Source organism: Puntigrus tetrazona, chromosome 1 (genome assembly GCF_018831695.1).
Source record: "Puntigrus tetrazona isolate hp1 chromosome 1, ASM1883169v1, whole genome shotgun sequence".
NCBI classification, from domain to species: Eukaryota; Metazoa; Chordata; class Actinopteri; order Cypriniformes; family Cyprinidae; genus Puntigrus; species Puntigrus tetrazona.
The window spans coordinates 17,677,368-17,749,456 of record NC_056699.1 but is presented as its reverse complement, the minus strand read 5'-3'; the positions used below and the strand labels follow the sequence as shown (position 1 = coordinate 17,749,456).

Here is a 72,089-nt window from a genome sequence, read left to right as displayed (position 1 = left end):
TGCCTCGGTCTGCTGTCTAATGTCAACCGCAACTCCACCATTGAGAACACTCGACGCCACATCGGAAAAGGTCTGACTGAAATGATCGCTATATAAAACAACAGTGCAACTATATTCCTATTTTGAGTTGAATCGAACTAATATAGCACTACAATATTCAAATAAGCGAAGTATTTCATGTAAACTCACAATCATCTTTTCCTGTGTTTTGCAGGAGTCCACTTGTACTATGTGGGAGGAGAGGTATACGCTGAATGTTTGAGCGACAGCAGTATCTTTGTTCAAAGCCGCAACTGCAACTATCACCATGGTTTCCACCCCACCACCGTATGCAAGATCCCCAGTCGCTGCAGCCTGAAGATCTTCAACAACCAGGAGTTTGCCGAGCTCTTGGCTCAGTCCGTCAATCATGGTTTTGAAGCCGTCTATGAGCTCACCAAGATGTGCACCATCCGCATGAGCTTTGTCAAGGTAAGCTAGGGATCGCTCAGCAAAACGTTTACATTCCATTATCATTTACTCTTCATTTGGTTACAAATCTGTGTGACCTTTCTTCTGTCAAACTCGAAAGATATTTTGAAGAATGCTTCTATCAAACACGAGCCAAAAGTTTTTAATATTTTTTTGTTTGTTTTGTTTTTCAAATGTGACCCTGTGCCACAAAACCAGTCATAAGCGGAATTTATTCGAGATTTATCATCTGAAATCTGAATGAATAGGCTTTCCATTTATGTATGGATTGTTAAAATAATATTTGGATGCAACTATTTGAATATCTGGAATCTGAGGGTACAAAAAAATCTAAATATTGAGAAAATCACTTTTAAAGTTGCCCAAATTAAGCCCTTAGCAATGCATACTACTAATCAAAAAATACTTTAATATATTTACAGTAGATAATTTAAAAAAATCCTGGTTATTTTTGGTATACAATGTCTTTGCTTATCCAAACGGGCAAAATAATAATAAATACAAAGCAGGCAGGCCAAACAAAAAAAAAAAGACTTCGAATGGACCGTGACATTCGGACAAACTGAATACAAACACACAGGACTTAAATACACAAGGTAATTGACTAAATTAACAAGACACGGCTGGAAGACAATGAACTAGAACTGAACATGAAGGGAAGGTAGGGCACAGAGAGCACATGGCACAAGACAAAAACAATAAACAAAGAGTCCAGAGGTGTGATATTAAGACCATGAAAGAGCAGCATGCAGGTTTTTATGAAAGCCTGTTTCCACCACTTAATAAAAAAAAAGGTAATTGCGACTTTTTCTCTCAGAATTGTGAGATTTAAACTCATAATTGCAAGTTACAAAATTAGAATTGGGAGATATAAACTCACTATTGTGAGTTATAAAAAGCCAAAATTACGACTTTATATTTTATTAGATAAACCAGCGTTATAAAACCTTTGTGAGTTGTAAAGTCCAATTTTGAGTGAAAGAATTGCAACTTTATATCTCTCAGTTTTGACTATATCTCACAATTATGAGTTTATGTTTTGCAGTTCTGAGAAAAAAGGGGGGCACGGGTTGCAGTAACATTATTACCAATTCATATCCGTTTCAAATGACAAAAGCACAAGTTTATTTACATTATTTACATGCATCTCTGTTTAAAGCAACGTCCAATCAGAGGTGTTTTCTGTAGGTCAATCACAAAAATCCCCTGCTTGCAGATCTACTTAATATAATCAGAGAGACAAAAATTGCACACACGTTGTAAATAAGAGATTTATCAGGAATTCTATAATGTTTCATGAGACAAACACGAGTGTAAAAATTATGCCACTGAATATTCAGCAGTTTCAAAATTTAAAACACTTTTTGACGTGTCCTTTTTAAAGGCAATGTTTAATTTAAAAAAAAGGTTTTGAATCAAATCTAAAAATACTTCAAAACACCTAAAGCGTTATTTTATTGCAATTTTTTTACTACTTCAGTCCAATACAGTACTAAAATTGATAATGAATTCAATATATCTTTGTCGCCTTTTCTTTGTCACCCATGATGCGTTCGCATTCACTGCTTTATGTAACACACAGCTTGAGGAGAAATACAGCTGATATCTTTGTACCTGTGTTTTCTAGGGCTGGGGTGCAGAGTATCATCGACAGGATGTGACGAGCACTCCATGCTGGATTGAGATTCATCTTCACGGGCCCCTGCAGTGGCTGGATAAAGTCCTCACCCAGATGGGCTCTCCTCACAACCCCATTTCCTCAGTGTCCTAGACAGAGCTGACCATAAAGCTACTGCAAGTGTAACCCTGTCAGTCCGGGTTCCCGTGTAGAAGCTGATTGGTTGATGGGAGGGTGCGGGAGGCGGGAGGAGGGTGGGGTTTGTATTCTACTTGAAGGCAGTTTGTTTGGGGGCATACATTTTGGCTGAAGAGTCCTCAGATCTCAGCCCGTGAGAATCTGGAAGATACTTGACAACTTTGTGCGACCAAGCATGTTAAATGACGAGGCCATCATACTTGGCCTCGTGGCAAGTATCCTCCTTTGGTCTTGTTTGTGAGAGAAGTTGGGTTTTAAGCCAATTTGTTTTTCTTTCTCTTTCTTTTGCGTTTTTTTTTTTTAATTTTTCTCTTTTTTGCAGTTTACAAATCAGTATTCCATCGGCGAAAAAAAGATCTGCATTGTAGCTTAGAGACTTAGTACAGCGTTGTACAGAGTAGTGTAGCGTGAACACGTCTGATAGACAAAAAAAGTAAGAAAATATAATGCTTTAAATGAACCGAAAGGCATGAAGCTGTGAGAAGGATAACGAGGTTATTGATGCTAAATTTTTCACAGCCGGCAAGAAGAAAAAATGTAGCAAATAAAAAAAGAAGACAAAAACGTCTGTCGTAGAATGAAAAATACATATATTTGAACAAAAACACTTTTAAATGGGATAAATGTATGGGGAGTTAGGGCATGTTGGTAGTGGGTAGGGATGCATGAGCAAACTCGTGCGTTTGTTGCGCTACTTCTATTGCAGTTGCGTTCGACTGATTTATAAAATGGGTGTGTAAATGTACTTATTAGTAGGGAAAGTGCTGTGCAGTCTGTTTTTTTGCAAGTGTGGTTTGATCCCCAGGATTGTAAGTCTATGAGAGCAGAGGCAGGCATTGTTTACTTGTCCATATGTTGTGCACTGCACCGCTGTGCTGCACAGAAGAACATCCTCCTTTCTCTTTTTTTTTTTTCTTTTCTGAAATACCACGAATAATCTGTTTTCATAAAACACCTTAAAAAAAGCAAGAGAAAAAAATGTACATGATGCCTATGCGTTCTCGGCATTTTTAGGTTAAAGCAATGACCTTTTTGTTGACTAAGTTTTAAATGGCACTAGTGATATTGTTTTGTAAAAAGTAGTTCATTTTTGATTAACTTGCTCTCAATTTTTTATTCATAGTGAAATCCCATCCACTGTTAAAATGTAAACATTTTTGTATTTTTTTGAAGAAAATATAAATTGTCGTTCCTTCATATCTGCACTTTCATAAGCGGCTTCTTGTCTCTGTCCTTTTTTTGTGCTGTTCTTGCTTACTTGTACTATCAGAAAGCAGTTTTATTCCATGAATATCAAGTCTCTACTGGAAGATTCAATAAAATTGTTTCATTACCACTGTCTTGTTTCTTCACGTTTAGGAAGTCAAACTAATCACTTTTTTTTAAATGTAATCTGTTATTATTTAATGTAAATATTATTTAATTGGATATACTGTGACATTCACATAAACGTAAGGTGTTAAATAATGTGTAATTTAATGTTGAAATAGTAGAATACAAATAAAATACTCTAAATATAAATGAACCTGTTAAGTATCCCGCTGTAAGCCTTTTATTATGATTGCTGATGGTAAAAAAAGTACATTTACATTTTAAATGACACGATCAAATTTAAGTTTAATTGGAACAAGACAACAACACGCTAGTTTCATTCATCTGATTCCTGTCTTCTCTTCACTATTTTAAATGAAGACCTGTGGCATGTATGAGGTGCCAGTAGAATCAAAGGACAAGGAAACAGCTCCCTCTAGTGTTCAATTTGAAACATTACAAACTGCTCAAACATATATCCATATATATATATATATATATATATATATATATATATATATATATTTTTTTTTTTTTTTTTTTCCCGGTATGTACAATAGGTCATAATAAAACTACATTGTGTGTCCTGTGTTTTTTTCAGCATAACAGGAGGTACAGTACTACATGACGATAGATTAAATGTAAATAGATTATAACTATTACCACATTATAAACAACAACGAATCTGAATGATCTACTTTTAAAAAAAAAAAAAGGTGTTTTCACACCACTGCAAACAAGTGTATTTTATTTAAAAAATGTCCACATGGAGGCGATATAATAAATTACTTTTCTACTTAGCTAGTGCGTAATAGTATCAAAAGCCTTGCTTTAACACTCAACAAGAGTACGATGAACTCTCAGGATTATCTATACACCTTTCCCGCCATTTTAAGTCGACGAAAAACAAATGCATGCAAAATATCTTTTTGAACTCCTATTAGACACATTCAGATCTTCTGACCCATTACCTGATTAAAACATAGAGTCATAAAAATGATATACACTAGTGAATGTTTAAAATGGTGCTAAAAAGGCATTCAGGCAAGTTGTTCGGAGCACTTACATAGGACATTGTGTGGTGTCATTTTCTTGTTTTCGGTGATTTCAGCCTATTCTCATAGCACCTGGGATAATTAAATGTCAAAAAAATCATTTCAATGGCGGATTGTAATCCAGAAAGGATTTTATTAAACGAATGAAATTAAATTATTTTCCAGTCTTAAATGTGCTTCTGATTACAGGGATTGCACAAGATTTGTGTTTTAAATAAAAATACAAAATAAAATTAAAAATAAAAATATTTGAAATAAAAGCAGTTTGAAGGGAGCAAAATGACGTGACAATTACAGATTAGACTGTACATAAATTGAAATCTACACACTAATACACACCATACTCGTAGCGATACATCAATACTGATGTTGTTAGCATTCGTAAAGTCTAACAATAATAATAGCCTGCATGGTTTAATGTGAACTAATCGATCGTTTGATTTATGATAATGATTTTTCCTCAGTCAGAACAAAGCATGCCAGACTTACTTTTCTTATTCAGATGACAATGTCTGGTAAAATACTTATTATTTGGGTCATATATTCCAAGACGTAGTTTAGAATCTGTTATTATTAAATACAGGGTTATTTACTTTAGATTCATCCGCGCTGGAGCCGCGCTGCAGCACAACCCACGCACAAAATATAGTTCCGCAAGAAACTGCAATACCAGGTGTTCAAACATAGATGGCGACAAAGAGTCAGCTTTAAGTAGTTTGCTGTTTGAACATAATTTCGTTATAATTTGTCTTATTTCAAAAAGGATTAATGACGATGCATACCGGGCATGGCATTTCTAAATATATTACACTTAAATGCACACTGTCATTGGATGTTGGATGTGTACGGAAAGCGGCTTCTCTAATGCTCTTATTGAGCATGGACTTTAAACACCTATCAGATGTCATGTAACTCATTGGCCACTAGAGGCTGACATTTCCTAACAAAACCTATTCGCTGAAAAACAGTTCTGGAAAACTCGCATAAAGCAGTTTGAGGTCATCTTGTGCGTTGGACTGTTTCTGTCATTTAATTTCTCTCTGAGGTTTTGGCCTGGTTAACTGGAAACGAGGAACTTTTTAAATAATGCGCAAGTGTGTAACCAGACATGAATATTTTAAGCAAACGGCCAATTTAAAAATGAGTATTTATTCATTTGTGCCGATGGTACATTGCCATTGTATTTCCAGGTAACTGACATGAACTTGGCCGGTGTTAGTGAGAGGCAAGTGATTCTACCACAGGGTGGTGCGCCTCTGACAGGCCGCCAACGTCCCATTTATACCAGATGCGTATTTACATCGTGCAATATCCGTTCATACCTGCAGTGTGTTTCATGGGGCTTTACCATTACCGCGAAAAATGGAGTCTAATAGAGAAAGGACTCTGTAAGTCCCCATCTAGAATTGTGTCACAGCTGTTCTGACATAATCCACAACACTCCCACTGTTCCACTTGTATTAAGGGTACGTTCTAATACACCATCGCTGCCAGAAAGGGTCCACCCTTTGACCCCCACCCTGAAAATGAATTCGAGTTACTGGCCTTTTCAGTAAGTCTGAATATAAATTTGGTATAACTGACATTTTTCCGCAGCTCGGCATGCACTCAGTGCGTGTGAACGAACCTCATTTGTTTAAATGTTTTATAAATTTATACTTTTATAAATTACTTTACATTTTTGAAGCTGGCAATTTTGGTGGAATGGACTTTCGGGCTTTTTTTGTTGTTGTTGTTGTTGTTGTTTAGAATATATGGTCACTGTTTCAGAGCTAAATGCAATTTTTGGGGTGTGGAATGACGTGAGGGTGGTAAATTGATTTCTTGTATGCATATAAAGCAACCTCTTGAGGATCTCCGTCTCAAATATGTCTTACAGGGCACTTACAAGATCAGACATGAATCTGAAAAGTAAAAACGCATGAAGTGACTAGGTGTAAATACTCCTTTTCTGCAGCTGTCGTGAATGTTTTCTGGCCCTGTTTTTGTTCATTCCAGACAAAAATGGTTTCAGGAAGGTTTAGAACTCTTCTCCTGACCTCATTCTTCACCCCTGTGCATTCTGGAACATAAAAGTAGACTCAACATCAGAAAAGCATACCGTTCTAGATTAGTTTCAAAATCTTTCCTGTTCTTACAGGATAATCCTTGCGGCAGGGTGCTCTGTGAACATGTCTTACATCATTACAGCCTTCATATTCTGGCCAGTTTGCCCACTCCTGTGGTTCCAGCAGGTCTCTGCCTTCTAGGAGCTTTAAAAGACGATAAGCCCAGACTTAATGGATTTCAAGATTTTCATATACAATTTATAAAAACTTGTGTAACACGCGTATTTATACTTAAAAATGATTCTTAAAAATATTAAGACAACTTTTCAAAAAGCTGAACTTCTCTTGCTCCTGTGCCACCCACAGTGTGAGTTTTTTTTGACACAGCAAATAATAGGATAGTTGAATCTGCCCAGAAAACCATATGAAATTTACAGTCTTGAGTTTCAATACAAGAACTGCAATCCAGACCTGACCCATATAGGGCTAAATCCCTATTTAGACACTAAAATAGACCTTTTATGCAAAAAAAGTGTTCACGGCTGTCTTTTTGAAGAGGATGGCTTGGTACTTTGATGTAAAAATGTTAAATTATTCAATAGGCTGTGATTTCTCAAGTATTTGTTCGTTAAAAAAAAAAAAAATATCCCAATATTGCCTAATTATATATATATATATATATATATATATATATATATATATATATATATATATATATATATATATATATATAAAGAGGGTCATATGGATTTTTGATTAAATCAAATCAGAGTCAAAAGACACAAATTTAAAAAAATCTGTGAATAATAAATTATATGTGTAACCCAAATGGTTTATTATTGTGTAGTGTACATTTTAAACTAATAGGAAATATGTTTGAATAAAACCATTAAAACCAAGTTGTTTTTCACCCTCTTTTTTTGGGGTCAAGCGTTCTAGAGTTAAACATCCTGGATAGATGCCCTAGTGTCACAACAGGACGTACTTTGAGGACTTACAGGAAATGCTTAAGACCTGTACCACTTTCTTGTACAACCGGGCAGGTGGCCACTTCAATCACCGGGCTAAGCCCTCGGAAACAGCGTGTTACGTCTCACAGAGTGGGTGCGTGCCGGAGCGCGGTCCCCACCGGGAGACTCGTAGTGCTGCAATAATCGTGGAAAGACTTGCGGATGAAAAAGCCTGTTTGAGATCACCCTAAGTGAACGGGACAGCACGAGTAATACAGGGGTCTGTGCGGTTTTATAGTTCAGTGCCTGAGTTTTGAGCGTGCGCTCTTCGCAGCAACGTGGGTGGCGGGTTACACTATCATCCCTCCACCCTCCACCTCCCCTCAGCTCTGTATTGTCATTGGCTCTTTGCAGCCCTTCTAGTCATCGCTCAGCTGCTCGGAAAATGGTAATATTGTTTTTTTTAATAATGAAAGCCGAGCTGAGGGCTGAATTCCTAAACAGTTGGGCCGAAAGAGTTGTTGTAGCTAAATTAGATTTACATATTAATTGTTTTCACTTAATTTAGCACAAATAGCAGCAGCGGTGTGACGTTAGCACAAGCGTCCAGCCTGCAAAGGCCCTCGGAGTGTCACATAAACAGACCTGAGAAAAATAACTAGTAAGACAGAGAGAAACTTTCCACTGCTGTGCGAGTTTCCTTTTCTCCCCAGGTTCGCTCTCACTCCCTCCTCTCCTTTCTTAGCTTCCTCCGCTTGTTTGCTTTTTATTTGTAGTGCCAAGCTTGGCGTTAAATCTTATTTTTCGGTAAATAAACCGGTTTCTGGTAGGAATTACATACAGCTTGGTGTGAGGTCTGCTTCATAAAAAGGGGCCTGGAACCTTTTATTTGAAATGTTTCTGTTTGTGTCCTTTGTATAGATGCTTTCTGACAGCTCCGAATGAAAAAGAGCAGGTTTTATCGCGTTTCTTGTGGTGAGTTTGTGGAATTTTTTCCCCTCTCCAGGCATTGTGGTCTGAGTTATTCGATGAGGCTGTGCGTTCCCCCGTTTCGTTCCTTTGTTCTCGGCTGTCCTGTAAGTAGTTCCAGGGTTTCGAGTGCTCTCTGTTTCTCTGTGAAGGTCCAATGTGACACCTGCTGTGGTGAGCGTGAATGGAGTTAAGGGAGTCTGGACGCAGCTGCCCATTCCCACCGCAGTACCAGCAAAGAGCTTGACCTGAGCTACAGCGCACTCTGGTTCTCCTTAGTTGTGTCAGTCAGCCTTTCTACACCATGTACTCTTGAATATTCAGAGAACTCGAGTGAACGTATTCAAAAGAATTCAATGAAATCGCTAGAAAACGTCTTTCCACCAGAGGTCAGTATTTTATTAAGAAGTACTGACATTACTGAAGCGCTACAGTATAGTTTTGAGTCTGGATATATGATCAGTGTGACATGCGCTCAGGCTAATTTCCTGATTTTAGATGGTTAATATATTAAAAACTAAGATATTTTCAGAATTTTTGAAACGTCAACGACCATCCCAGCTCTGCTGTTTCTATACTGGCCTCATCTGTTTGGAGCGTTTATACTGGAAGTACATAGAGGCCCAAGACAGTCTGTTATTCCTCTTCCAGCATCTGAAGCCGTCTCCAGTGTAGCCTTCATCACATTGGCAAGTGTACAAACCTTCTGTGTTCACACATCTGGCTTGGTGGCTGCAGCGATGGCTGCCTGTCAGACACTCGTCTTTATCTGTTTGTAACACATAAGAGAAAGAAACTCAGGTGAGAGCTGTTGATGAACTGGTTTTTCTGTAACCGACTGGACATTTGTCTGTAGAAGTTTTGAATCAGACTGCTTAAAAGGCTTCTTTTGCAGACATGAACTGCATAAAATACAGCTTCTGGTCTCATCCATGTCCAGCCATTTTTAGCTGTACAAAACACTTTGTTTTGCTGCTTGATGTTGAAAACTGATGTGTCTTATCATGATATTTTAATGTATTATCTAAATTATGAACAATAATTTACTGCACACTGTTATTCTCCTCGTTATTTACCAATAGCATCTAAGAAACCGGAGGAAATACACATATACACGGAGGAAAAAAATAGATATATTCTGTAATTTCCACTTTTTTTTTTTAATTATTAGATATTTATACAAAAAATGTCAACCTGTTTTTAAAATAACTTTATTGACTTTAATCCCTGGTAGATACCTCGACATGTGACTGCATTCTGAAGTGTTCCCAAGACATATCCATCCTTACAGACACAAATGAAACTCCCGAAAGTGTTCCTGCAGGACTGGCTCTCTGCGCAGGTGTGGGAGAGACCATCACACTCATTTATGTCTACAAAAGACAAGACATGCTGTTCTTTATTAGATGCAATAAGAAAAACATGCAATATGACAACATGAATACAGCAATAGGCCAAGCTTTCGGGCTATTTTCAATCTAACAGGAATGCAGAAATGATATTTATCGTAGTCCATAAACCCCGCTTTTAAACAACTATGATGACTTCCACTTCTGAAAAACATGGAAATGTAAAAAGTGTCTGAATGATCAAACAACATGCAAAATAAAATAAAAAATCCAACAAACTAATACAAACCCGTAACACTAGAATAAATGCCAGAATAGAACAAGTGACTGCTTTAACCACTGAAATGCGCAGCTCTGTTAACAACAAGGTAAAAAGCCCAGAAGATATTTATGCTCTTTAAGCAAGTAAATTAAAGGCTGCTTGGAAGTCTGCAGCTACATTACGTGCATACGCTGTGCTGCTCTTGCTCAATGTTAATTTGTGACCTTTACATGAGACTGTCATCTATAGGGTTGTAAACACAGTGGCTAGTAATTTGTGTAATGAAAAGAACAAAGCACAATATGCTTACAGAGACAGTATTAGAAAAGGCTTAAATATCTTTAACAAATCCAACTTCGTATGACCTGCCTTCTAAATTTCTTTCGGGTCTGGTCTTCTTAATATCGTTTCTACAGTTTCATTCTACAACTTTAGAGGTCTTCTGACAAGCGAACTGATAAATGTCCTGTGCTGGAGAATATCATGAACATTTAGGCAGAGGGTTTGCTAATGACAGACTTTCTGGCTTGTAGGTGGGAGCCATTAGCTTGCTATGTGGGGGTTGCTGAAATGCCCTGTATGCTGCATGGGAAGCTGTCTCCACACCTGTTCTCAGTGGATGCCAAAGTGATATCTTTTGGCATAAGCTGCATCACCTCACTCCAACAGTTCTGACAGTTCAAAGGCGGCTGATTCCTACACCATCCCTTACCTAGCAACAATGTGCATTTAGAACATTTTGCCCCAAGTGAAAATGTCACATATTTGTAACAGTGCCATTTTTGCTAGTACAGTGTCCGATATATAATCACTGGCCATAGGTTTAACCGTTACATGTTGAATGAATTTACAGAGGTAGATAATGCAAAAGCTAAACGATAATGTATTTACTGGAGGTTCAAATTGGAGGGATAAGGCAGCATTGGGAATACAGGATCACCTTTACAGGTTCTGTTATCTGGAGCCAAGTAGAGCCCTGAAGGACACATACAGCCTATTTCACCATCTCTGTCAATCTGGCAACCAAACTGACAGCGAAGAGAGGTGCAGTTCAGTTTCTCTGTGGAGAAAATGTTAAAAAAGACAGAAAACCGTGTAAGCTGGGAACATGTAATTCACGTTTACACATTCTAATACAGTACTTAAAATGAAAAAACATTTAGGGTACAATGGAAATGTACACAGCCTAAATTACTTATATCTTTCCCTCTTATCACAAATGATCATTTGATGTCTTATGCATTGCCTTACTGATGCAGGATTTGCCATCAGTGTGCAGCTTATATCCATGATTGCAGAAACAACGGTAACTGCCAAAAGTGTTCATGCAGCTGTGGGAACATGGCCTTATAGGTAGCCCACACTCATTGACATCTGTAGTAAAAACATAGTGTTCATCTGTAGATCCCTTTTCAAATAGGTCATATCGTACAAGTTGGCAAAAAACAATAATTATTTCGATTTTTGATCATATTTATATTTATACCTTTATAAAAATTATATTATCAACCTTACCTTCTTTGCAGTTATTTCCCTTGTAACCTTTGATGCATGAGCACCGGTCAGGCCCAACGCAGAATCCATTCTCACAGGGCTTTTTACATATTGCTGTGTGCCAATAATTACATCATAATTTAAACTAAAGGCATAATTTGGCCTTGTGATTAAAAAATGCAGGTAGATTTATTAAATTGCTTACGTTGGCAGACACCATCAATATTCCTCCATCCATAGCAGCAGGACATAGATGGCTTTAATGCACAGACCCCTGGTTTCATTGGTTCTGTTAATGGGTCTGTCTTTGTCTTTAGTCTGACAGAGGATTGAGAATATTTTATAAATGCAAATCTGCATTGGATATTTGATGGCTCAAAATAGTGAACATAAATCTATTTGAGCGAAGAAAGGATTAAAAATATATACTTTATCATTATATTGTTGTTGTTTTGCTCCTGCATGCATATCTTAAGAATTAACCACTGTTTTAAGATCAGTCAGGATCAGACATTCAGATATCATCAACATCAACTGTACTTTATGTGTTGTATAATATATATTGTAAAGTAACAATTAACATACTTATCTCTGAAAACAGACTTAAAGTCTGAAAGTTTATCATTGCATATACATTGCAGTCATGCATGCATCTTACACTGCCACAGCAGGCAGTTTAATGTTGAAATAAAATTAAAAAAAGTTTTACCTACCTGTTGGAAATAACTACATCAGGAACTATGAAAAGAAGTCCAGTAATGAGGAAGTGTTGGTATATATGACTTTTAAACTGCATCATATCGAGTCAAGTCAGAACATTTTTTTCAGTTGACATTGAAAAGCATTTCCCACACAGCTGTTTTTCCGTCTAGGAGAGGATGCAATTGTGCCAGACGTGACAAAGAACAGTCCCTGATAAATCCCTGACAAATAAATGGGACTTGTGTGTGCTTGTGTGCAAGTGTAGACAGGTCATGTCACCTGGGAGCTGATGAAAGGGGACTCGGTCGGGTGGGATGTGACTGTGTGAATAGTTAGGGAAATGAAGTCGGGCAGTCTGTTAAGTTCACCATCTGCAATACATATAATGTCTGCACATATGTGGCAAACATGTTCGACGCATTATCATATCACTACAGTGTCACTTTTTTGGCTTTGATTGATTCACGCATATCCTTAATCACAAAAAATTAGTTTAAGCTCAAACAGTAATTTGCTGATGCCCTGCTGCAGTGCCCTCTTAGAAGGTCACAGATCTGTTAAAGGCACTGACTTTAAATCAGTCTTTTAGAGAAGGTAGTTTTATTCTAAATGGAGCAGATCGCCCCCTCATGTGTGCCGACATCTTTACGCCACATGATCAGCCGTGGCATGCAATTCAATGGGTTAATTCAGTTAGAAATATGTGTACTTTATATTTTTTGCAGTGCATTAACTATATAAACAATATAACAAAAACAGTATACTACAGTCTGCGGCACAATCCAGAGAGATTTCGAGGATTAGCATGTGTGCAAACCAATGGTCCAAACAGTATGAGTGGAAAAATAAAACGAGCAAACAATGATGAATGAGTGACACATGACACACAGCAAATTGGCTCTCGCTGCGGCAAGAGTTCACTGCAGTCATTTAGCCGCATACCAGCACGAACAATCAAAAAATTATGTTTGTACTGCGATACCGAAAAGAGAAACAAAAAAGAGTGGGGAATTGAATCCCTTTACATTCATGAGTGGAATTTACAAAGGTGTGAATTAAAAATACATCTGAAATCAGGAATGACAAATAAAATTATTTACTGAATTCAAAGAAATGTAACACATTAATGCATTCTAGGAAAAGAAATTAAATGTATATATCAAATTAAATAAACTACATCCAAAGTTTTATAGCTGGCATTTCAAACATACATGTTTAAGCCAAAATCTCAGAACTGCCATTTTATATTTTAGTAAAAAAAGTTGCACTTTATTTTGACGGTCCACATTAGATATTCTACTAAGTAACTTTGTAACTACATGTCAACTAATTCTAACTACAACACTGTCTACTATCGAAATAAAGCCAGGAAACAATGCTGCGTTCTAAGTGCTAAATTCAGAAATTCGACAGGAATTTTAAAAGAATTGTTCATTCAGTTCTAAATGGTGCACAACCCTGATAAACAAACACCTTTGCTGTGAAATAGGAGCGTTAAATAAACCTATACATCCACACCTATAGGTGTCAGTACAAAGTTCAAAACCATACGAGTAATTAAATGCAAACAAACACCAAACGAACAAGCCAGGTAGCACAAGACATTGTCGTTTGCTGGCACCTGAACACACGCAAACAACAAAAAAAACATTTTTTGTACAAATGACAGATGTTTAGCCCGCAAAGGGGTAATCTAGCTCGAACAAGTATAAACTACACTGAATAAATTAGAATTTTTTATTTTTTTTTACAGAACATGTAGACATACAAAGTGGAAGAGTGCCATGCTAATCATGATAGTACTGAGCTTGATGACTCACCCTTAAGACGGAACTGAAATCTGTCTCATATGGCACGGTATAAAAGCATGTTTGGTATTTCAACCACAGTACCTTTTTTAGCCTTTACAATGACACAGTCGGTGCAGAGGAACAGAGCAGCCGCAGTTTTGCGATGCATTTCAGTGTGTTAAAGCTTCTTGGATTTGTCAATTGCACCGCTGCACATCACTGGGTGGGTAGAAAGACCAGTAAGCATTATCTGCCTTTGACTCTCCGCCAAACCTCAGAGCCTGTTCATCGTGATAACACAATTAAACATAATCCTGGTACTTGAGCGAGTGTGTTATCATGCAGAGGCGATGCTAAGCTCCTGGGTTGTCACAGTGTGTGGTTCTAAGATTGATGTGATGCCACCCACCCCTTTCACCCCACCAGATGATTCAACTACATTTGTACTTGGAGATTGTATTGGGAAGTATTGGGAGAGTTAAGACATTTTGAAATTAATCTCACTGCTGTCAAACATTTCAGAACTAACTTTAACCTTCTGTGCTGGTTCCAATGATTAAAAGTAGTAATATCACATATCAGCAGTGATATTAAACACAGTATGACCGGTTCTTTGAGCTTACCAATAAAAACAAATCCAAATAAAGCCACAGCAGAACCATTGCACATCTGTGAGTGACACAAAGTATTTGGCAATAGATAGGTAAAGTGATACAAACAGAGATCTTGGCCAATCCGATTTGAGGACCACAAACTAGCTGCTGTATATATCGAAAGGAAAATGCTGCCATCATTTACTAACTCTCATGTAGTTCCAAATCTGTATTTTTATTTTTTTTGTTCATTCATGACCTCTAGACTGGACTATGGTAGTCCACTGTAGGTGGTTGTCTCGCATCTTCAATAAACAAGCTACGATTAGTCCAAAATGCAGTTCTTAAAAGGTCAAGGAAATATGAGCATATCACCCTAATTTCACAATCTCTACACTGGCTACATTTGCAAAAGTCTCGGAGGACTTCTCTCAAAAGTCTTATCTCACGCTAGAACCAGACAGTGAATAACTGGCTAAATGCTAAAATGAAGTAACATTAGTAAATGTTGTATTAGTAGTGTTTAGCTAACTAATTGTTAACAAATAGCACCTTATTGTAAAGTGTTAAAAAACAAATACACATATTAGCCTAATTTTCCTGATATTGTTTTTTTTTATTGTCATAACACACAATTATTGCCTTAGTCGTGTTCATCGTTTGCGCTTAAATACGTCATTATCTGTATGACCCTTTTTTTCATCTTTGGTAAAAAAACGCTCTCATATGTAATATAGAAACATGCATCTCCTTAAAAGCTGCTTTGAAACAACATGTATCATGAAGCTGTGTGGAAGGACTGCCACCTTCTGTCTGCCTTGAAAAGAAAAGAAAATTATTTGTTCCGTGTGTGATGATTTATCTATCCGCAGATGAAGCTTTGATCTATAGCAGTCTATTCTGGAATGTCTTTACACTGCATATTAGACTTGATGTATTTCATTTGGATATACTGAATATGACATATTACTTGAAAGTTGTGACATTTAAGAAGTGATCCAAAGATTCTTTCCCTCACAATCTGTTGACCTCATGCTGAAAGCCTCTTATGTGAATAGCAAAGCTCTCTGATGTGTTCAACAGGTGCCAGGCAGTGATGAACACAGCAGGGTCAAAGGTCGTCAGGAACTGGGCTTCTTCCAGGTGTTGGAGGTCGCAGGTCAAGCCACGGGGTTCAGAGGGTGTGACAAGACACCTGCAGAGGGGCTGACGGGGCTTCAGTGATGCATAACTTTGTGACACGTTTGACACACCAGTTGTGGGAGACCAAAATGATGAGCTCCTGGGTGGGTCATAGATATAACAACTCAAAGTCAGGAAGGCCCTTTGTTGTCCTCCGATTCTTTGAATGAGACATTTTATACACATGACACCTGTGGCAGTGGTGATTTATTACGTTCTTGCATGTCTTTTATTAAGTGCTGTTGGCATTTCAGCACACTAGTTATTCTGCCAGCTACATGCCATTCAGCTTATTCAGATGTGTTTATAAGAAAACAATAAAGGGTAATAATTTTATGCTCTTCACACTGTGCTAACGAAAAGTGATTCGGGGGAGCCTCTATCTGACTTCACGTAGCACTTTTTTGAAAATCGACACACTCAAATATGCGTCTCGATGCGAATAGATCTAGCCAGGTCTAAATAGTAATTATTCTTGAGTAAAACAATAAATAGCAAGAATGAGTTTGATGGAAAAAAAACTGAGGTTGTTTTGAAGTAAGGCAACAGGTAATGCCTCCTATTAAAATTAGACAACAAACAAGCTGTGAATACAGAATTAAATCTAAATAAATAATACTAAATATCTCATAAAAGTTTCATTCAGCAGTCTGTTGCTATACTGCGTTCACGCCATATCGTAATTACTGGTTTCGAGATGACAACATGGGACGAATTGTAATTAAATGTCCTACAAGAATGTGGATGCTTTTTACAGTACGAATGCACCTCTAATTTAAAATTGTATTTTTTGTATTCTGAGATGAATTCTGTACTTATATTAGTTTAGTTCACTCCCCTCAGTATTTCGCCATATTGAAACGATAGGCGCAGAATTTTACTACACTCAGGAGAAACTAAACTTCATTTATTTGCTGCCACAACTGCCTCAATATGCTAGTAGCGTGGCAAAGCTTGGTGATGCAAAGAGAGAAAATTAAACAATGAATCAAACTTATTATTATGCACCTTACCAAAAAAGACAACTGGAGAATCACATGTATGGGTGAAGAAGCAGAAATGATCCGAAGCCAGAAAACATAAGGGCCGAAAAAGATAAATAATGTGCTAAAACATTTGTACGGCATACACAGATTGTTTTGTATGTAATCATAGTGAATCATGCTAATAGATGACAGGCATGTGTGATTTTAGCAATGTTTAATTATCAACTCTTACTGTACAAGTAAATCCAAAGCTCAGAATTTATGCTCAACTGACTGCTTACTCTATATGTAAGTGGGAAATAAACACGTGGGACCCGGAACTATGTAGCCTTTATTGCTCCCGGTTGTTTTTCCCAAACCAGTTTAGCAAAAACTCCACCCACGCAGCTGATGCTAAAATATTTCATTGGTCATGTCAGTCACGGTGATGAATGCCTACACCAAGCAGAACACCTAACCCTACCACTCACCCTAACCTCAACCAATGAAATTAGCTGCTGGGCAGGATTTTCTTACCTTTACAATACTGCAAATACAGTAATTATTGTTGTTTATTGTGCCAAAAATTATTAGTTTTGATGTGTGCGTACCTAGTGGCCATAGCTGTATCCCTTCTGTATTCCCTAACCATCACTTCAGTCTAACATTTTGTGCGCAAAGAATACAAAAATAACTTTATTCAACAATTTGTTCTCTTCCATGCGAGTCTTTGATGCATGGAAGCACTAAGGAGCTCCATCAGCACCACACGTTGTCCACGTCCTTAAGAATCTCATAACGCTAAAATTTAGTTTTCACCAAAAAGTAAAAAAATAAAATAAAAGAATTAACAAAAGATAGCCGTCAGTCAAGAGTAAATCAAGATGCACATAAAAGTGCTGAAGAATGTACACATGGAAATCAGGTCATACTCACAGTGCATATAGTTACAGGTGCCACAGAAAGGCTTATTACCAACTTTTTGAGACATTCAGTTAACTAAACGAAAACACTTATCTGTTTCGTTTCTGAATGACTGACAAGTATGCATCACAATGAAGTTAATTAGTTTATGTATGGAAATTGTGTATGCAATTAAAATATATAAATATTAAATTTAGGCCTAAATGTTTTTTATAGTCTATCTTGTTGAAACAATGTGTTAACAATGTGCTAAAAAAAAAACAAATCATAAACCCAGAGTATATTGCCTTTGACCACACATCCCAGATTCAGATAACAGTGTTATCTGTTATACAAGAAACAAGAAACACTGGATTCTTATGATATTAAATGATGCAGATTACGTTAGGTTGATTAATTTATTTTCGGCATGCACATCTGGTTCAGGGTGGACAAGACCACGGTCAGATCAGGATGTTTCCCATTAAGGATGTGTGTGTTTGTGTATTTCTCTGCATGCACAAGTACATGTTTATCAGGAGCGTGTGTGGGCTGTCAGTTTTGACTGTTATCCCTTCAGATTCACAATGCAGCTTGTAAACTCCACATTCTCAGGGAGTTGACAGACAGTAAGGCAACTTACACAGGCAACAGCAACACAAGAAATCATCACGCACATCATGGTCCAGCTATGCCTGGCCTCATTAACCAACCGATACACAAAAGAGCCATTGTAAACACAGAGAGCTTGAGTCATAAGCACATACTGTGCTAATTAAGTTCTATTGCAAGGAATATAACACAAAAACACTTATATGACTACCACGTCTATGTCTAAATTGACCAGTCTGATGTTTTAAAGTTGGTTTGGTACAATCTTGTTTGTGCTGGATTACATTGAACAAAATTATAAACGCAACATTTTTGTTTTTCCCCCCTTTTGAACTCAAAGATCTAAGACTTTTTCTATGTATGCAAAAGGCCTATTTCTCTCACATTTCTTTTATTTCTGTCTAAATCTGTGTCGGTGAGCAATCCTCATTTGCCGTGATAAACCATCCACTTAACAGGTGTGGCATATCAAGATGCTGATTAGACAGCATGATTATTATAGAGGTGTGCAATAGTGCTGAGTTCTACGTGTTTCTAGGTCACCATATTTTGTTGACCCTGGAACAACATTTCAAAACAAAAGTTTCATTTTGACCATATCTCTACAGCTAAACCTAGCCTTACCCACGAGTAATGCCTAAAATCTGATGTACAAGCACTGTTAAAGGAAACAAGAAGTTTTCTCGATTATGTAAGTTATGTATTATTATGTATTATTATGTATGTTTTTTTGAGTAGTACCTTTGTATTGTGAACACATATTGTTGTGTTTAATACTGGTTTATCAAGAAGAAGTGACCACATAGAACATTTTATTCTTTTATTAGATAAGGTTTTATAAGAAATGCATAGTTCACTTTATTGAATAGTAGAAAATAGCACCACACGTAGCGTTATATTTAAAAATAGCTCAAGCTCGCAGATTATATGACTTTGTTTTTATTTCTATTTTATATAAGTATTTCATTTGTAATGTATTTAACCTATTTATAATAACACTAAATCTTATTATAACTAATACTCACCTGCCCAAAGACTCTGATTTCTAGACCTGAGCAGAACAGACCACGGGGATGTCTTCTGTGACCTGTCTTGTATGTATGATTAAATACTTATGAGAGATAGGGCAGATTTTATTTAGTTTACCTAACCTGAGGATAAACTAAATTAGGTAGATGGTGCACCATAAAACGGCACTAAACGCTGATTTTTAAGCCTAAACTTCACAAAAACTATAAACTGATTCTTCAAATCTGATTTAATCTGGTTAATCACAATGTTGTTCCACGGTCAACAAAGATGTTGGTCCGGGAACACGTAGAACTTAGCAAAATCAGATTCTGCGACGCAGGCAGCGTGTATGGCTTTGTGTGGGTGTGAGGTTTGCTGACCTCATGTTGCAGCAAGATAATGCACATTCCCATGTTGCAAGGACCTGTACACAATTCCTGGAAGCTGAAAAGTTCTTGCATGGCCATCATACTCAGACTTGTCAAGCATTGAGCATGTTTGGGATGCTCTGGATCGGTGTATACCAGTTCCTGCCAATATCCAGCAACTTCGCACAGCCATTGAAGAGCAGTGGACCAATATTCCACAGGCCACAATCAACAACCTGATCAACTCTCAAAGGAGATGTTGGTGACACCAGATACTGACTGGTTTTTGAATCCACCAATACAGTAAAACTGCACATTTTAGATTGCCACTCCTGTGTAATAATTATGCTGTCTAATCAGAATCTTGATATACTACACATGTGAGGTGGATGGATTAAGTGCTCGCCAACACAGATTTACACAGATTTGTGAACAATATTTGAGAGAAACTCATTTCTTGAGTTTGTGTACATTTGTGTACATAGGAAACGTTGCAGGAACAAATTACATTATAACATATGAGCTAATAATATGCATGATTGGAATGCACTTAGGGATAGCTAACCCAAACATGTATGTATTTCTTTTTTCTGTAGAAAACATATGGCGAAAGGTAGTGGGGTATACTGTTGTTTTGGCCCCACCGACTTCCATTCTATGGGCAAAAACTATTAAAACATTCTTCAAATAACTATATTTTGTTTTCCATAGACAAAATAGTGGGTGTGAGTAAATTATGGCTGAATTGTACATTTTAGGTGAACTATGCCTTTAAGTTAAAGTACACTTGATAGAAGTATTAGAAATGTACAGTATTCACAAAAATGAGTTTATGTACAATATTTTCAGTGCCATTTTTACCAGTCTTACATGAATGTTGTAGCACTTCACTGGTGGCAGAATATGTAAACAGGAGGAGAATTTCCTTGATCCACTTTTACAGATGACCTTGCAAGTTCTTTAGTGCACATCTTTAAGCCAAAGCCCATTCATCTCCTTTGATCACACTGCAGAAAGCTGGACTGTGGCTTTTGATGTAGCCTGTTGACTTTTTAGTTGGGTAAGCTCAAGGGGCCTCAGAGATCCAAGGCACAGAAACAGCGAGTTTGCCAAGATGAATGACCGTTTGCTCAGGTTAATATAACAATACCCTACGCAAGTACCATCATAAAACATTTGCATAGCTTGTTTTAATGTGTTTGGGAAAATTTGCGGCCACAGTTTGAAAAAATGCCTCAACATGGAAACTTTTACCTAGGTGGTCCCATTCTGTTGATACCAATTGTTTACTAAGCCCCGCTAAGGATCGCGGTACAGGAAGATGGACAAAAAAGACAAAGTGTCTCATTGCACAACCACACGAGTGCAGTGCCACACACGTTTGCCCATGTTTGCATTTACATCCTGCATCTAAAATACCACACGTAAACACCAAATTGGCATGCGAGCCCAAGTCCTCCACACCCATCCCCCTTCTATCATTCTCTCATCCTGACATCTACCTGTCTCCTCCTGCCAATCTCCAGTCCTTGCCCTTGGACGGGGTTGGGTGTGTGTTTACATGACAGATTGGGCCCCAGTAGGAACCATAATTGCATCATTTCATGGATGCGAGTCAGGACTGAAGATCCAAGGCCTTGGAGAGAGTTTCTCTTTTAAGCTAATCTGCCATATGCAATATGCTAGAGTGCTTGACAAAGAGACATTAGTTCTAGTAGAGGTAAAGCCTGGAAGGTAGCATGGACCTGTTGATGTGTAGGGTATAACAGTACCTTGTGTTCCGCTTTCATTTTTGTGTTCCGAACTTAACAAGGATAGTTCACCGAAATTGGTCATTCTTATTTACTTACCTCATGTCACCTTTTTTTCTGCGGACAGAAGATGTTTTTTTCCACATAAAAAAAAAAGGTTTGAAGTAACGTATTTTGCCCTTTTTTCTGTTCCTGTTTGTCCTTATTTGATCTGTTTCCTGTTCTTGTGTATTTTGATTATTAGTTGATTCCTTGCACCTGTCTGCTCGTTATCCTTAGTTAAAAGCAATTTTTATACAAGTAAAAAGGTAATAGTTATTTCAACAACTTACAACTTACAAAAATTCCTTGACTAAGGTCTGTTTTTGCCACATTTGAGGTTTGGGTTTGACCACTTAAATATTGCTTTGATCATCATAGTAAGTGATCGTACTACTTCTAAATTTTTTTAGGAATTAATTCATGTGCTTTTTATTCCTGGACTCTGTTATACACGCTGCACTATCAAAAACAGCTGATACATTCATTTAATATCCACTTGTGTATTCCACGAAAGAAAGCAAATTATATACATTTGGAATGACTAAATGACATTTTGGTTGAACTTTAAAGAGGTGATTTAAAGACTACCGATGCATGTTTGCTCTAATTTTGAAGGTGCGCTATGATACATATCTTCATCAGTGAGGCTCTGAGGGACTCAGACTTCCTCAGTCATGACCACACACACTTCAGCAGTAGTCCTTACTGACTCAGTCACATAAATATATGAGGTAATAGAATACTCCGCTTAAGCGTGGGTGTGATAAAAGTAGATGTGTGTGTTCTGTTTAATAGATTAAGTACGGTGTTCATGGAAGTTCACTGATATACATATAGCCAGTATAGATAAAGTAGTACGTCCCTATCTCTTCTCATTCTCTTATCTAAACCCATTATCTGCCCGATAAGTCTTTATTCTGTGTATATGATATTATAAGCGAGTTTTCCAACCATCAGAGTTTCGCAAATATTTAGTATACAGACTCGTCATGTTTATGCTGAGTGCTGGGTTACACTGTTTATGAAATATAGCCAGGCAAAGGCCCTTTGGGGAAGAGAAAGAAAACCATTCCAAATGAAAAGTAATGATTCATGCCACAGATAGTATATAAACTCAAATACACCGCTATCAGCCCTGTTCCTCCAACACAATTTTGATTGGCTCCGAACAACGCACAGACAACTTAGTATTGCGTTACTCTAAATACATTGGGGTGACTATGGTGATGTGGGTGGTCCTCATTCATTATTATAACGACCACTCAACCTGATTGATGTTTGGAAATGGAATTTAATAACGCTATCAACCTACACCGCTCTGTTTGTTAAGTTTCCAGTAAAGATTTGCTGAGGACGGCACTGAACGGGCATTTTCAGAACACCCTTTTTTTGCTTTTTGGGCATTCCGTATAACACCCTTATTTTAATACATTACTTTCATAAGCGCAACTTATAGTGTGAGAGAAGTAAGTTTTTGGCATTCCACACCAGATGAACACTGGAAAATGATGGACAAAAGGTCATTGCACACATTTTGTAAAAAAAAAAAAAATGTTGCACATTAAAAAATAAATAAGACCTCATGGTGTGTCGGCCTACACATAAGTCAGTCCATCATAAAAAACTCATATAAGAAAAACAACCAACTAACCAAACAAACAAAAGACGCATATGACGCATATTTTGGATTCAGTTGGTAAAAACCTTAAGTTATATTGACTTCTTTGGCAACTTCCCAGTGCTCTTCTCTGCCCAGTTTAGCAAAGGGAAAAAGTAAATGGAAATGGAAAAAATTAGACACTACCCAGCACTAAACAAATGTAATGTAACGTCTTGTACTTTGTTTTTACTGCAAAGTATTCATTTTTCCCTTGTTTAAACGGGTAAACAAAAAATATGCATGTTTGTGATACTATATCTATCGCATTCTAAGCTGATATAATACAGATTCATGGTAACACTTTTTTTAGGGTCTCTTACTTAGTTCTTTATTAGCATGCATATTTGCCATTTGTTAGTAGTAATTAAGCATATATACATTTTTTAGTTATATTTAGTTTATTTATAGGATCAGCAAAGCACCTCAAAATAAGAATCAAACTCAGGTTGCTGTGAGCGCAGTCAACACATTAACAACTAGGCTATTTGTGCCGACATTAATGCCTTAGTCTACATGACCTTATTCCACTATTCTATTCCCTATTCTAAAGTTTTACCAAAATTCATGTAGTGAAATATTTATGAAAAACACCCATCGAGAGTTACATGACATCAGATCAGAGAAAAAATAATGTAAAGGAGCCATTCTCAAGTTCTCAAACATGCTATACACTTTAATAAACATATTGATATTTCTGAGAAGAACCCAAGATAAACCTAGTTATTTACAATAAATGACCATATTTCTTCACATACAACAGTAAAAACATCGTAGACAACTTAAATAACTTTAAGGCGTAACTACTTAAATAATAAAAGAATCAGGGTTATTCTATTCACATGACACCTTCCCAGCAGCTCCAATGCAGGTTTCACATTAAGTGCTAAAATTATAGAGTAGATTTACAGCATGGATTCCTTACATGTAACAAATAATGTTAAAATGCACTGAATAGAAAGTCATAAACACGTAGGGGTTGTTGTTGATGCATTTGTCTTTTGGAGGAATAAGTGATTATATATAATACACCTGTCGATCTCAGAGGGGACTGTAACCTTTCAATGACAAGAATCACATCAAAAACAGGCTTACTGAAAGCTGGGTAATATTTATGACCTCACTGATGAAATTTCTAAAGTCTAAATTTGAACAGAATGTGGTTCCCATTTTATTCAGAGAGAAAAAAAAATCTAAAGAGAGACTGTAATGAATTATGGGAAAATTTCTATTTGAGTGCATTTTGCTAATTCGTCTACTGGATAGCGCTCAACCAACAACAATTCGCTCTATAAAGCATCAGTTTTTAAAAGGATACTATGGGTTCTTGATGACATCATAGACTATATTTAACATCCTCTTCTAGTCATTCATGAGCAGGTTGGGGGAAAATAAAACTGGCTCTAAAAGTATAGCTTGAGCCTAGCTTGAAACATCAAATACTCAAAAGCAAAGATCTATGTTTAATTTTTTTTTCTGTCAAAGTACTCTTAGTAAGAGAACAAAGTTATAGCTTTAAATTAGACTTTTACAGATGTCGTATTGTCAACAGAACTGTGTAAGTATCTAGTAAAAAACATAAAATGAATTTACAGGCTTAATGCAAAACTGCTCCTCTCCCATATATTATTCCTTAAAAAAATAAACCCTCCTCTATTAAAACAATGGCAAATCTAAATAGTACTGTATCTGTACTATATGAAATGTACACCAGTAACCAGTCTTGTTCCCTTTTGTATATAACAAAACTGATTATGGTTTGGTGTTTCAGAAAAAAAATAATATGGAGAACATTAAAAATGAATCGTCCCATGAGTCAAAGACATTGTGAAAAGACTGTAGTAGTATTTGCTAAAATCACCTTACAAGGGTTTTCCATATGAAGAAAAAACAAGCTTCTGTGCTCGATATCACACAGAAAGAAGATACATGAACATTTTAAAATATGATAAGATATACAATTTGCAATGAAAGCAGCGTGCATGGTCATGAACAATTATAGGAAAATAATATAGCTGATACTGCAACTTTAACCAGAGCAGTTACCTCTTAACCAAATAATGTATTAAATTAACGTATTCAAAGTGACTGTCCAAACATTCTTATAGATTTACATTTCACTTGACGTTATCATTAGAAATGAAACGTCAATGGGATACAACCAATATTCAGTTTTGACTCCTCATTGAGCGTTTCGACAATTATATGGATGACATTTGAGCAGATCCGTTTCTAAACTGCATGTAAACTGGCATCTAGTCCCATCATAATGATTCTCCAGTTATACACAGACCCGCTGGATAAGACTAAGTCTGTTGTATGCTTTTGCGGCTGTATTGACAGCTACTTCCCCTCCGTTCTTCAAACAACTTGTGAATCCATGGCAGTGATTTTCTTAATGGCGCAGTTCAGTTTGGTAGACTGTCCATCTGACTTTCCTAAATGAGTGTTGCAATTCTTGACTCCCTAAAATCCCAATTAGTCCTGTAGTACAAACCGGTGCCCATGTTGGGATTGGACCGAACATCCGAGTTGTTCTCTTGTGGGGCTTCCAGTGCTCTGCGAGTCCACCTGCAGGGACACTTGACTTTAAAGCGGACCAGACTTTACACACCCATACCAGAAGTAAAAACCGGGGAGCCCTGCGTGGGATCTCCAACATGCGACCCCTTCAGCTACGCGCCTTGAGGATCCATTGGCCACCCTGTTATTGTTTTCCGTGTATATATGTGCATAGGGGTGGGAGTGCAGATGGTGTAGGGGAGCATGGAGCCTGTGGCTCATGAAACAGTGATGGGAGAGGAGGATCAGGTGAGGGGCAGTTGGAGATTGGGGATGGTGTCCTGAAGGCAAACTCTTAAAAGGCCTCCTTAACGTTTAGTCTGCCAACCGGTAAAGAGCGCATTATCATCCCGCCCTGCTTTTTATACAATATAACTGGTGAGGTCCAGCAAGTAAGACGTCATGTCAATGATGTGCTCCAGAATGCTGTCTTTCTCGCCGTCCCCTCGTGTCCCTCGTTCTCCTTTCTCGCACTGGCTGCCAGAGAAACCTTCCTTGCAGAGACACTTGTTGGGTTCCACGCAGACCCCACCATTGCGACATGCCGGTTCACATTTGGCTGCGAATGAGAAACACAGGAGCTGTTAGCAAAGGTTGGAAGCTTGGTCAACTCTGACACTGATAAAGTGCTCTGATAAGCTCTGTACCTCGTAAGCAGAAGGGGCCATCCCAGCCAGAACTGCAGCAGCACTTGCCGGTTGGTGTACAGTGGCCGTTCTTGCATTCACGGGAGCAAGCGGTGCTTAGCATCTCTGGATCTTCTACTGGCCGTCTGCACTCCTTAGGGACCTGTGGCCTGCGTGAGTCACAGAGCATTGATGGTCAACTCAAGATCTGCTTTTCTCACCCTACACTCGGACATAGTTTCCCTTGCAGATCACAAACTACACACTTGCCAAGCACACAAAAGTGTATTAATCAGGGAAGTATTTCATAAACAAGCTTCCATTTGGAAAACTTGTTTAGAGACAATGAGTTGTTTTATCATGGGATGGTCACGCTAACTTTTGAAATATGAGCTGCGTCCTCCGGAGGTCACATTTGTAGGCTGCATGCATCATTAAGGATGTCTTATTCCTTGTGAGGTGTAAAGTACTGTCATTTATTTCTTTATATTGGTTACTTTTCTTAAATTAGATTTAATAAATAATGTAGCCTTCGAAATGAGATGCAGCAAAAGATAAAGATGCAAAATTTTGTCAGTAACAAACCAATTTTAAAGACGTTTAAAATTGTTTTTTTTAAATAGTACATTGAGCAAAATTGTAATATTTGTAAATCCATGCACAAAGACTATAGTTACTTGCTTGTGTGATGCAATCATATGCTGATCTTTGTATATACTGTTGTTTCACAGACACATCATACAAAATAAACCACTGGCAATTATTAATCAGGGGCCTGTTTCATAAAACAAGTTTAGCCAGGCTTATTTCAGTTATTTCAGACATATTTCGAACTAAATCAACTGGCAAAAGGTCAACTAACTGAAATAAACATGGATTATTTAGTAAACTTGTTTCATGAAACCGGACCCTGATTGTTAAGGGCAGGGGCATCGCTAGACCCCTTTTACTGGGACATTTAATTAAAATTCTCTCTGCTTGTTAAAGATATTTACGTACTTTTAAATACATACATGTTTACTTTCAGTATTGTTGCACTGTATGTATACCGCAGCTTAATAAGCTTATAAGCAACACATTTATTTAGGTTTCAATTGCAAAAGTTCTGTAAATGTGAAACAGAAAGAAAGAATTACGGATTTTATTAGTTCATTTTTGTGATTTACTCAATTGTCACCTGTACCCTTACATTACACTACACCTACATTCAAGTGTGTGGGAAGTTTTTACATAATTCCTGCAATAACACATCAGAATTCGGGCTCCGTGTGGCAAAATCTGGAAACAATAATGCTTTTGTGTGTAATGGATTTCAAATGCAAAACCTCAGTGTCAAACTAAGTGGTTTGTGATGAACCTGTCCTGAAGTTCAGCTCTCCAAACATTCTTATGCCTCACTCAGCTAAACACACTGCTTAATGAGCCAGGCAAATCTCTTCAAGGCTGTCTATTAGTGAGCAGCAGGGCTGTTGACATACCCAACAGGCCAGCACACACACAAACACACTGTAATTGGACTCCAGTGAAGCAGTGACTGTATGGGAAACAGGCTGGAGAGCTCTTGGTGAGTTCACATCCTGTGCATCTCACTAGAGGTGGCGTATGGGAAAGTTAGGTGGCCAGTGATTCTGCGCTTAACGATGAGGGTTGTGGAAAGAATGGAGGTGGAATCCAAGTGTTTAAAACTGAAGTATGTTAAAATAAGTTTAAATGCAGTGTAAGTTTAATGCAGAGACTAGTAAGCAGGCAAGTAAGCCATTTTAAGCTCGGCTTTTGTGCACAAGCAATAGTGTTAGCATTTTGCTAACAGCTAATACATTACTAACAAATTTCAACGCTTACGTTGCTATCTCATTATGAATCTACTGGACTACAGGCAAAATTAACTGCATCAAGTTAGCTTCTAATTTCCTGGATACATGGTTTTATTGTAAACAATTAGTATTTGGATGTCTTTTATTGATTAGTTTTTCTAAATCATAATTTCACTTTGATGCATGTCTTTCACTACTTAATGATATATAAATGTAATATAAATGTCTGTTCTAAAATTAGAAACATTTTTAAGTTTTTATTTAATTATATTTTATTAATGTAAATTCATGTCATAGTCAGATTTTCTTGGTTAAATAGACATTACTTACCCTACCATAATAAAATATATATTTTGTATTTTTACATTAATAGGCTATTCTGTTTATTCAAACCAAGTATAAATCTCATCAGTTTAGTGTTTTTTAGCAGTTTACATGATGTCACTTAATTTTGATGGTCCCTTTAACACATTCTGTTTACTATAAGTAATATTGCACCAATATATCACATACATACTAAATCTCAATAGAGATTTAGTAGAGGTTAGTAGATTAGTAAAGTGGTAGGGTTAGATTAAGTTGACATATACCTACAAAATATTTTATAGCCAGCAGAATGTCCACTGAGAAACCATCAAAATGAAGAGTTAGCAGATATTAAGCAGACAGTTTACTAATACTAATAATACTTATACTAATACCAATTATTAAAATGAGAGTTTGTCACGTTGTCAATGCTCAAAATGGAACATACCTTTGACATTTATTCCAAAATAATTACTCTAAGCACTATCAATTTAAACAATATATTTTAAGCCTGGCTCACTCGATTTCAGCTATGATTTGGCCGTCTGAAGCAAATTTTGAAAATCTTAAAAGATTCCTATAATCCTAGGCTAAATCTGTAGTCTTTGATCGTTAGTTTGACATGTTCACCGACATCCAATTAATGGCCGTTGCGATAAACTTTTTACCTTTAGATGAAATTCTGGTAGTGTCAGAAGATTTTGCGCATAGCCTTGAGGTGTTACATCTGCTATGATGAACATCAAACTTTCTTCATATTTCAAGACAAGCCATGATCAAATTTAATGCTAGAGATTTCTTCTATATGCCATAAACTCCTGCCCTTTTGTCCTGCACTCGCGAAATTCATCAGATATGTTGCCTTTGTTATGATAAACGCCGGTTGCACTGCTGCTTTCATGTGGGTGCATGGTGCTGCTTATAATATTCCTCTTACATACGCTGGTTTTGCCGCAGTTCATATGCTTTTCATGATAGCCGACATTAAACCCTGCGTGCACTGCAGCTCGAGGTCACTCAATAATGTGTGGGTTGATGTAAAACTCTGAACAAGCTATTTATTTGTGCATGTACCCTTTTTAACACGCCTTGACTGTGGTATGGACTGAAAACTGAGATTCTACAGAGTGACATGATCATCATGTTAGTACAATCTGACAAGAACAAGGACTTGCTTTGGATCATCACATGAGCTTGAACACAAGAGGCTGTATTTATTGCATAAACTAATCACAGCCAATCATAACCAGTCATATCCACTCATATCGCAAGGCACTGCCTCCTCTCACATGACTTTCTACCATTAATTACGCCGCAGGCATTAGGGAGCCTGTTAAGACTCAATGGTCTCAGAAGAGGCGAGCTATGTAGTTGTTTCAAAAGAGCTGGCAGTGATGGTCACCTTTCAGTTATGACAAGGGTTTGTGATTAGGTTTCCTAATGTGAGTCTTTGTTGCAATTTGTTAAAAAATAACTGACCAACTGATGTTAACTGATGTAAAAACAGACGTCATTGGGTTTATCGTTGGATATCTGTGCTTGTAAGTATTGTATGAACCAGCCTTAGCAGTGTCTATGTGAGCGAGTGGGATGCTGGATCCCTGAGTACCACTGACAGCTTCAGTGACTGATGGCAGGAATAGGGTGGTAACAAGGGAATTGTGGCAAGATGTGCTGGGGGGTCTATTGGGGGTGCAGTTCCCATGCTCCCCTCAACCACATTCAGCACCCATATCAGGTCTCCCTTGTCTCTCATCCACACTTTTTTTGTGTTGTTGTGACAGGCTGTTACGTTGTTAAAACACAGAGAGAGAGAGACAGAAAAGATGAAGAAGAAAAAGAAATAGAGATGGATAGTGAAAAAGAAATAGAGGGAGGGAGGGAAGGAGAGAAAGAGGCTCTCCCCAGAGGATTGGACTAACACTGTTAATGACGTCGGGGTCAGCGGCGCTACTAAACAGTTTGTATTACTGGCAGGGTGGCCGTGAAAACAACACCTGCTGCTGTGGCACTTGACAAAGACAGCTGGGTCAACAGGCACTGTGGGAATGTATCAGCTCTGTGAGGCCACTTGCATAAAACACAGACTGATAAATTAAAAGAATGCACCAGCTTATTAGTTCAAGACTGTCCTGTAGCTTGAATGGGAGGTTGAACACAACTTCTCTTTTTGTCCATCCAAAGACTGTTTGGCACAATATACCAGCCACGATCATGATCCCAGTGCCTGTTCTACACTATCTACCTAGACAGAAATCATCGATACTGGAATTGAGAAATTGAAGTTATTGGTAAGCTGCGGGTTTTTTAGAGCTTTTAAGTTGTGGAATTCTGTGGAATTGATTTAGATGTGGTAAACAGTACTATCCACTTATTGACAGTCGAAAATGTAATTATTAAGCCAAAATTTCATAAATGGGATGGGGGACTTGGTGAATGATGGGTGGTCCAATTCTGTGGAAATCTGTGGGGCTTTCGTTGAAATTGCAGAATGGGTAGTGACTCCAGTGTCTTTGAGCTTTTCTTCAGGAGACAGTTTAATATCTCTTGGCTTAACTGTTTATTACTATCAAAGCCAACGAGTTGAGTTATTTGATGAAAGCAAGTGCGGGTAGAGGAGTGATGGGCTGAGGGGTGTTCAACGAACACAGCATAAAAAGCCTTCATCAAGGCACTCTGTGTGACTCCTCTGTCCTTTTTGTCATCTCTCTCTTTTGTTAGTACCTCTTTGTGGTTACATTGTATCAAAAAATTTACTGTGTATTGTAGCTGTAGGCCATTCAGTACCACCCCTAAGGGTCTTTGTCAAGGGGAGGAACACGGTTGTGAGCAGGAGAGATTTAGGAGAGAGAGTGAAATAAAGGAGACTTGTGAGAGATGGGGATCAGGAGAATGTGAGCACTTTTTAAAGTGTTTGTATATCCTGCTCTTGACACACACACACACACACTTAAGCCTAGAGGAATTTGTTACCTCTATATTGCTACAGAACATAGAGACAACAAATTCCAAAGTCATGGGAGATACACTTATATTTGTTTTTTTTTATGACATATCCTCAGGTCTGCGGTTCTAAAATGAATAAAGGCAATTTCAGAAATCATTCAAGTAACACTCAAACAAAACTCGACATCTATTTTGGTCAAGAAACAATGAGATGTGTTCTTCAAACATTCCTTGGTTTCTACTGAAATGTTGAAATGTTGTTGTTCAGCTGTCAGAACAGACTGTTTCTGCCAAAAGAATCGCTATGAAGTTCTCATTTTTCGTAGCTTACGTACATTGGGTAAAATCTGTTTGCTGGGCTAAAATTTGCTTACAAATGCCTACTGAGATAACAAACATTTCAACACTGAACGTACTGGACAAGTAAAAAAAGAAAACGTTATAAAACTGAGGATGTGCGTCAGTTTGTATTTAATATTACAGAAACTAACAAATTATAAATAGTTCACTTACTGGCATCTTCTCAGTTATTCAGCAGCTTATAAACAATCCTACAGTCTCTCTCTTGTCCTCATTGGACATCGATACGTGTACATTTCAGTGTGCGGTGGCTTATTTATTATTCTACATTAGCAGGCTGCAAAACAAACTCAGATGGGTGCAGTCATCCCGGTGAGGTTTACTGCAATGTCTCAAACATTTGACTTTCATTTGATATGATATTCTATGATATATTTTGTGCTTTCTGCCCTACCCCACAGTTTGACAACCCAAAAACGCAATGTGGCAGATCATATTCCAAACACAAAGTAGATATTTTGAAGCCCTCAGCCCTAGCTCAGCCCGCAAAGGTTAAAAGGTGCAAAAAAAATGTAAATGTAGATACTAGAAATGTAAATGTCGGACCACCCCACTTGACAGTGATAGTCACTCAGAAATGTGATATCACCTCGTTTATTTGGTAATTAGATAACAAAAAGTGACATGATATATAAAACAGTGAACCCAGCACCACGGGTCCAACAGACTAAACAACTCCAATCAATGATGGAAAGAATTGTTCTTTGGAAAAATGCAGCAATGCCAGAAAACATAAATAAAGTAAGTTTGAGGGGCCTTGTTTAGGAGACTCATGGAAAAATCTGTGGTAATTAATAGCATTATACTTGGGTGGCACTGTCGTCACCTGGGTATACACGGCCTCAGATAAATTATTCAGACCTTCAAGCTAATTTCTCAATCCTTTGAAACCCTATATGCAAATATTGGTTTCTGTGATATCTGCATTTTATATCTGCATTTAATTTTTAAAATTGTTTTTGTATTTTTACTTTTAAGCTATTTTTTACAATAATGACAATGTTTATTTATTTATTAAATGTGACATTGGCCGATTTTCTTTTTCCAGACAGATCTGCTCAACGTTTCAGTATGGACTTAAAACAAATGAATTGAGATCAGTCCTTAACTAGGGAACTGACTAGGGAATTCTCTTACTGGAATTTCTAAAATTAGTTTTGATATATATTCTTTTTTATTCTAACAAGATTCTTGCTGCTGATGAAACACAGCCCCCATAAAGGTTTACCAACATACTTCAATGCAGGTATAACGCACAAGATGTGGGCAGTGTTGGATTTGCACCACACATATTACTTTGAATCTAGACCTTATCTGGAGCACAACTATAACAGGGTCACTACTAAGGCAAACTTCAGATGTGCCGTCTAGTGGTCCCCTATAACTGTCAGTCTTACAAAGAACTCTTATCTTATAATTGACTGGTGCATCTCTATGTAATTCTTAGAAACTTAACTTTGTAGCATTTCAAAGTGATCATAAGCTTTTCTGCTTCTTGTTTGAATGAAGAGTTTTGAAGACCATCCTAGTCAGTGTCTGGGTGGCTTCCATATCCACATAATTGAACCAATCAGAAAATCACTTGTTTAGTACTTTTCCCTGGAATGGTTGTAGTTTTCATTTTGACATTCATTTTCAGTCCTCACTTGAATAAGGATGCACATTACATAAATGTTTTTTTAGATTCAGAATATGAATTACAGCTAAATGGCTAACGATAACTAAGAGTTTGTATTATTGCAAGGTGGATTTATTAAAATGTGAGACGGAATGCAACGCAAATAATAAAATAGTTTAATTTTATATGTAAATAATAAAGTTTTAAATAATTTCACCTGATAATTGAAGGTAATTTATATAGCTCTAATGGTGTAAAAAGGTCCAGTAAAAGAACTGTGAATGGTGCAGAAAGCACAAAAACAAGTTTCATGAGGGATTGTTTTGAATTAGAGACTTGACAGATCTGCCTGTGCCTATTGTAATGTCCCTTTTTTTCTGGAAATGATATATTTGATCTATTAAAAATGCAAACACTTTTGGCAGTTGTTACGTGGGAATTCATATGCTCATTTCTAATAGATGATATGCCTTTCATATGCACTTGGCTTGGTGAGAACGACATATTTTCAAGATCTATCGTAAAAGTGGCTTTTAGTGGTGTAAAACACACGGGTTAAATTACGCCATATTGAAAAAAGCCCACTAGCATACAGAAATGATTAAATCCTTTAACCAACTCCATTCACATGTGCTGAATCTCTCCGTGAACTTCTGCACATGTGTGTCAATTGGATCAATTTTGTTCATCCGCAGATTCGCCAGCATGTGAACGTCCTCAAGAAAAACATTCCCTCTGTTGAAGACAGGTGTGTAAGTCCTGTCAAAGCAAAGAAAATACCCAACCGACGACCACACAGGCTTGCTAGTTAACCAGCGCTGTGTCCGAGCCACCTTGACTGTGTTGGTGTTAGAAACACGTTACACTAACATTTGGAAATGGTATGCTTACTCTCCAATTATGGCTGAGGTTTGTGTTGGCGGAGATCGGCAGTTGTGTGATGATTTGTTTAAGGGAAGCTAGAGTCCTTGTGCGTGTCTGTGAGCAAAAAAACGAGTAGTGCTTTAACGGGATAATTCACCCGCAAATGAACATTCTGTCATCATTAACTCACCCACAAAAGAAAGATATATAGTAAAACGTCTTAGTGTTCTCGTCCACACAACGAGAGTCGACGAATGTTGTTTTGGACCCCACTGGTTTTCTTTGCATGAACAAATTCTTCAAAATAAGCTTTTCTCTCTTGGTATGAACTAACCACGCAGATGTTCAAACCATAGCACGTAAGAAGAATACCGGGGGATGTTTTGTAAAGCGGAATAAAAATGGAATTAATTACGCAAGTTTCAATATTAGCATTGCTCAGCAGTAACATCACATATTTCACATGCGAGCAATGAAAACGGAAAAACAGAGAGGCTGTTGCATAAACGCCGTTGTATACAATATGCTGCTCTGTGTATTCGAAGCTCAACGCACCTTTTAGGGTCCACCAACTTGTAGAGTTTTCCGTTGTCCGACTGAATCGCTGTGCTTTTGCTGGAAGCGAGGATGTAGACCTCACCTGCGGAAGATAGAAAACATGTAGGTCTTTCAGGGATCTCATTTGTCTTCTCTCACCTTCCTTCCTTCCTACTCGTTGCACTTGACACTGGTGCACAAGAGGGTTTCGAGAGGGGCTCATTAAATCGTCATGCAAGTAATTTAATGAGGAGCAAGCTTGCAGCACTGTGCACAGATTGTAAACATGTGTCAAGAGACTGCCATGTGGGTCTCCAGTACAGCCTTTCACTGAATCCCTCTTACAAATCAGCAACAAATGCTATCTCTCCCTCACAGAGGCCCACTCTTGGCAAAGCATGAGATTTATTCTCTGTCACACTTGACCTGGTGTTTGGATTCGAGAGTTTATGTTCCCTGTGATGCACTGAGCTGTGGGGATATTACATGGTGGCAGAGAGTACAACCTAGCAGCAGTGAGTGGGCATAACTTTGCTTTGGCGAGGAGCTGGCGTCAAGTTCACATAAAAATGACCCCCATTACTATTCAAGTAAGCCAGAAATCAGTTGTTATCAATGTTGAAAGAACAACTAAGGAAATGGAAGAGATTGCGCATGTAAACCATATATGCTGACGGATTGGGCTGACCTTCGATTTCCAATTGTACCGTCTGTTAGCAGCGAAAAAGAGGAAGTAATCTGTCAGGAAACTAAAGGAGTACTGTGTCATAGCAAAGCGGCCCTTGGAGGAAAGATTTTTGAAAATGGGAGGTAGGACAAAGTATTGGTTTTCTTTCTGTTCTGTATCATTCAGATGACTCTTGGATTCGGGAGGCAGTTTTTTCTCCTTCCTGTGACTACGGTATACGCATTCTAATGTAAAACGATCGCTTCATTAGACCTTGTCTAAACTAAACAAATCTTTTGTTTGCTTTTTTTTTACTCCTTTTGAGAAATGCCTGTAGTTACACTACTGTTCAAATGTTCAGAAGCCTATTATGCTTACCAAGGCTGCATTTATTTTGATCAAAATACTGTAAAAACACAAATATTGCGAAAAAAAATTTGCCCACACTTTATATTAGGTGGCCTTAACTACTGTGTACTTTAATTTGATAAAATGCACCTACTGCGTACATAAATGTTTTACATTGTACATTTTTTAAAAATACCTATATGTAATTAAGTCTGTAATTAAAGTGTCCTATTATGCCATTTTCACATTTTTATGTGGTGTGTAATGTAGCTGCATGTGAATGTAAATGATCTGCAAAGTTGTAAATCGGAAAGTGCACAATAAATAAAATTATTGTCTCCCAAAATAAAGAGTTGACTCTATACAGCCTAAACAATTTGTTAGTAATTTGAATCCCACTTCTGTGACGACTAAACATCATGGCGCACCACACTTTTGCATAATTCCCACCTATGTTGTACATTGGCCAGCCGCAAATAACTTGAACAGGCTTTGGAAGTCATTCCTCTTATAATCAATGTTAATAGCACAAGTCATTTTTTTTTCGATGATTCTGTATGAATAGAACATTCAAAAGAACTGCATTTCTGTAGTAATGTAAATGTCTTTACTGTCACTTTTGAGCAATTTAACGCATCCTTGCTGAATAAAATTTCTTTAAATATTTTTTTTTTAAAAGCATCTTCTGTATAATAGAACTTTACACTGACAGAACCATGAATAAAGTTTATGACAGAATCACACATAATGTGCGGTGAAATGAACACACATCAAGCTTTTTGAGAGCTCACTGACCTAATTCATCTTCGCCAAACCCCAGGATGTGGCCGACCAGCGAGGAACCACAGGAACTGCTAGTACCAAGACAAAGAGGCTTCTCTTGCCACGGCCTGTTTTCTGAAGGCCTCTGCAGAATTCTGAAGTTCCTGTAAGGACCATAAAGTCAGGGGTTAAAAATGTCATTGCTATGCAGACTTGAGTGAACATCTTTATCTTTTACAAAACATAATTTACTGCTTTGGATTTCCAGAAACAATTTACCTTCTACAATTTATCTCTCACTGTTGACAAAAAAGGCAGGCTGATAGTGAAGATAAATTATAAACCTACGTAAAGTGTGAAAAACATAAACCAGGGGCACATTGACCTGGCAGGAAAACTGCTATCGAATTACCCTGAAAAAGCTCTTTTTGACCATTGGAGTATGTTGTGAATGTGTGTATTGGCAGTTAATAACACAGGAAAGATGGCAGTTTCCATTTGCAGTTTAAAGATTACCACCAAAACTCAAAGAGCAGCAATGTGAAAATGGAAGTTCAATATCTGTTTTTTCTACAACATATAGTAATATAACATACCCATTTTTGTCTCCAAATACATAACTTCCATAAAGTCTTCTTGACTGGCATCCCCGGTAGATGAATCCACCAACTGGGACAGCACCTTCATTTAACCCCAAATCAAACATAGATGGTTCATTTTCTGTGGGCAGACACAACAACAACTCACCATCAAGAAAGAGAAGCAGAGCAAGGTAACAAGTCGACATGGGGTTGTTTTATGAGTTTAAGTTATTTTTATGAGATTTGAGTTATTTGAACTTAAAAATTCAAATGAATTACAGGAAATCACCTGCATTGTTTAGATAACTCAATTGTACACTTTTGTATCTCTATGTCTTCAATCACCATCCTACATGTGTTGCAAAGTTGATTTATGCCCATATTAACAGTTTTCTTTGTTTGTGTAAGGGATATCCATGTTTACCACAATCTGTCAAGAAACCATTAGCACTTCACACAGGCTGGTTTTAATTAGCTATTCCCCAGACGATTACAAAAACACTATGTAAACTTCAAATGGAGGGCTATGTTTATTTTACTAAATGTCTTTATTAAAGGAATAGTTCACCCAAAAATAAAAATTATAGCATATTTTACTCACCCCCAAGCCATCCTAGGTGTATATGACTTTCTTCCTTTAGACGAACAGCTCATATACACCTAGGACGGCTTGGGGGTGAGTAAAATATGCTGTAATTTTCATTTTTGGGTAAACTATTCCTTTAAGCACTGTTAAATTCACATTAAAGCTCCAATAGATTAGGAAAAGGACACGAGAGGAAAGTGTGAGGTAATCCTACATTTACTATTGCGTGTTTGTGTATATTTGTGTAAGTTTGTATGGCTACAAAGATTACAGCAGCTTAGGGAATGGCCAGTATTATAACCTTACAGTCGGAGCCCCGTAAAACAGTCATTCACCATGGTGATAGTTTAACATCGTAAATGGCTTGGAGTTTGGGGTAATTTGGCACACTTTCGAGACAATCTTTTTGGGGTTTAAATGCATTGGCTGGAAGAGCGCCACATTTATTTGCTGCCAATGTGCAAGGAGGAATATGAGAAAGCCAATCCATTACTTTGGCCATAGGAAATAATATATATTCACTTCTGGTATTGATTTAAGGGTCTTCGTCAGCACGACTGAGAGATGGACTGCCATGCTTGTGGTTTTGTGTTTCAAAAATGTACTAAATGACCATATAAACACTCTTCGACAGCGATAAATTAAATAGTTGTACATATGCTGTTAAGTCCCCATGGATTAAAAGAAGCATTTTATATTTAAAGTGTGTTCTCACATTATGAAACAATTGTGTTGTAATATATTCTTGAATAAAGGGTTGATCGGTTTCTACGGAAAGCCTTAAATCATTTTTTTGGAATGTACCCCATTCCATCGAAGACATTCTGTTCTCAGCATAAAAGCTTAACGTTATTTCATAACCAGTACATGGAGGGAGAATTTAATGTTTTGTGAAATACAATACAGGAACTTCTTGAGTGGTTGCCTGGTTGGAACTATTTGGCTTGTTGAAAAGCTTTCTGCTTGTACAGTAATCCATCATGTTTTTAGAAACCAGCCACTTCTAACAGACATACCGTAGTCTTTCCCTTTGATGACCTGTAGGATCCTGCCTGTTGTCGTATTTTTGCCAACAGTATCTGTGCACAGGATCAGCAGACTCCCATTGGTGTCCATGCGGAGCTTATCCACCGCACACCTAGAGCACAAAATACCATTTTAATGCATTTTACAAGACAGCAGTAGTTTAAACCACTCTGCTATTTAATTATACAGTATTTGTGTTGGCGTGCACTTCTAATTCTAAAGGGCAAGATTGGCCACGTCCCTTAATTCCAGACAAATCTTAATGCTTAATTACATTCTTGAGAAACTGTGTGCTTCCACCTTTTCTTTTGGTAACAGTTTGGGTGGGCGCTTTTCCAAAGTGAGGTCCATAAATAAGTGATTTACTGCATCTGGTGCAGAAGAACTTGACTAGCCTGCACAAAACCCAGCCCTGAACCCCAATGACCTGGAATGCGACTTCAAGCCAGACCCCATCGATTAACATAACTGATGTGCAGGTGCAAATTCCCACATCCATGTTCCAACATATAAAGAAATTAATTCATAGAATAGCTTTCCATAACAATTTCACAATCATTTTTTTCTAAAGACAATTCAGTAAAATGTTTAATCTTACCTCCCTGGGTCATGTAGTCCATGGGCGAAGATTTCAGGGGGCTGATTTGTGCTGTTGAAATAGGGGTTGTTTTTGGGTATAGAGTAAGGAGTACTACAGCAATCAGTATCCACATCCACCCGAAGAACAGATCCTGTGAAATCACTAAGGCACAAAAACACTCCATTGAAAATATTTGAAATGATGCTAATTTCACTATTAAATAGCTTCACACATCAAGACTGATTTATTACAGCTATAAGCATTTTATACTTACCTCAGACCATCCATTTCCTCCATATCATCCAAAGTGATCATGCCATCACCTAAAAAGATGTGCAGAAGCCCATCAGGGCCAAAGAGGAGCTGCCCTCCCAGATGCTTTCGGTGGAGCTCAGCTACTTCCATTAAAACCCGAGTGGTCCTTGTGTCCACCTGGTTTGGGTTTTTCCTAAAACCAAATATTAAAGCATTAATATATAAACCTAAATCCACCATTCCATCCATTTTCTGAACTGCTATGGTTCAGACAAAAAAACTTGTAGGGTAAAAGGAACTTTACAATTTTAATTAATGCATTTTAAAAATAATTTTTATGTACTTATTCATTTAATAGTTTAAAACACAAAAAAGGCTAATTTACAAAAAGTATACGTTTGTGGGTTTCTTAATACTGGGTGTTTTGCATCACAGCTGGGGAACTGAACACAATCAGAATGGATGTCAGCCTTCAAGATAATTATATGTTGTGATTACATATCTCTATAAAACATTCATCACTGTCAGCGAAAGCATTTCATGAGGATCTCTGCTTCTCATGACTTATCCAAAACCGCATGGAAAACAAATATTACGCATATACGTCCATGTGTAAAATGTTTGATCCAAGGCTGTAACCACAAATTGACAATGGGAAAGGGCAGGGTTTTGTCCGTAACAGAAAATCTTTTTGTTAACTTTTTTGTTTTGCCTTTTGGAATATCAAGACAGACGATTTGACAATATCTGTATATGAGGAAGGTGCTTGGTCAGATTTTGACTGATTTCTCATTACCTGGACACAGTGTACTCGACTACACGAAGAATGTGGTCGTGTGGTCCGATAGCCCAGCGCTCTTGGTTGGTTGTGTAGGAGACGTAGAGCTTTCCATTTTTCTTATAATTGGGGTGGAATGCAAGGCTTAGCAAGCCCCTTTCATCTCCTCCCTGCAAGTCAGATGGGGTACACAAAGAATCCAGAAGTTAATTATGTCCCTTTTTTAGATTGGGCTGGGCTGCAAAAAGCTAAAGCCGGGCCTCCCCATGTCCCCTTCTCTCTCTCCTTTTTCTCTCTGCCTTTCTCCATCTCGGTCTCTCTCCATATGGGGGCCAGTTACCCCATGCCCTCTTGCCCCCTTGCTTTTTTTTCTTACCTCCCCTCTCCTTGACTACTGCATTACAAACGATTATAAAACATTTGACTTCAAGCACCCACCCCCCATCCCACCACCCATTCACTTTTCACCAACCCAGTCTTGGTTATGGGCGCTTGTATTTGGGGCCAGGCTCCTCTGGGATGCCTAGGCCCTCCTTGCGGCCTCTATTGTGCAAGTGATTTGTGTGTGTAATCTTTGGGGGATATCCGTGAATGCAGTGCAGAGTGGCTGAAACAATTCATTAGCTCGCTCGCAGTTCATAGAGAGCACAAAAGTCCAGGATTCCTTTACCCCACCACCACCACGTCCACCCTCTTTCCCCCCTCTCTCTCTTTTTTTATTTTTAAACCCATGCAAAATTTGAGAGAGGCAGGCAAGAAAAAGAATGGGCAGAAAGAAAAAAAACATTCCCACTGTCTTGGCAACAAGTTAGAAAACATTGAAATTGCTTGTGTAATAGGTAGAACCTCTCATCCCGGAGGCTACTACACGAGTTGTCACTACTCTGGTGGTCCACTCATCATAGCCCGTTGTAATAAGCAGCTATGTCGCTTTAGTTCCTGGGGAAAGTAATAATGTTGGGCTTTACTCCCTTTCATCTTTCCAACTTTGTTTTCCTTCTGGCAACACAAGTGAAATGAATGAACAGATTGCTAAGCGTACGCCTCATGAATGAACCAATGAATCAATGAATGAACAAACGGGTTTGAGGCAAGTCCCTGAAAAACGATTATGATTTAATGCTTTGGGATAAGACATAACGCCAGTTTAATTACAGCACATACACTAACAATTTAGCGATATTGGCTGTCAAATAAGTAAACAAATAGAGTTTTCATGAAATTAGCTGGCTGTGCCATCTCTGCGGCATTCCTTTTGGATTTCTCACAGGAATTCAGCAAAGAGAGGTCTTCTGTGGATTGCTCAAGTTAACGGTGTGGTTCAGCTCACAGTACACGCCAAAGCATACAGACCATAAATTGGTCAGAGCGACTCTGTTGGGCTGTGCTGAAGTAATCCAATTCGAATAGGCTTCAAGTGCTAGCGCTCCATCTCTGGAATGCTCCGGAGGAATTCGAATTGGATCTGTAGGGACATGAATAATAACACTCAGGAGGACTCTTTAGTAGACCACAAAGAGTGAAATCACAAGCAAAACTTTGTGGTACCCATTAAATGTCTGTTCTACATTAGTCAAACACAAAACGAGGTTGGGTTGAGTTTACAGCAGGTTGATATCATTTATTCATGCTCTCCTTTTTCAAATGAAAAGTTCTTCCTTTCCCCGAAAACTCCCTCTCAACATGTTGGACTCCTGATGCACTGACCTGAATCCCAAAACAAACACAGAGGGAGCAGGTCAAGTTAAGAATTCCAGAGAGTCGTATGATCTCAGGCCAGGGACCACCAAAGAACAAAATTAGCTGAAATATTAGCTTTTGCTAATGATCGCTCCTTCAACAAGTAGGCACAAAAAAAACCCTTCATTTTTCCAGGCCCGTTCCTCTGGGTGCTACCAAAAACTTAATTAAGAGAAGACAAACTTCATGATATTCTCCCTCCATCCATCATGGCAGATGTAGGGCTACGTGTACGACCCTCTCGTTAGTTGCAACTCTGGTACATGTTGTTCCACTAAAGAACTTTTCTTAGACTTTTTAGATTTCACTAGGGTAACCTTCAGCACGCTGACGTCGATAGGAACAGTTCAGCTCTGAAATCTGGCTTCAAAAAGTCACGGTCAGAGGTTCTACGCTATGTTATTGTTAGCATTGTGCGCATTGCCTGTTGCTTTGACAGTACGAAGATTAGGTTGTAACAGCTTCTTGAAAAGAATGCTAGTGAGAATACATTGGGGTCAGATGTATTCGCAGACAGGAACAGGGAGCACTACTGCCCCCCTCCTGGACCCCCATCCACCCCATCGGCAGCTGCTTGCCTTTCAGGGCTTGATGCATGGGCTGGCTTGCACATTGTTTCTGAGCACCTTTTGATCCTTATTGGCTCAGGCAATCCTACATAAAGAGGCATTCCACCCGAGCTGATTGGAGAAAAACAATGCGTGCCTACCTCAAAGGCAATCTGAAATGCTCACACTAATTCAGAGTTCCATTTAGTTCAACACAATGAATCCCAAGACCCAAGTCAAATCCCCCTCCTCCACCTGTTAACACACATTAATCCTGTGACAGCGCTGGAGGATCGCTCACTTTCAAGCGGTGAAAAGAGCAGATCGAATCGTAGGATAACATTCACTTATTGCAGCAGCAGCTCTCTGGAGCAATCCACAAATCTTCTGAATGGCTCCATCACAGGTGCTCATCCTGTCTCGGGGGTCCTCGTGAAGTTAAAACCTCGTCCAGGAAGTTATGTGAGATGACAGCTAAGCAAGAGGCCGTTTCTCAAAGAGAACTGTTCAAAGAGTCAGAGGACGAGGGTGGAAAAGGTCCATTTGTCAAAGCTAGGATACTTATTTTTTGACAGAGTTGAGAGCCCTCCTGCTCGTCGAGCTGAAAGAGCTCAACAGCTGTGCGTGTCAAGTGACAGAGTGCACAACATGCTGTGATCTATTTGCTTCGGCAAGGAATAGTTTTTTGCAGCTGGACCCCTTGAGTTAGCTGATACACCACAATGGAACTCCGCTCACATTGCGTGCAGATGTCTTCTTCACTATGTCTAGCAAGACAACAACAAAGCAGTCCCATACTTGTGTACCTATCACGTCAACACAAACTGAATCAGGGCTCTTTCACACAAATAGTTTAGAAGATAAACACTTTAGAGCACTGAAATCGTACACTTCAGGATCACTGTATGACTTTTTTCGTCATCTGGAACACAAGTAACTAGTTTACAAGATAGCTCCAAAAATAGATAACTACTTGTTAACTATTTAAGGGCTTTTGCTGATAGTGTTCTTACTTTGTTGAAACCTGGTGTAGGGTTGTACTTGAAGACCAGCCATAGATGTGAGAGTGTGTAATAAAGTAGTTTGCAATAAATCAAATAGGACCGCAGTCCTATAATATGCTTCTTCAGTAGCCAGTGCATTCCAGCTTGCTAGATCTATGCAGCAGAAACCAAAATGGCAAAAGTTCTCTGGGTCAAAACCATTGGGTGTTTGATCTTTGACACTTTCTTTGGAAGATCTGAATTGAGACATCAAGACAAACTAGAGTGTCTACTATAAAGAAAAAAAAAAATCAAACGATCAAGTTCTATAGAATATTCTCTTTACATGCATGTTGGTTTCATATGCTTTTAAAAAAATATATCATTTATAAAGCATTTCAATGCATCTAAAAATATCATGCGGTGTAGCCATGAAGTAAAAGGTCATATTTTCTTACCTTTTGAATGAATGTTAGTTTTCTGTAGTGATTATTTTTTAATAGCATGAATTATTTATGAACATCAAAAAAGATTAAGGTAAATAGCATTGTGTAATTGACCTTGACATAGTCATATGTGTCTGCAGGTGTCCTCTGCATCATATAATTACATGTATTTTCTTGGTTGGTGAAAACTGCAATAATAACCATAAAAGACCAATTAAAAGGCCTTCTTATTTATATTACGACTTTGACGATTTTGACTTTATGTCCTGCAAAATATATATAAAATTTATTTTAATTAAGATATTAAGACCAGAAGATGTGCATGTAAGTCATTGTATGTACATCTGGACCCAAATTTAAATTCATAAAAAATCATAAAGGTGGTATTAAGGATAAAAGGAAGGGGATCAGTCGTGTGTCTGTATTTCAGTACACAACTTCTGTCAGTAATTGGAGAAGCACAAGTAGCACAGAATATTTGATAATGTCACACAGTTTGTGTGCGTGTGTGAGTGACTGAAGAGATATGGTTTCATCAGAGAACACCCACGGCGCTCTGGGAGACTCCCTCAAGTAGACAGAGCATTGTTTCCAAGCAGTTTGGCTTAACTGGCAGTAAGGGGATTGCGCTTGAAGGAGATACAGAACATTAGAATCAAAGTCATGATAAAACACTATCATCCCCCTTCATGCCCAAGTCGGGTCCCAGTGGATCCCAAGGCCTTCCACGGGCACAAAGGCCACATGTCCTGTTGATGCTCCGAGTAAACATAGCCGACTCGGAATGATAATGGCTAAACTTGACAGAATAGCACTCTTGGGGTCTGCCCGGGCTTGAGCTTACTCTAATTGTCGTAATGATTGCTTTATCGACAACCAATTATGTTTAATGACGATAAGGCACATTGGGGGTCTTTCCTGTGGGGCTGTTGCATGTTGACTCCATAATTGCTCTTTCTCCTTTTATAAGTGAAGCAACGGGAGGTATGCAATATACATAAACTTCCTGTCAAAAAGCAGGTCTCTTCCTACATCTCCGGACACTTGCTAAACAAAATGCTCTCCAATTGCAGAATGCCTCAGTTCTTGTGGGGGCAGATAAACATCTGTTGTGACACACGCCATAACTACTACTGACAGACATGCATGTAAGCGAACGCTACAGCTGGCAACATTTCAGCCTTTCTCACTGATCCTCAACAATCAAACACAAGGTTTCCTCTGCTGGCAGTCAGGTTGACAGCAAGCAAACCACACACATAGAAGCCCACATACAGAATACATTTGTATAATAATACAAATTTTGCGCCAACACTATTTTTGGCGTCAGTATCACCCTCCATTCAGGTTTTGATTTGTGGTGGGAGGAGAGGAAAAATGGAAATAAATCCATAGAAGTTGTTATTGTGCTCCTTAAAGATTCTATTCTGTTAGGGTTATTTCTCCCACCTCGGCTTCGTCTGAGAAGGTGCCAAACCAAAATGATGAACAACAGATCTTTCAGGTTTCAGCGAGGCTTCCTGATTTATGCGAGACAGACTTCTCTGATGGTGGGAGGTCAGGCTGTATGAATATCAAATAGGAGCTAGTTCCTCTTCAGAGGCAGATATGTCAGCAATGTTGGGTGAGAAAATACAAAAAAAAAATTTAACAAGTTTTGCTAAAAGTTATTAGCATCCCTGACAAAAATGCTTGAAAGGTTCCACTGGGATATGATTTGGAGTAAATAGCCTCCTAATAAATTAATGGAATTAAATCATATTAAAAAAGGTGCACATTTAAAGAGACTATATGATCGGAAAAGTGCAGTATTTGACACCAGAAAAAACTTTTTCCTGAAGAAGTGTTTTTATAAATTTTGAATTGCATAATTGCAGGTTTTGTTTCTCTAAAGAAGCTCTAAAAATGTTTTTCATATTACTGCTGAGACTGGAATCTTAATCTGACACAAGTGCACATGAAATTTCAGATTTGTTTCTTTACATATAGTACTTCTTAATTAAAAAAACACTGATCACACCTTTAGGTATATAAAACTTTGTCAATCCAGCCAACTGATAACATCACAATGGCAACTGATAACAGCTTTCACTTACCTTTATGCCACTTTGGACAAGCTTATGAATGTCCAGAAAAGGCTCTTTTAGGAGCTCCATGTCATGTGTTAGGATACGGACAAAGCCTTCCTTCTCCAAAATAAAAAGCCGCTGTGATCCATCCCCACAATGCACCACACCAATAGGCTGTCGAAGACCACTAAGGATCTCCTGAGTGCAGTAGCAGTTGTGTTTATGTTTTCTATAGGAAAGGAATGGAAAGATTAGAAATTTAGATGGGCTAGTTCATGCATCAGGCTTTCAAGCTCTTGTCTAACGTCTATTTCTTTTGCCATAAACAGTAGAACCATATGCGTTTAATCGTTATAAGCTAGTTTATTACAATTTAAAATGCAACAGAATCTTTTCTGCTTGACACACTGATTTGGGAGTAGACTGAATAAAACGCCACAGGAGAAGTTCATTTAACATAGTCAGAAGTTGGGGGCTCTCAAGCTGTGAAACAAGTGTTCCATTAACCACAAATCACATTTGATGTGGGGACACGCCAACTCACATTATGCCTTAAATAAAACAAGGGCATCAGCAGTGTGGGTGCTCCTGTTAACAAGCAGTCTTGGAGGGATTTTCCATAGATGTAATAGGGGGGTAAACTGGCAGCAAATGTATGTCTGACATCTTGTGCCTAAGCTGTAGAATAACGTCAGTCTGACGTGCTTGCAGTGACTGTGCCTGATCAGATATGCTGCTTTACTGGCCCTTCGCAATGGGAGGTCCGATGAAGAATTATGACATTCTTTTTACAATGACTGTGGGCTCAGGGCCTTCTCAAAACACATGGCGGATTCACAGCTCATCATTATTTTCCCCAGAAGTTCACACAAAAGTAAAGCATTTATTACTGTGTTGGTTGTTGCAAGATGTTGAGGGCACAATGCACTGAAATATGTCATTAAATCAGATCGGAATAATGACCGAATGCTGAGTGTGATGATTACTCATGTGTCATTAAGAGAGAACTAACTCACTGCTTAAATTTAAATTCTGTCATCATTTACTTACCCTTGTGTCCTTCCAAACCAGTACGACCTGTTTTGTTCATCTTGGAAGTACAATTTAAGATATTTTTTATGAAATCTGAGAGCTTTCTGACCCTGAATAGACAATCCATGTGACATCAGTGGTTCAGCTGACGTGAGTTTTGGTACTGTCATAAATGTGCATTGAATACTAACACAGTTGAACAAAGTTATTCTCGTAGTTTCATAAAATTAAGGTTGAACCACTAATTTCACATGGACTATTTGAATGATATCCATATCTTTATGGGCCTTGAATGTGGTAGTTCCCTTGCTGTCTATGAAGGGCCAGAAAACTCTCTATTTGTGTTCCAAAGATGAACAAAGTTCTTACAGGTTTGGAACAAAATAAGGGGAAATATATAACAGCATTTACATTTTTGGATGAACTTCTCCTTTAACTACATCAGTTTGAAGAATAGTTATAGGAATTATAGAAGCAGCATAACTTGTTACCATACTTGACTATCAGTGATTTAGGAGTACTACAGGTGATCTTGTTGACTACACATATGAATCCATCATTGTAAGCTATGAGAAGTGATACTTAAGTCTTTTCCTGATACTAATATGAGATTACAATCAACAGGATATTCAGCTATGAGCTAAGTCAGAGCCAGCCCCAAAATGACATCCCTTGCTATGTCCTGTCACAAATGGTCAAAGCCCTCTGGCTGTCACCAACAGTTCATAGTTCCTGCCATATAAGCACTTTCTTTGTGTTCTTAAAGCTGGCTAAATTCAGTCTGGACACAAAGCTCTGGCTTGGAAAGGGGGCAATGGACCAGTCAACGAGTGCAGGAATGTTGTGACATGGAAGGTTATTCAGGCGTGTCTTGTCTCTAGTGACCTTGTTGAGGCTGCCCTGATGACCTAGAAGTCTAAGCAGGCCAGTCAGACTGAGCCATGGGATATTATATGACTGTAAGAAGGCTTCTCTCATGCCTGATGCACGCAGATGTCATCAACAGGGAACAGCTCACCCAAAAAATGGATATTTGGTCATTATTTAATCGCCTTCATATAACAAAGTTCAAATGAATGGGAACTGGAAATGTTGCAAATGATGCAAAAGTACGTAAAAATTGGATTGCACAATGAAAAAACCTGATTTTTGAAAATTGTTAAAAACCATGTTATCATGTAACTCTTCATATTATACATATATATATATGGGGTGTGGCATTTTGGTGCCTGAAAGCTCTATTTAACTTTTATTATATTGCAAAGATTGACCAGAACATTCTTCATAAATTCGTCTTTTATATCTGGAATGAATAAATAAATATTAACAGATTTTATTTTCAGGTTAACTAAATATGTACTGTTCAACAAATGTGTGTGTAAAACCCAATTAAGTATACCTGTTAATCACTTCTATTTTTTCATCTAACAGGTAGTTGGAATCTCTGCGCAGTTGCTTTCTGTGAAAATCTGGAAAGCACAGGCCTCCGTCCTTCCTTCCATAGTACTGGCAGAACTCATCCACGTCGGCTTGGAACAGTTCTAAAAAACACAGACAGACAGACAACTGGTCTCAGCCTGAGATAGACACCACACAGGGTCCATGGATGATGTAATCACCTCCAAAACCAACTGAATCCCCTACAGTCAAAGCTGTACTCGAGTCAAGTATGTCCTCAGCCATCAGACGGCTTATTGTGTGGGCGTTTTGGTGGTGATTCCAGTGCCAAGCTTAATTCCTATCTTGACTATGGTGCATTTATGAAGTACTGAGTCTCAAATCAAGACATTTGTTTTTGCCTCTCATATCTGACAAGTGCAAGTCATGGTCATTCATATCGTTCCAGACTCCAGACCTTTAACCATTTGTTAAAAACGGTCATATCTGACAGATACACACTTCTGGGTGCTACAATTATGTGATGGTTGAACCCTATTGAGGTATTACAAACCGCTTCAGACATGTGTGGTCCGTATGTGGAAAGTTTGTGAGTTTAATTAAACCCAAAAATGCCAAACGCTTAGTGTGTATCTCCTTTGCTGTTATGTCTTTCAGCAGAAACTTGCAGGTCAAATCCAAATAAATGATAAGTACACACCCAAACTGATTGATTATATTTAAGAGATTAAGTTTGCTTGCTTACTTTCACGGAAAACACCCTTATTTATTTCTCCAACCATAGCCAAAACAAATTGACAGTAATTCAGACATCTAGAGTTGAGGAATGTGCAAAGAAAATTCTGAAAATTAAATGTGCGGCAATTAAATCATATTTTACAGGAACCTTTTGGCTGAATGAGCAGCGCGACAAGAAGAGAGGACAGGACTCGGTTTGGCTGACCTGAAAACCTCACTGATATGCTTACCACCTTAGCTAAGCGCTCTCATGGGGAGGAGTAGAGCAAATACAGCAGTGATAGAAACACAAACACACTCCTCTACTTCCTTTTATCTACAGTGAGCCCCCCATGCCACATGAGGAAGGGGGCTGCGTGTGGGAGGGAAGCAACAGCACCAACAACAGAGGTGATAGGATATCCCTAAACATCTAAACACAACAGTGAGATCAAACGCACACACACACCCACCACCACCACCACCTCCACTCACACTGCCATACCACCCACACACAAACCGCAGTGGTTATCTTGGGCCTGCTGGTGTGAGCGGTAAGGGTCTTGAAAGTTGTTGTCAATAGCAGCTGAGAGGTCAGAATCTATGCAGTTCCCACACTTTTAAATTCCCATGATTTTCTGTATCCTTCCATGTCCATATTTCATATTGATGGATAAAATAAAAAAGCATTTTATGACCATTCAGACTATTTACTAATAAATCATGATGTGGGAACAAGTTAAAAAAATTCTGATTCAAATTAACTATTCACTCAAATTACTATAAAATCAAGTGATATCATTGTTTATAATGACCATAGCATTTCTATGCCTTAGAGAACAACAAATAAAAGTTTTTGTTTTTTTTTACATCTATGGTTCCATGAAGAATCTTAAAATCAAAGTATTTCCAACAGACAGGGGTTCTTGTAATGCAAATGGGTTATTCGATTTATTAAAATGTTCTTTATTCTAAGAAAAAAAAAATATTTTGGAACAGAACAGCAGTTCACCTAAAGGTTCTTTGGGAAACCCATAATTGTTCTTCTAATGCATTGCTCTTAAACTCAATTTCTAGAGGTCCAAAGCTCTGCACAGTTTAGCTCCATCCCTAATCAAACACACCTGATCCAGCTAATCAAGATCACTAGAAACATCCAAACAGGTGTGATTTGATGATGGTTGAAGCTAAACTCTGCAGAGCCTTTCCCATCCAGGAATTGAGTTTGAGGCCACTGTTCTATTGTATCGCAAAAACCCATTTTGTAATCTTTTTTCAAGAGTGTGTGGGAAGCTGTTTATGTCTCCGTTATATCTATGAGGTCATGGGGATCAAAAAAAGTGTCTGCTGATGTGGGGTGTGAATATATCTTCTCAAAGCGATTTTTTCGAGTGAATATCTGCCACAGGTCATGTCTTAACCTCCTAACCTCTCATTTGATTAGATTTCTTGTTATCCAGTTCTGATATAACGTTGCTGAATATTTAAGATTACGCGTTTTTTGGTACGCAAACCAATTCGAAGTTTAATCTTCACGACATCAAATGAGATCAACGCATTGAACAGACAACTGTAAAATGAATATTTGCAACTGAAATGTTTCTCATTAACCTCAGGGAACTGAGAGGACTTTTATTACTGTCGAGAACCAATGCGCAATCACGGTTTAAAAACAGGGTTAAAAATATGGATATAAATTAATCACATGAACTTAAAGGACTGTCTAATTTGAACAATTTATAACTTCCCTAAACATGGCGAAAACACTGTGTGGCCTCAACTACGGTCTCAGCCCCTCCACAATATGCTCTAGTTTTATTGTACTGGCCTACAAAAAACAGGACAGAGAGAAAGAGACTCCACATCCTCAGCGCTATAGTTATACTTCCATCTGGTTATCTTCCAAAGCAACCTGGGTGGCCACCCAAAGTACTTGACATCTTGATGCACTTCAGCAGTTTTACATATACACAACCTTTGTAGAAAAATAAATGTGTCATTCGTCACCACATATGCTGATTTGGGAGGGGGAGAGGGGAGGGGGTAGAGTCTTTTGGCCCCAGCTCCTGTTCTCAGAGCCTTTACCACCGTTTTCTCTCTCTCTCTCTCTCTTTCCCATACGCTCATTCCCTCTATAAAGAGTCGCAACCGACAGCACACCCTTATTTATCTGTTTAGCAGAGGAAGATTGAAAGGTAAACTGTATGCATACAGTGTCTCATCTTTGTCGGTCCATTTGCATTTCCGTGGCTGCGTATGTGCGTGTGGCTTGTGTTTGTATATCGGCCCCCATCTAATCTGTTATAGCTGCACTGATAGGAAGAAGGTTTGGTCTGGCGGCCAGCTTTTGCATACCATTCCATCTGATGGAATGCATCATGCAGCGAATGTTGCAACACTATGGAGCAGCTATTGGATGTTTGCTCCTGATGTCATTCATGTTTGGGAGAAAATACAAACCTCATGATGGCTTAGAGCTTTTCAGGTCTTCGGACTCCTCCCCACTGCCATCTGTTCCCCCCCCCCTTATGTTTCAGAGGCCTTAATGTTTGTCTTTTCATTGAACGTAGGCTGCCACCAAGAAAAACAAACTGATTATGTGAGCATTGCCTTGAACAGGCCTCGTTTTCCGCTGCATCCTGTAAAGTGTGTGTCGTGTGAGGTGTGAGTGTCAGTCATGTCTAGACCGTAGTCAGACTGCGCACACACACATACCCAAAGACAGACGCACATAAACACCAAACACATCTTGGCAGGCTGTGTTGACGTAAAATAAGACGCTTGCCAAAGGACCGAAGGGAAGAAACAGGTCATAAAATCATTCATTTACAGCTACATTTTTTAGAGCTTTGTTTGGGGTGTTTTTGAGTCCTTCGTTTAGTTTGTCACAACTTCAAATTTCTTTTTTGTTGTTTATTTTAAATATGACATTTTTATCATTTATATTTCTATAATACCAATAATTTAATGCTTTTTATGGCGCTTAAGTCATGGCAAAGTTTAATAAAGGAAAAAAGAAAGACAGCAACAAGTGGTTCTTGAATGGCACTGCTTGAATAACAAATGAAACAATCTCTCTTTGCTAAGCAGGAGCTGCCATGGATGTTTTGCATTCTCCCAATATGCACCTTTAAAGGCTGATTAATGCACCTGAGGCAATTTTTTCACCTGGACTGGGCTGTGATACATGAGTCAGAAGAGCTCCATCAGTTGTTCCTGATGAACATACTAATGTTTTTTTAAATAAAACTCTTGCATTGATCTTGTTTGTTACCTGGTACGTGTCCTCGGCAGGTGTAGTAGAACTCTTGGCAGTAGTCGTAACATAAGCGGGGTAGATCTTGTTCTCTGTGTGGTGCCTTTTCAAGTTTGCGCGAGTGGAAGAGCATCTGGGCATGTGGTGAGCAATGGGCACACTTAATCTCCTCCAGCAGTCTAGAACACTCTGTGTTATTGGTTGAGAAGATCTGAGGAGCAAAAAACAACCAGCAAAGGTTAGAACCATGCTGCTAATTGAATGCGGTTCTATACCATGACTGTGTATTGGGTATATATATATATAATAAAAGAAAAATCAAACTATGTGGTTTGACACACATTTTTGGAATGTTTTCTCGTTAATTGGACGCAATTCACATTCTAAACATCTCTCTTAACAAACACCACACATCCATGTGGACTTGATTTCTCCTGATTTGTTTATTTCAGCTCACAAACAGCAAGCCAAAATTGCACCTCGCATGGCAGCTGAACCCATGCTGGAGCGAACGGACCGAAATGAGGATACTCAAAATGTTTCTTAAGTCACCAAACAAAAGTAAACAGTAGATTAGGGCCGAGAAAATGAGCAGGCTTATTTATGTAACAAATTAGCTGTAATAAAACAACAATGTAATCTGCTCCCTTCCCCAGACATGCGCCTGTGCCGCAGCAGTCTGGTAAACCTCCCTCTCTCTGTGTGAGGTCCATGTGTAAACACCAATTTATAGATAGACGGGCACATCATTCCCGTGCTGGTATCAACAAATTAGCAGTCTGTCCAAGTCAATTAGACCAGCAGACCCAGCAGACAGCGTATAGACGGGCCACCTCCTCCCCGGCCCACTGCTCTGCGTAGTAAACCATTTTGACAGATTTCTTTGATTTTGATTCTCCAGATTCTTTCAAGTGAATCAAAACCATCTTTGTGGGTGGAAGATAAAACGGTGTCCAAAAAATGTATTGACACCTCCGTATGAACCAGAACGTTTGGAACGTGAATTTTCGTGCTCTCTTCGCTCTCAATCTTGCAGTGGTTTGGTGTGTCAGCCTGGTCTGTGAGTGGCAACTCTCCTGCTTTAAATTGCCCATTGATTTAGTGAGCCATGGACTGGCACATGGTCCATGGAGAGAAGCATTTGTGTGCTCTCAACCATGCACTCTACCCATATGTTGCTGGGATGGGCTCCAATGTTGCCATCACCCTCACCAGCAACAAGAGGACCTTTGTGTTTTTTTTTTGTGTTTTCCAAAAAATGCCAAAAGTTGTCCAAAGCCGCTTCAAATCACACCACGGTCTACATCACAGCCTTTTACGGCAGTACGTAATGGCTGTCGAAACATGTCAGTGCAAATAGGAGGCATATATAAGCTTAAGTCCAGCTCTCCATTAGTGACATTAATAGTAGATGCTTTGAAATCGTGTTGTTCGGCACGAAAAGTCATGACAGTCATGTTTAAAAAGCAAAATCGGAGCACATGTTGGGATTATACATCACGGCACATAATATCCTTTGTCAATGGAACTGACAGAACAAATGTAAACACAAAGATACGTTCGAAAACAATGGCTCGTCATTTAGTGTCAAACAATGGGGGCAACTACAGCTCACAAGTTCTTTCCGAGGTGCCAGAAAAAAATGATCGTTGATCGGAGTTACCACAACCTTAAGATTAAACAAACAGACGATTTACCGAATGAATCACCTGATGTGATTCACGGAAATCACAGTTCAAACCAAACCACAACTGAGCTAACTTCCCCACAAAACCTGTAAGCTTGTTTTAAACAGCTTAAGTGAAACCATTTCGGCCCTCTGGGAATTGGTGTAAGTAAGTTTGGGGTGGGGAGCAGGACAAATACTCACTCAAAGGCATTAACTAACACTTGGACAGAGCCAAGGACTGGGGGAGAATGATGTTCTCCAGCTTCACCCATTAGTGAAACTAACAAACACAATGGTGTTGTTGTTATTCTTTTGCCATAAGCAAAAAGACTCCGTGTGTGGGCAGTGTAGTGGGGAGGAGGAGATGTCGACTCTTTTTTGTTCCATTCAGCCTCGCTCTTATTTGCATGACTTGAGCAAATTAAATGATGCAATATGGCTTTTTGTCGCAAACCGACGTGCGATGCCACCCAGCCGCGTATGTCGATTCGCGGAGGTTGTTTACATGAGAAAAGAGAGCGATTTCTCGGCATAGAATGTGTTCATTGATAAAACTATTGAGATGAATCTTCTCACGTCTATAGAAAGCCTCAGAAAGGTGCGATTCATTACCGATCGGGAGACATTTGTTTCCCATCTGTTTTATGTAAATTATGTCCATCACTGCGAGGAGCACATGCTGTCACTGAAACATCAGCGTGAAAAGTTGAGCAAAACGTCTAATCTATAGATACAAACATTTAACTGCGGGAACACATCTTTTAAGTGCGATTGCGATTTCGGAAACACAATGTTGCAGCAGGGGAGCGTGAAAATTAAGCGATTTCATTCATACGCCTCGTGCTCGCAAGTGAAGAGCACCGCACGCGCTCTAACCTCGCTCCGAGCTGTTTTTGCTTGTTTTTCTACGCAAACATGCGCGGGACGGACGTCTTTAGCCATTGCGAACGATCCCGCCGTGGTTATCGGCGTTTATCAACTTTTAAAACCGCGCATCGAGACTCGCGCTCCGACGCACCGCGCTGCGTCTCTGCGTTAACGCAAAACGCGTTCAGTACGCACAGTGCGCATAAGTATCCATACGTTCACTACAAGACCAACCATTATCCCACTACATACTGCTGTTGCAAACATCTTTAAATCAACGCACGGTCTTTGCGTCGTAACACAACACGTAAGAGAATCACTAGGTCATTTTGAGGCTGCAAGAAGCCTGAACATACCCGAGCATCTCTCCGATGGAGGATCTGATACGGAGCTCTTCTGGACGGACAGCAGGACACGCGAGGATAGAGCCTGTGACAAACCTCCCCTCCGCCGCTTCCCTCCAGTGACAGTTTTCTCTCCTTCTTCTTCAGGCGCTTCGGCAGACTTCCATCGTAACATCTCCTCCTCCTTGGACTTAATTCTCCCTTCTCGCCGAATTTCGCATCACTACATTCCCAAAAATTGGCCGCGATGGCCAACAAGAGCACAAATTTCAAATGCATCATTTTCAGAGGGATTAAACCAAAAGCGGAACACGCGACTGCTCAGAAATCAGGACTGCTTGTATGACAGTCCCCACGCGTCCAGAAAGTTGTTATAGAATTACTAATTTTGATGAAAGCAAAGCAGTCTGAATTAAATAATAGTAAAGGTATTTAAAAAAAAAAAAAGAACGAAAAAAAGAGAAAGAAATTACGATAATAAATTAAGACAAGTGCTGGTTATGATGTTGTTAAAGTGTACAAAAACATGATACTGTGTTTTAATAAGAAATTCAAAAATAAAAATAAAAAACAAGAAGTGATCGGACTATATACACAAATTGTACGTCTCCTTTCCCAAAAGTTAAATCCCGTTGGTGCACAAAGGTTGATGCGTTTGATCAAAAGTTGCACTAAGTTGTCTGTTGCATGCTCTCCAGTGCACTCACATGTTTCCCTTTGCTCTTTCCACCTTCTTTTTAACCAGCGCGCGAGAAGGGGAACGCGCACGATGACGTCTATCCAGTCCGGGAACGCGCGTCATCGTGTAAGTAAAGAAAAGTATTATACACACTAGATGACACGCTGACGGAAAATAATGTTGCATGGAGTTCAAGACACATTTTAGTGAGTGCATAATGTTTACATGCATGCAATCGGTCATTAGAGTACAAATCTGTTACCGTTATATTGACTGTAAAATATAAGTTCAAAATATGTATTTTAGGTTGCATTATATCTTATTCATTTCATGTTTATTGCTTTATTTCACTGACATGAGAGTCGCACTGACTTGTCTTTGTGTGTGGCACTGTGGTCTGCCTTATTACTGACCACAATTGCTGGAAAGACCACTTTTAATGAACTTCATCCAAAGTCATCATGATGCTTTCCATAATACCACATGTACTATCAAGACAAATATCAATGGTATTTAAATGAAATGCAGAAATGTAAAGCCCTTACTTCCTATGTTTAAGAGCTCTATGTCTACTGCTCTCTGCATGCGTGTGGCTGCTTGCACTTTTTAGCATTTCTGTTTGTGCTCAAAAGTGAAAGGAGAATTACTTTTTTACACGTCAAAGCTCATGGTAGACATTATTAAATTAATTTAAATGAATTAATTATCACTAAAATTATCACTTTTATTTTATACAAGTTTTCTGTTCAATTTTTACAGAAAATCTATCAAGAGTTTTTTGTTTTTAATCCAAACAACATGAAGCGGAGTAAATTATGTTCAGTATTATCCCCATTATATTTTTTCTCACAGCAAAAATCTGCTATTTATGCAAATTCAAAGTTCAATATCCTTGGCTCTTTAGTTCAAAGTCATACACAGCTGTGGATTTCGATAAAGCAATTGTTATTGAATTGCCTAAATGCAACATATGAGATAAGGTAAATCCGTATTTTTGCTAATACATTATCTCTCATGTATTGTTTATTTATTTATGCGCCTGCTTGATTCATTATTTCTATTAGATGCTAACATCCAAGTGCTCTGTTGGCAATCATGGGCTACAGCAAGACAGTTTGTTGATCTGAGTGTCTAACACTCTTACGTTAACAGAGTTGTGAGAATGTCTGGCATTCTTGCTCTTCAGAGGGTTTCTGATAAGACTGAGCCAAATGCAGGACAAGTCCTCTTTTCTTCTCATCTATAGAGAGATCTTCAGATTGCAGGTCCAGAGGGGAATGTCCTCTCTGAACAGACCTCAGTTGCATTAGTTGCAATCAGTCGCATTACCGCACCTGTTCATCCTTGGGGGTCCAGCGCTGACCAGAACACTGGCTGATTATCAGCAGAGATCAGGAGTTGCAGGAATCCACAGTGATTGGACTGTTGGGTAATTATGGAAATGGCCCTGAGCGTTGAACAGCCTGCCACCATATCCAGCCAGGCCTGTTCCGCGTTCAGAAGCGACTGTCTTTCTGCACTGCAAAAATCACAATGATTCACATGCGAGCAGAGGCGAAGCTGAGGTCCTCAGGAGACCGGTTTGTGATCAGTCAAGTATTGGCGGGTGACATACATAAAGACACGTGTGATACAGCTGTGGTTTGGCTACACATCTGTTTGGAGAGATATAACCCATCCCATTGTGCAGAAGCTACAATATTCTTCCGTTGGCATCTCGCTGCTCTGATAATGGCTACTTATACTTACATATATCCACAAATATCTGAGAGTTACTGTTCCAATTTTTTCGTGACTCTGTGAGAATTTATGAGCTTTAAAACGATGCATTCAAACCTCGTTTTCAGCATCGCTGTTGTGACAAACACACTGTGACTATTACGACACCATTGGTAATATTTAGGCATTCTATTAGACATTATGAGTAATTTGTAACCCTTTCCAGGTCCCCGTTTCAACAAACAACAGATGGCGAAATGAGTTTTTGTTATGAGAAAACTCTTAAAGTTTCAATTTCAAGCGAAACCGCAATTTCACATATGCTCTGATTTAGTACCGAGGACGTTAACAACAATATGCACTATCCTTTTGGGTTTTATACGAGAAGTTATGTCCTGACCAGAACCTAATATATAGTCGTCAATTGAGGTTGGAGATGGCAGGATATTTCTTGCTTTGTCATTTGGGAAAGTCCCTGGGTTAGATCTGTTGTCTCATTCAGCAATAACAAGGCTCAGCTCTGGCCCAATAGCCCTCGAAGAAAAATACTCCCCACCAAGGGGTGGATAGTCCCTGACCACACAGAATCCAGTAACACCCTTGAACTCACAGATCCGAGGTGGCAAACCACACTCAAGCAAATATCTTAAGAGGCAAGAGAAAAGGTGACAGTGTCCTGTCGACAACCATTTGTCAATGTTCTTCTTAAGTGGCCCCTATCTAAGTATTACGCTACTCTCAAACGTCTGCACACAACACGGTTTAATAGCAGAGATGAGAACGACAAAGCATTTTTCTCCATCATGGTAAGTCCTTACGGGAACTGCTTGTACTGTTTGCACAGGCCAAAAGTGAACTAAAATAACACGTACACCAGCAAGTGTTCACTCTGAATTCAATTATGATTAAATAAAAGGCATGTAAACTGAAAAAAAGGATTTGAACCCAAATGTTACATACAAAGTTTGTTTGTTTAATTTAATTGCTGTGGTGGATATGTTACTGTGCCTAAATTATTTCAGCTTCCAGTAAAGCAATAATATAAAATCCAATTATACAATTTTGCATACATGTTGTTTTTATAATAGTACCTTTTTCTCATAAAGAATAAATGGGACTTTGTACATAAAAATATATAGCTGCCTGTATATTTTAGTGTTCCTCTCAAGGGGATCGTCATATTTGAGGGTCTGTGGCATGAAAAAAGTTTGCAAAGCCCCTCCTTTAACCTACTCTCCTTTTTTTCTTATTTCAGCACTAATTGTCTATGGTTTGGTGTTCAGGCTTTCATATTCAGAGAGAATGCAATGTGTTCATGATGTTCTCAGTAGTTGTGACATGGCTAATGAGGTCCGGCCATCTGTTTATGAACATTCTGGAGAGTGAGAGCGGGAGAGAGAGGGATTCAGTAGCTCTTTCCAGCAATGGGTGCAGGCCCTGGTTTCCACTTCAATGACTCTAAACACATAAGGATGTTTTAAGTGTGGTGACTTAGACAGAGAGCCAGCTCCCAGTGAGTGTGAGAGAGTGAGTGAGTCATTGGTTGCACTGAGCTGCTGGGCCGCCTGCCCGGGATCAACAACCTCTAAATCATTGGCCTTTGCCATTGGACCACACGAAGTTTCCTTCATTCCCGTCTTTTACTCCGCTTCAGTTTGACTACCTGCCTCTGTTCGTATCAAACGCAGTCACATCCCTCCCTACCTTTTCATTTTGCGCCTTGGCATCTGTGTATCTCCTCTTCTCTAATTTCTTGCTTTCTTTCCATCTTTATGCCTCTCCTATCCCCTTGTTTATCTTTTACTCATTTTTTTTTTCTGTTAAAGCATTATTCCGGGTGCAATTCAAGTTCAGAACATTTGACAGCATAATGGCATGTTGATTACCACAACTAATTTCGACTTGTCCTTCAAAAAAGAATAAAATGAACTGTGGGTTACACTGAACTCTTTACTGTGGAAGTGAATGAGACCATCGTACAAACATTAACATTTCAAAAGTTTCAAAATGTCAAAAATATAAAATGTAATTTACAACGTGGACAACATCTAAATCTAAAATGCTCAACTAATAAGATTCTGTATTGTTAGTGTATTATAACACGTTTCTGTTTTTAAGTTGGGCACAAGCACCTCAACGTAACTTTTTAAAGAAAAGCAGTGATTAACATTATGACTCAAATACTGTCATTAAGCTTAACTTGGAATATTCCTTTGATCATTCATTCTTTCTTAGAAATTGTCTACACTAAAGTGTTACTCCACCCTAAAATGAAAATCAAAAATGGCGTTACAGTAATGCGCAGAGACAAACAGGAAGACGAATTGTTGAATAAAGTATTCATTTTTATTTTCTTTGCATGCAGAAAGTAATCTTGATGCTTCATAACGTTTAGATTGAATCACTGATGACAGATGATGTCAGATGACAGATATTTTGATGTCTTTCGTACTGTTCTTAGCCTTGATAGTGTTCATTACATGGCAGTCAAAGCCTGCCAGTTTTCATCCAAAATATCCTAAATTGTGTTTTGAAGACGAACTACGCTTTCACGGGATTTGGAACAACATTTTGGGGTGGAGTAACCCTTTATTACTCCTTCTCAACAAGACACACATCCATCCCGTAATAGCTACCTACAGACAGTACTGTACAGCAAAGAAGTCAAGAAGCTGGATTAGTTCAATAACATGACACTTGATTCTTCAATGTTTCCCCTCTTTCATGTTAAAGCCAAAGAGCGATACTGTTGGTAGCCATACTAAAATGGTAGACGTAGCTCTAGGGAAGGAAATGGATCAGTGCGGTATTGGATACGGTTTCTTGCAAAAAGCGCAGTCCTATCAAGAACACAGATTAGTGATCGGTATGGCAGAAGCAGGCTTCTCAAGAGACCCCACCAAAGCGTGACCCAAAGCTGTTCCCTGACCTGTGCGTAACGCTGCTTTTTCATCATAGAGGCATTCATTTACCACACACACACTCCCGACACCACTACCACCCCATCACACGCACACTCACACATGCCTTTCATCATCCATGACCATCCCTTTCTGATTCCTCCGCCGACCAGAAGGAACCTGCACTGCGTGCTATGAGGTCTAACGGATTGGATAATGTCAAATAAACCACATCATTTATGTCCATTTTATGCTTGGCCTCCCAAATTTCATTCTGATCACACAAAGCTTCCCATCCTGAAAGGTTAGCATAGGGTTAGCACACAGATGGATTTTCTTTTTCTCGTTCTTTTTTTCCTGTCCCTAGGCTAATTATTTGTAAACGGTTCCAGTAGGGGCCAACGGCACTACCCAAAGTAGACCCATAGATTCGCCTCCCATATGTCAGTGCAAATTGCAGCAAGGGCTTCGTTCTGATTTTGCATCTTGGGCTTTGCTGCAAATGAGTTGAAAGGGAGGAACGGGCCACGAGCATGTTGTGCTGTGTGTAGCAGCATTGATGGTGGTCCTTCAACATGATCCCACCAGTGCCCCACGCTTGGCCCATCTGTTCCGACTCGGCCTACTCAAATCTCTATCAGACTTCTACTGTTTTATGAAACCCAGACTGGCAGGACACTCCACCAGTGCTGACCGAATCTACCGCTGCGTGCTTGTGACAAATGAGCGAGTGGCACACAAGCGATGTGGGAGTCCTCAGCTCCTCAGATCTGAGAAAAATAAAAGATGTACACAAACACAGTAAAAACAGTCATATTGTGAAACAGTATTAACAGAACTGTCTTCTATTTTATTGTAAGTCATTCCCGTGATGAAAAACTCAAATTTTACAGCAATCATTTCAATGAAGATGTTTATAACTTTACACATAACTTTACTGTTACTTTTGAACGGTTGTCTACAAAAACGTTTTCAACATTTATAATAACAAGAAATGCTTCTTGAACATCATTAGGAGCATGAGAACTGAAGACTGGAGTAAGTTCTGTATTTTTGATCAATTAAATGCAGTGACAATGAAAAGCATAAAAAAGACTGGACATTTTCAAATCTTCTGAACGTTATTGAACTTTGTACATACTGGTTGCATATTAGCATAGCAAAATATTTTAAAGCACACAAAAAAACCCCCAAAAACATTATTTACAAAACCTCATTTACTTTCCTTTTCACTTTTTTTTGTTTGTTTTGTCCGCACAAGACAATGAAGTCAAACAAGGTGTAATGTTGTTTTAGACCCTATTAACATTGACTGCATATACAAATAAAAAACAAAATGGAAACAGACTTTTTCAAAATATCCTGTGTGTGTACAGCATGTGTGTTTTTCAGATGACAGAAAGTCAAACAGGTTTGTAACAACATGAGGATGTGATTTAAAAGATCTAGGGAAGGCAAACGGTGTTGGATTCGGTTCCTTACATTACCGTATTGGTTCTGGTGCATAAAACCAGTGTTTTTGAGCTTCTGCTTATGGTGAAACATTTATATGTGAATATTAAATCTGTTTTACTTATATAAAGCAATCGTGTCTATTCTGAAACTTGAAATGCTTTTATGCCTTGTAGTTTCTGAAGATTAAAAATGTTGATTACCTAGACTTAGACTAAAATAAATTTAAAATAGTGTACTTTATGTACTTCTTGAAGATTAAAAATGTCATTTGTGTTACGAAGAAGAAGGAACATGAATCATGTTAACAGGTGACTGACAGAATTTTCATTTTTGGGTGAACTAAACCTTTGCACTGTAAAGCTGCGATCTACAATGTGTGTGGGAATCTGAAATGTGACATGGAAACAATGTTGACTCAGTCTGCCTTTTTTTCCAGTAAGAACGGGTGCCCAGATCAGATAGTGCCGAGAGGCTCAGATACACAGTGGGCAGGCGGTAGATTGGTCCAGTGTGCTCCGTGCTGAGCTCTCACTTTCATCTCAGTTCAAAAGGTCACGGGTTTGTAACTGCACCATGTTTTATTGTCCCAGGGAAGGGTCTGAGGTCTCATTCGCAGAATAATATTTCCCAGCTTAGTCCTCCGGCTATTCTTTTATATCAAAAACCAAAGTGAAAACTTCCCTTTGACGTGCATCTTATTACCAGGAATGACTCATTCCACTAGTAGGCTCAGCTTTCTACGTCCATATGTTTTTATTACATCTTTTTTTCTCCTTAAAGGAGAAGGTAAGTACAAAAGAAACCATAGAACAACAGCTTCAGAGTATTTTTTCTATCCTGCCACCCTGAATGAAACATAAACTGCGGCCGCCTTTGTATTTGCTGATACAGTATTGGGGTATTTGGTTGTACAGACACATTGAATTTCTTTCGTACCCTTCCGTGTTGCTTCACTCCATTTGGTCTGAAGTGTTTTCCTGAGTATTTCGAAAAGTCGCTGACAGTTAAAGCGTTTGCTATTTATGCGTCTGTTATTTCTATTATACATATGGGTGTTAGTGAGGACCGCCTGAAGGTTCTCATTAGCTCCCGGGTGACGCGGGTGTCAGGGTGTTCCATCGGGTCCACCCAGCGAGCGGTGGCTTGAGCCAATGTGATTGCGCTAGTGGGACCGGGGCCTCAGACTTTTCCCAGCAGGGCCTTCACCCTTGCAAGCAGTGGGGTCATCACCCTGTCTAACAACCACACGTCTTCTCTCATTCCTCAGCTGTGTCATGGAGCCAGAGAGAGCCATGGGACAGTCTGTTCTGCTGAAACTCAGCAGGCATACGATGACTTCTGTCCTTCAACCCATCATAGTTGATATACATGTAAGATGTGTTAGTCTAGAACAGGGATTACTTTTTTTTTTTTTTTTTTGTCAGTCAAACCCCCTCAATCTAAAATGGATTTTAAAGTAACTTTGCGCTATTTAACAACACATTCACATTTAAAATAGAATACAATATACACTACAAAAAGTTTGGGGTCAGTACATTTCTATTCTTTCTTTTAAAATTAAAGTTTATTCAGCATGTGTTAAATTGATAAGAAGCAATAGCAAAGATTTATACTGTTAGAAAGGTTTGGAACGACACAAGAGTGTGCAATTAATTAAAAATTAAAACATTTTCATTTTTTGGATGAGCTTTCCCTTTAAACACACAAATTCACTATATCTCTAGACAAACATCATTCCTTTCTGTTATCCTGGGACCACTTCGGCTTGGCAATAAATTAAGCAGTGCCAATAACTATGAACAGACATTAGTTCCTGCTGCTTTTGTGCTGGAAAGCCCACTCTGTAAATAGCCGAGAGAACAAAGTATAAATCAGTTCAAATGCAAAACCCCAGGTTTATCTTAAGCTAATTGCAAGGACACACGGTCAGGCCTTGAGCTAGTTGTGGTCCGCACTGTATTTGTTGCATTCCAGGTCCTGATAGCGCCAGCGGACCACCAAAGACACAAAGTACCCTTTATTGACTTAAGATGTATATAGACTCAGATAAAGGGCTTTGCTACATTGGCTGTCCATTTTGTGGCTTGACAGAGAGGCCTGTGCTCCCCGAGCAGAACAGTGCTCTGCCGTTGCCTGGTTCTTCTCTGTCTCCTGAAGCAGACACGTAAAGAGAGAAACTTGTATACGCTGTTAAAGTGATTTTGCCAACTCATGTCATAAGCATAACAGCTTAGTTCAGAATAGTTCCCATAGTCAAGATGTGCTGTAATCTATCAGAAGACTCCGGCACAAACACATCAAGAGAACAGTATGTGAAACGGGATTGAGAAACGAAACATACTGTATTATCCAGCTGTCATCACTTGTTGAGTGTTGTGTGCCACAGATGGGAATTTTCCATTGTAATGCATGGCCAGAATAGGAAATATTGAAATTCAGCTAATGAGGCATAAATATCTAATCCAGAAGGTATTCATCTTAGCATCTTGGTTTGTGTGTGTGTGTGTGTCATATCACACATCCTTCCACTGTTTCTAATCAATCTCTGAATCAATGTAGCATTTGCATGCACCCCTTTGATTCTAGCAAAGCGAGTCCGTCTCTGCAGTTCCGTGTGCCAAGCTACAAGGCCACAAGGTGTGTTTTTTATTAAACGCTTAATGAGCTGAGACATTACAATCGGATGCATTTGGCCCACCAAGTTTGAGGGGTTCTCTCAGCAAATCTGAGTTCACACGGCCTGTTTTGATGCTGCAACAAAGCGGCCGATCGATCATCAATCACTGCTGCGCGCAGAGGAACTCGCGAAGGCCTTTCAGCACTTGTCTTTCCTTTGGGAGGGCCCTTTTTCTATCGCTCTCAACCTGCGGTTTCCACGCCGCTTTGAGGAAAAGTCGCCTGCCAAATATGAGCACTTTGCAGACTCCAAATATTTGTATGGTCAATTGGACAGTGTACTGTTGCGGTTGCAGCCCACGAGTCATGTCCAAACACTCTTGAGCTTTCCAAGTATTAACTCTTTAAATTACATCCCGTAGCACTCCGATGAAGGATATAGGAGGAGATAAGACGTAGGTATAGATCATTTGACTCTGAAAATTATTTAACGCTCCGGTTTTCAATGTTTAGGAACGGTAAAGCCAGTCCAGCACTGAATATTTGTGGCGGTGGAGACTGTAATCTTTGTTAACATGAGATTGTGGGACTGTCGCTGTGAAATGATGGCTTTCTCCTTTGATGTTAGGTCGCAGACAGACCGGTCGAACTCTGAGTGAACTGTTTTTTGTGTGAGCTCATGAGCAGTTACCTCACACCTAGCTGCTTTTGCCTCGTTTCATCTTCCCAGGCTTCCTTTTCTCCTTTTTATGAATGGAATGCATTGAAAAGTCTGCATGGACAATTATCTTCGCATTGCAGCTCCAAGTAAGACCTGATGCTAATTGCAGTGGACTTCAAAGTCACGCCCTGCGCTAAACGGCAGGTGAGCTTTTTCCCGCACATTCCATATAAGGATTTCTGCTCAAAGACCTCACATTGCACTGGAATGTCCCGGTTGCATGTTCGACCTGGAGCATTGTTATAATTCAGATCACATTTGTATGACTTTATATGTATAATTTCGAGTAAATCCGGTGGTCCTTCAGCGATAAGAGAATACAAATGCCCCTCTGTTTAGGAATATTATTTTCAACACTTGCCACAAAGAAGCTGAACAGTATACAAATCGTGTCTCGACGATTGTTTAGCGAATTGTTTGGACTACCAGTCTGTCACATCATCTTAGGGCTGACTAAATATTTATCAGTTCAGTAAAAAGAGACGGGGAAAAGGCGTCATTTGTTCCGTCGACTTTGTATGTTTGGTCCTGGAGGACTGGAGCCATGGAGCGGACCTCTGTCGGAGCTGAAATTGACCCTGTTTACCATTTAGAGGCCCCTAGACTGATAGAAGTGTTATTGACCCAGGGGCCATGCGTGGCATGTTTGGGATCTGCTGAGTATATCTCAAGCGTTAATCTATACAACACAGCCAATTATAGTCAAGGAAGGCCAAACAATACAATCCATCAGTCAAGGTAAAGACTGGCTGCGGGTAAAGAAAAGTGGCACGGGTGTAAACCAAGCAACCTGGGCACGCCAAGGGTCAGTAGCAGTGTTTGATTGTCTTATTAGGTGGGGGCTCATTTTACTGTATAGCTGGTGAATGCGTGTTTTGTTCCTCTCAGCCCCAATGCAGCCACACACGCATACTCGTGTTTATTTGAAAGTGAACCGTATGCATGAAGTAGTTTTATCTCCCAGTCCATGTTTGTGACAAATCAAAAGGTGCACTGTATATCAGTTAGTGGACTGCAGGAAACACTGCTTTGTTTAATAAGGTCAGGCAGCAGGATATATCAATATAGTTCACACTTCACACAGAAATGAAAGTTCTGTCATCATTCTCCCACACATACGATTTTATTTTTTCCATGGAGCACAAAACTTGAACTTTTAGAAAAATATTCTTCTTTTTGCACAAAAGAGCAAAAAGCACCATAAGTGTTAACACTACTGTTCAATATAGTTTGAAATAAGTTTATTTAGTACTTCCATTTTTAACTTCTATTGTAAGATCCCTTAAAAATGTAATGCAATTTCCACAAAAATATTTAGCAGCACTTTTGAAAACTCAACTTTGCCATCACAGGAACATTAACTTACATTTTAAAATAGGTATTTTATATTGAAAATATATTTCACAATTTTTATTGCATGTGTGAGCAAATAAATCCAGCTTTAACTGCATAAAAAATTTATCTCAAGAACATACAAAAAAAAAAAGTGAGAATTCTATTTGCTGTTTAAAACAGAACCATGAATACCTGTTTAATTTCAGTTTTCAAACTATCCCTTTAAACCATGACTATATAACGGCAGGCAGAAATTATTATTATAAGGATGGATGAATGGATGGCATAAAAATAGAGAAAGCGAGAGGCAGAGAGTGCAAGAGCATCGGTTCCATGTCAGTGCTGGAGTGATCAGGGTCACTAGCAGTCAGTGCACTGTGGCTGTGGGAGTTTAGCATTTCTTCAGACCACCGTGGAGGGGTTCTTCCCCTCGGCCATCCTGCTCATCACCCTGCCTGCTCTCCTCTTCCTCAAGTACACAGAAAGCCTTATCACTCCAATTACAGCCAACAAAATCTGATTGAAGCTGATCTAGGACCAATGTTTCCACTGGATGACCTCTTAAAATCCAGAAACAAACAGCACTCTAATCACCATTGACCAGAAGCTTAACGCTCTCATTTAAAGAGCCAGTCCTTCTTACCATAGTTAATCCCCTCTCTGCCCTTTTGTGCGCAAGGGAAAATCCAGGAGGTACGATTTTAGCCAGTTTGTTTGGAGGCACACAAGTAGGTGGAGATTTCAATGTAACATTGTTTGCATCCAGCAGAAGCACACCTAACTTCTACAATCATTATTCACACGTACAACGTGTCCCATCTGTGCAATCAAAACCTCAGTGATCTCACACACACACACGGCTTCTTGATCACAACTCTTATGTTGTCTGAAATATTCTACTTGAGTTCAAGGTCTTATTGCCCACCCAGAGAGGTTACAGGCCTTCCCCACTGCCCTGTCTCTCCCCTAAGTGGGTGGTCCGAGGGGGTATGGCTGAGGCACAGGTGGGGCATTGTAGGAGTGCTCACAAATATCCCCCCAATAACAACCTCTCACGAACAAACACACACATACACACACCCCCTGCCAAACACTTCCTATGGAAAGATGAATCACGTTTAGTAAGAACTCTTCATCTAGCTGTTAAAGCACCGAAGGTGCAAAACAGAGTTAGATGAAGCTATATAATTAGTACAACAACTAAGAAAAAGAAAAAACGGAGGAAAAATCCCATGCACTGGCTCTTTGTAAATAATTACAGTTCTGCTAAATGCGTTGTACAAAGTTTACATGGCAGGTTCATTGCACCCTATCTGCTGTTTGGAAGTCCGAGAACCACCAGCAAGATGTTGACATATGGCAGCTCTTGTGCAGTGCACAAGGCATGACTTTGTCCTGACCATAATAAACAGTAGCATAAAGAGCGATCTGTGCAAGAGTAAGTCCTCGCTATACACATGAACCAAAATCCACCTATTATTCCCACCGACAGACCACATAGCAGATAGCAGACCACAAAGATTCACTGTGTCTCTACACTGTGGTGCTTCGGTCCCTTGTGAGGATTGAGGGTGCAGTGCACCTGTTGGGTCTTGAATCTGAACGGCTGTAGTCAGGCAAAGATCTAGACCTCGGTGCAAATCTCTCTTACTGCTTTTCTTTTCTTTAAAGTTGCTAATATCTGTCATTATAAAAGATGTTATGGGCTTATGCAGCAAATGAGAACAAGTAAAATCCTTATTTGACAAGATAAACAGCAGGCTGATTTTTTTCTTTTTCAGATAATCACCAAATTTATAATAATTTTAAATCATATAAAATATATAATGTACAAAACATGTTTATTTTTTGCACTGTAAAATCATATTTTATTTATGATTCAAGGAGTGTAAGCAGCTTTTAGAAATGGGTTGCTCTCTAGAAAATGGTTCCATCATTAATAAATAACTACACAAAAACACATTAGAAACGCAATATTAGCACTCTAGTAACTACTATAAACTAACAAGAAACTGTGGAGGTTTACTCGTAGCTAATCAGTAACTATTACTTTTTCATACCTCCCTGAGAACTACTAAGAATTACAGTGTACAGGATCATAATCAATATGAATAACACATAATGTATAATTAATTCTAAAGTGAAAGTCATGGTAATCCACTAGCAAGGACTCAAGTATTACCAGATACTTCAGAGGGAGTAATAATTATTAGAATCAGTATTCTAAAGTGAAGATTATGATTACGTCATGACTGAAATCATTGTAAGCTTTTGCAGGTTTTGTAAAGTACTGAATAGTAGGTATTCAGGTCTTACTACATCCTTTTAAAGGAATTACTATTTTTTTGGAATATCATATTTTTTAATCAGTATCCTTTAGAAGGATTTGGTAACACTTGACTGATTACTAGTGTCTTACCATCAATGTTAATAGTGCATTAGTCATTTGTTCCTGTGTAGTTATTCGTTAACGATGGAACAGTTTTCTAAAGTGTTTCCTACAATTGTTTTTTAATTTTTTTACTCCTTTGTTAATATATACTTATACATATTTTAATAAGTGTACTCAGTGAAGAAATTAGGTAACTTTATTAAGATAAACTGAATATGCTAAAACCTAAGAGAGAGAGAGAGAGAGAGAGAGAGAGAGAGAAAGAGAGAGAGAGAGCGCTGACAAATAAAAATTGGACTGTGTCCTAGCAAAAATGTAAAAAAAACCCAAAAACATTAATCGCACAGCATGAGCCAGGCTTAAATGTGTTTATGTTTGTGCTAATCATTTGTGATCCAGCTTCACCTACAGAAGAAATGAGTATATATATTTTTTTCCTTAGAAAATTGCCTTTCCTAATAATGTGCTAAAAGTTAACGAAAAGTTAATAATGGGAGGGGAAACAGAGCCCATAAGCATGTTTTAAAAGAACTGTTTTTGACAAGGTAAAAAAAAGGTGTTGTTTTACACTACCACTGAGAAATTTTAACCAAAGTATGTTACAAAATTTTCATTAAGACCCTAAAGAGTCATACCAACTTGTGAAAAATCCGTTCACCCCTTCAATGTGGTGAATCAATAAAAAAAGAAAAGAAAAAAGAAGTAAATAAATAATTCTCTTTTGAACTCACTTTCACACTACTACAGTAAATTGAGTGACACAAAGTTTTGTTTTATAGCTAAAATGAGTGAGCCTTTGTAAATGTAAAATCTGAAGGACATTTTTCCTATTAGTTCATGTTTCTGGTTGTTTTTTATTTTTTCCTTTAAAATGAATAAATTACCCTTGTTGTCATCATTATTACTGGGATTTTGCCACATGATATTTGCATTCATCTTAGTTGGGGGATACTGACAGCTCACAGGACGCCTCCGGGTCTGTTTTAATGGGAGCTCTTTCACAAGGACCACACCGGGGCCACCTGTGACGTTTCACCTTTGGGATCTGCCATTCACACTACTGACACTGATACCATCTCCAAATAATAGCCTCTCTCCCGCCACAATCAAAGCTCAGGGCCAGCCTGGGTAATGAGATGGGTGGGGCTGAGCCACCTAACACCAGCCATGGAGCTCCGGGGCCAAAGGTCACCCTAAAATGTTTGAACCACTGGGTCAAGAACTGCTCTGGCCTTCTCTAAAGATTAGGCTAGAATTACCTTTTTTCTTTCTCTTCTATCTCACCCCTGCTCTATCAATTTTTTACGGAGATATGCATGATGGCTGCGTTCTCATTGGATGGGAGGGCAGGCAAACACAACGAGGATGCGAATGAAGTATCAAAGTCACAGCGTTTCGTGCTTCAGTTTAACCGTGTGAAGCCATGCTGAAAATCATCTCATTTGGTCTCTCCTCAAAACACTGCTTTAAAATTTAAAACTGCTTTAGGTATGCTACATTATCACCAAACTTTGGATTCAGTTTCTTTTTTTTTTCCAGTTAGCACATTGTATTTCATTTTTGATAGCAGCTGAATGATATCTTTTGTCTGAATTGTCGGAGGGCATTGTTTGAGGATTCTTAGGTATAAGTTCAGATCAATGAGGCCTGTAACAGGAGAAATGGCTAAGCAATTTTTGTTAAGCAGGAATATGGTGAGCGTAACCAGATTTGGGGAAAAACTAACAAACAAAAAAGCACTTTTTTTTTTTGCCAGGACAATTGTTTTACAATCTGTGAGTTTTGGTCCAATTAAAATATTAAAAAAAAACTCATAAACATTATAGATTTAATTTAGAATTCCTAACTTTCAATATGGCCTGAGACTCCTCAAGTTTGCTCTTGAGATTTTTGGGTGGGAAAATGTTGCTTTTCCAAATCTTTAAAATCCAAATGTTAAATAGATCTAGTCAGTGATTTTCCACTGTTTTGCTTTAGGACTCAAATATTAATAAACGTCAAATGGTGACTCAACACGGTAGGTCCAACAATATGTAAAATTATGAACATGACGAATAGGAAAATCAACTATTTTGGTTTTGAAATGCCTTAATTTCAAGTTTTCAGCAGCCAGTAATTCACAGAATAAAATTAATTGAGGACGGCACAACCATGTTTATCTACACTTTAAATGAACACGTATTTAACATCAGTCTTTCATTTCTTTAGTTGTTTTTTTTTTGAGGACGTGGACATGTCACACAACCCTGTCAGTGATGCCATTTGTCTAATTTGAGTAGTTTGGTCTAAATGACGGAATTTGTGTTATAGGGCTTGCGAACAGACCCTTTAATATCAACAACAAACAATACAGAAACAATCAGTCAGTAAACATATTCATTTCACTATCCACTCACTTTTGGGCTGGAGCCCCACATATTTAAGTTTGCTCTCACTCCATCTCTCTCTCCTCTTCGTCCTCTGGCACATATTCTGCTTTTTGCCAGCTCTGTCCATACATTTATGTTGTCCTTGCACTCTTCACCTTCCGCTGTTTTTTTTCACTTTCTGTCATTTCCTTCTGTTTCGTATGACTCGTTCTCTCACACATTATACATTCATCCTCTCTCCTCTGGTGTTTTGCACTCTCGTGCTGAAAAAAAGCAAAGGAGGGTGGGGTGTGCTGGGGGGGGGGTGTACAGACTGG

At 38.7% G+C, this 72,089-nt stretch overlaps 2 protein-coding genes across 3 annotated transcripts in view; one reads left to right on the top strand and one right to left on the bottom strand.

The window, feature by feature from the left end:
- The window catches only part of smad1 (SMAD family member 1), an 18,896-nt gene extending 15,276 nt beyond the window's left edge, over positions 1-3,620 (top strand). For both annotated transcript variants that reach the window (XM_043246546.1, XM_043246555.1), the window contains 3 exons: positions 1-70; positions 215-471; positions 2,099-3,620. The exon at positions 1-70 is cut by the window's left edge and continues 152 nt beyond it. In XM_043246546.1, coding sequence (XP_043102481.1) covers positions 1-70; positions 215-471; positions 2,099-2,242 — 471 coding nt within the window. In that variant the 3' untranslated portion in view covers positions 2,243-3,620. The remainder of the gene's footprint in view (positions 71-214; positions 472-2,098) is intronic.
- A 20,331-nt stretch (positions 3,621-23,951) lies between these two features.
- Positions 23,952-56,304, bottom strand: LOC122345793 (hedgehog interacting protein). The gene is made up of 13 exons (XM_043240258.1): positions 55,599-56,304; positions 52,725-52,917; positions 48,735-48,876; positions 46,331-46,532; positions 40,536-40,687; positions 39,759-39,932; positions 39,503-39,646; positions 38,895-39,016; positions 37,308-37,431; positions 36,745-36,875; positions 34,953-35,037; positions 26,511-26,659; positions 23,952-26,422 (listed from the first exon to the last, which is right to left on the bottom strand). The coding sequence occupies exons 1-13, from the start codon at positions 55,866-55,868 to the stop codon at positions 26,226-26,228; spliced, it is 2,085 nt and encodes a 694-aa protein (XP_043096193.1). The 5' UTR covers positions 55,869-56,304; the 3' UTR covers positions 23,952-26,225.
- Between the last annotated feature and the right edge of the window lie 15,785 nt (positions 56,305-72,089).

What these genes read in the sequence shown, in the direction of transcription:
- LOC122345793 (XM_043240258.1), bottom strand. Translation starts at nt 55,868, where the DNA reads ATGATGCATTTGAAATTTGTGCTCTTGTTGGCCATCGCGGCCAATTTT. An exon ending in CATCAAAGGGAAAGACTACG is followed by an intron (nt 37,432 to 38,894) that starts GTATGTCTGTTA and finishes GTCTGCCCACAG; the next exon opens with AAAATGAACCATCTATGTTT. An exon ending in GTTTGGCGAAGATGAATTAG is followed by an intron (nt 35,038 to 36,744) that starts GTCAGTGAGCTC and finishes TATCTTCCGCAG; the next exon opens with GTGAGGTCTACATCCTCGCT.